The 58,641-nt window shown below is 30.2% G+C and overlaps 3 protein-coding genes across 12 annotated transcripts; 2 read left to right on the top strand and 1 right to left on the bottom strand.

The window, feature by feature from the left end:
• Window positions 1-3,172: 3,172 nt before the first annotated feature.
• On the top strand, window positions 3,173-21,867 carry LOC139489554 (EF-hand calcium-binding domain-containing protein 6-like). 10 transcript variants are annotated; one of them, XM_071276101.1, is made up of 17 exons: window positions 3,203-3,664; window positions 6,866-6,957; window positions 8,148-8,245; window positions 9,449-9,706; window positions 10,299-10,436; window positions 12,045-12,154; window positions 12,545-12,586; window positions 13,127-13,171; window positions 14,858-15,003; window positions 15,331-15,527; window positions 16,224-16,334; window positions 16,871-17,047; window positions 17,604-17,888; window positions 18,338-18,581; window positions 19,010-19,182; window positions 19,557-19,728; window positions 20,377-21,867. In XM_071276101.1, the coding sequence occupies exons 1-17, from the start codon at window positions 3,319-3,321 to the stop codon at window positions 20,617-20,619; spliced, it is 2,877 nt and encodes a 958-aa protein (XP_071132202.1). In that variant the 5' UTR covers window positions 3,203-3,318; the 3' UTR covers window positions 20,620-21,867. The 10 variants fall into 10 exon arrangements, with proteins under 10 accessions (XP_071132211.1, XP_071132209.1, XP_071132207.1 ...); XM_071276100.1 differs by having other exon boundaries at window positions 15,331-15,539; XM_071276106.1 differs by lacking the exon at window positions 12,545-12,586 and having other exon boundaries at window positions 3,190-3,664.
• Window positions 21,868-22,868: 1,001 nt separating this feature from the next.
• Window positions 22,869-50,097, bottom strand: LOC139489579 (UBX domain-containing protein 8-like). Its single transcript, XM_071276156.1, has 7 exons — window positions 49,778-50,097; window positions 43,801-43,932; window positions 40,892-40,965; window positions 39,747-39,866; window positions 39,309-39,440; window positions 38,250-38,366; window positions 22,869-24,701 (listed from the first exon to the last, which is right to left on the bottom strand). The coding sequence occupies exons 1-7, from the start codon at window positions 49,842-49,844 to the stop codon at window positions 24,543-24,545; spliced, it is 801 nt and encodes a 266-aa protein (XP_071132257.1). The 5' UTR covers window positions 49,845-50,097; the 3' UTR covers window positions 22,869-24,542.
• Window positions 50,098-50,138: 41 nt separating this feature from the next.
• LOC139489571 (S-adenosylmethionine synthase-like) lies at window positions 50,139-58,327 on the top strand. The gene is made up of 8 exons (XM_071276139.1): window positions 50,139-50,364; window positions 51,340-51,540; window positions 52,481-52,593; window positions 53,085-53,228; window positions 53,943-54,161; window positions 54,901-55,083; window positions 55,513-55,646; window positions 56,928-58,327. Exons 1-8 carry the CDS (start codon window positions 50,226-50,228, stop codon window positions 57,028-57,030), a joined length of 1,236 nt encoding a protein of 411 aa, XP_071132240.1. The 5' UTR covers window positions 50,139-50,225; the 3' UTR covers window positions 57,031-58,327.
• The last annotated feature ends 314 nt before the right edge of the window (window positions 58,328-58,641 follow it).

Here is a 58,641-nt window from a genome sequence, read left to right as displayed (position 1 = left end):
ATATTGTGACTGTTGTCTATCTTCTAGATATCTTGAAACATTATAGAGGGAGGGAATTTTCTCTTCAATTAAGTACTCAAGTTTGTTTTGCAAGTGAGGTATTTGCATAGCAGCAGTGATAATTTTCAAAATGATTTTCAGAAACCATCATTAAAATGGTTCTAATTAAGTTTAAAGAACTAAAACTATTTATATTGAATTTTTCATCCTTTTTGTTAAAATGAAATCACATAGAAACAAGAATATGTGCCCATAATACACCATGCCTAACTCACACTATCATACTAACATTGTTCAAATTTAAATTTGGCATATATTTTAAATATTTCACTTTATATTGAACATGTGTACTAAGTTTGCAAGTAGATGTGACCACAAAATACCTTAAACTGAAACTGCAACCAACTTGAAACCTAAACTTTAACCTAGTACAGCACTGATGGACACATGCACAGACCAAAAAATGGTGCTCCTCTTCTATTATGGGCAGGGCATCAAAATGGGAAGAGAAAAAGAATTCAGTTTATTGTTTTGCAGACAAAATTGCATACTCCAACTCATCAATGATATATGATTATTAAAAGAGCCGTGGTATAGTGGTTAGTGCATCGGACTACTAACACAAAGGTTCCTGGTTCGTTTCTCTTTGGGATGAAAATTTCAGGAACTCAATTTTCGGCTCTCCCTTGGCACCATCTGCGAGTATGGTCTTGAGGAAACGATGATAGTCCGTCGGAAGGGGACGATTAATGGCTGACCCATGTTAAGAGAGAGTTATATCCCTTGCACGTTAAAGACACCCTTGTACATTTCGAAAAAGAGTAGGCTAATGCCGCTACAAGGCAGCACTCGCACCTGCAAAGTGGAAAGGGATTAATATAAGTTGCAAAACTTGTTTCCCAATCCACTATAAATAAATATGTTTAAACTAATGCTATATGAAATAGATGGGCAGAAAGAGTCAGAAATACACAATTCAAATGTTGTTTGTTGAAATCAGTATTGTGTTCTGTCCTTTTTACTAGTTATAAATACACAAGTTTTGTGTTTGCTTTATCTTAAAATCTGCTAGGTACATATTTAATATCTGTTATAATTCAAGGAGCATATTCATGAAGTCAGACTTGGTTAAATTTTCTGTTGGAAACCTATGTTGATACATGAATAAAAGAAAAACAACCTATTTGTTTCCTTCTTAAAAACCCACGTGACATTTATTGTAAGCTAGTTCGTAAATACCAGTGGTTGTCTTTTGTGTACCAGAATACATAATATGACAAATTTATCTGGTATTCTGTGTGTATTTTATTGGTTTTGCTTAATGACCAGTGGCAAATAGTTCATGTCTATTTAGGACAAAAATATGTTGATTAGGATCTTTAAAATTGGTAAGGTTGTATGAAAGGCTAATGTAATCTTGCAACTAGAATGCATGATATGTTTGGTAGATGGGAAAGAGCTATGGCCATTTTCTCCATATTAGTTTCAAATACAAGATCAAAGACAGACTGTAAATATAATGTTGCTTATGAAATTTAAATATTGAAGAGTCTAAATGACATTACCAATAGATTTTTCCAAAAATTTAAATATATCAAGAAAATCTAAATGTCTTTCAACAATGCACTTAGATTTTGTAAACAGTTTTTGTACTATACTCTAAATGTTAATTCAGAATTTTATTGTTTGGGCAATTATCCTCATATCCAATTATTTCATTCTTTTGAAGTTCAGCAAAACTTCCTGTTTTCCTTTAACTTTAAAACCTGCATGTTTGTTAACTTATACAAATGTAAATTAGTAAAAAATCAAATACTTGTTAGATCTCTGAAATATATAATTCAAACAAGATATATGCATCAGTTTGGACATGATGGTTAACTTCATGTTTCTTGTGATCTTGCATAGAAAGATATGTTTATAGTTATTGTATAAATTATATAAGTGGTGAGAATAAAAGTTTGAATTTGAATCTAGATATTTGAAGTCGAAGATTCTCCTACATATGATACACTTTCCTTTTCTTTTATAGTTGTAGTTTCTTAAAGTCAAAGGTAGTGGTATATGTACTGCATTTATAATAGTAAAAGGCATTCAACAGTTTTTCAAAAGCATGCCTTATATACCCTTTTCTTAAAAAATCCGTTAAATTGATAACTATTGAAAATAAATTTTTATGGAATTTCCAGTACCTAGGGAGAACAATGATCTCATATAAATATGACTTCTGGTGCTACAGTTTATAGAACTTCAGTATTTACACGAAGTTGATACTGTGGATAAAGGTAAAGATTTTGCTGATAGAACCTCAATGTATACACTTTGTGGAAGACTGAATATTAGAATAAAATGGAAATGAAACTAAGTATGATATAGATTCAGGGGAAGTATGTGATAATATAAAATATCTTCAGGTTGTATTTGTCTTGTTTTATCTAAATTTATGCTTTGGCATTGTGTCTGAGGTCTGACAGAATTATGTTAGAACTTTTGCCATGGACGACAGCATGCATCATTTGGCATGTTTTTTTCTTAACACAAATCTTTGTTTTTTACTGTAAACAAAACAGTCACGATATTTGCCATGCAATCCTTGTTGATACACCACGGTACCAGTAGGCTATTTGTCTAAGGTTTTAACTCTCAACTAAAATGAAATAATCAAATTTTGATCTTGTAAGAAAGACATTAAATTTACACAAATATATTCTTTTTAAATTTTCAAGCATCTAATTACATAAAAATTAAGGTACGTTGTGTTATTTTTCCTAATTAGATTAAGTGCTTTATTAATCAGATAATTGGTGTTGAGTTGTGACAAACATGTTTAATCAAGAAATAGTCATGGTCATTTTTGACAAAGTAACACTCCAGTCTTGTTTTGGATCAATTCTTCACATACTCTCACATAAAATTCCTTTATTATATTTCCGATATAAAAGTATTTATTTTCATCAGCATCTAACTTTACATTTAAAATCACCATATAGACTTGTTAATTTTCTCCGAGTTTCTGATTCACGACAGTACAACGTAGCAATGAAATAACTTTAAATTAATTTAACCTTTATAAGTTAAACTAATCGTATAAAAGACATTACATGTATATAAAGTCCTTTTCCGGGTGGTTGGTTTTCAATGAAGGCTTAACAAAAAGCAAGGGAAATAATACGTATAGTTTATCGATACATGCGCAAATTACTGACAGGGTAACCGGGCAAACGTTGCTAAGGACTCAGTAGTTATTGGAAGTCGTGGTTCCTGTCCAGGGGAGAAAGAAATAATTAAAAGTTTACCGGTATAGTAACAACATCAAAAATGTCGCAGGTTGGGATACCCCGTCCCAATGTGATGGGTTTAGGAACAAATAAAAGTGGCATTACTCTACCACAGATTGCACATCCTTTATCTCGTATGTCAGGCCCCGGTAACTTGGATGTTCGTGGGGTGTCTCGTGATAGCCATAGACCAAATTCACAACCTTTAACAGGAAGACCATTAGCTAACGAAAATAATTTCACTGGACGTAAATCTGTAAGTTCTTATGGCCGGGACAGTCGACTTGGTGTTAACCAGCAAGTGGTGGCGATGCCGCATGATTCTATTCCTGAAGGAGTCGAAGTTACACATGGAGATCCAAATACTACAAGAATGCCCCTTTTTGGTAAGTATATGATTGGCGATTTACATTATCTTTTTTAAATTTATTTCTAAAGTCTTTTAACTGTTCATTTTTAGGAATATTCATATAATTTGTTTGGAAACAGCAATGGTATCTAATTAGACATCAAAATAATTGAATTAATCATTGAGAAATTATTTTATTTGCTATCGACAATACACAATTCTTTGTTATTCAAACAAATTTTTAGATTAAGACTTCTCAAGTGTCAAATTCTTCCTGAACTAAGATATATATAAAGATCAAATATTAGATCACCGTTTACAGTAAACTGTAACACACGAATCGTTTAGAAATGTACTGTTTACTTTCGATGTGAGACGACAATTTCTGTTTGTTTGATTGAATTATTCTTTACATTCAATCAATTCAATGGTTATATTAAAAAAATACAAGGGTTTTAACGGGTTATACCCTGTCTACTTTTTTAAAGTACAGATAAAATAATGAAAACAAAAATGACTTGACAACGTTTTATCCCCTTTACCAGAAAAAAAAAACATTTGAGGAAAATCATTCAACTAAAGAATTGCTTTGTTATCGAATTGTGATATAATTTTTAAAGTTTAGATCAGGAATTTTGATTGTAACTGGACACTGTCGTTAATGTTAAATAAATAAGTAAAAGTATAGACGCACAACTTTTTCTTCCAAACAGCATGTGACAGATACAGTATAAACTTTAAAAAAAAAAACCAACATTACTGTATACTAAAAAAAAACCAACATCACAACATGTACATCTACAAAGGTTTTAAATGCACACTTCGTGTTACCAGATATACATTAATTACAGATAATTTCGTTTTCAACATTAGAAAAATGAATTATTGATGTATAAAAACTATTTTCTTGTCAAAACTGGTTCATTTAAATGTAAGCATTGGATATCAATTGTAAATAATCCTATCGATAAGTTCTGTTAATTGTATGTTGAAACATGGACTAGAGATGAACAAATGACAAACTATATAAGTTATCGATGTGATAACAAACATGTCAATTTCAACATTTCTATTCTTACGATCAGTTCTCTTTGCTAGTAACAGGCTTTCTTCGTTGGTATTTTTTACTATCATTCTTTTGTCAACATACAAACCTAGATAACAATGTAAGTGTGTTTTTTCGATTCTTATACAGCGAATTGATGGGTGTATATACTGTAGACAAACGTAGACTTTTTGAGACTAGTTGAAATTCAAACTGGCACCATTGGCACGAGATCAAAACTGTCAACTTAGCAGCTAAGCATGGTCGTTTGTCTTTTTGACTTTGAGTTTTTTTTGGCATTATCAGTGCAATACAAAATAATGGTAGATTTCTCATAATTTTGTGAAAGATTATATGACTACAAAGTAAAATAGGAAAAATATCGAACTCCAAAGACAATTCAAAACCGAAAGACTTTATCAAATAGCAAAATGTTCACACACATCAAACTAATGAAAAACTAGTACCCTGTAATGAAGGTTTGTTATCAGACTGCAATCGGGTAAATGCTGTTAAGTTTCGGGTAAGGCAGGTTGTAGTACTAAACAACAGACTATTTACATAATTTTACTTTTTAAGGCCCTATTGCCTTGGATATACCACGTGGTAAGCATATGATAAATGGTGAAGGAGGTTTCATTCCTGTTGAAAGGATTATATACTGCATATAGATGTTAATAAAGCTTGTTCATTGTAGCCTTTCAAAACCATCCCTCTCGGAATCAATGCATGTTGATAGCATATCTTGATCTGCTTATTACCTCTGTACTATGTTTCTCGTGCTAGAATTAAACTATTGTAGCAAATAGCTCTAGGACTTTAGATAACGCATGTGGTTAAGCATAAGTTTTGAGTTCAGATAATGTCTGCGTTTCTGACAATGACATACAATAGAGAAGAAACTGAACAAGTTATGAGACGAAGACTGTTTCCTTATTTTTTCAGTGTGGTATTTAGTTATGAATGCAAAAAGGTTTGTTGTAAACGAATTGGTTCTTGACCACGAATATATTTTCGGCCATAAACTGAACATGATTAATATCTAACAACTTGGGATACATATATATCTATAAATTATAACGAAACTATAGCAAAATAATTAACAAAGTATATATCATGTTTATCTAATTTTAAGGGGTCGGATTTCTGGGAAGGTAACTATAATTTAAATACCCACTCACTTTCGATTTGATTGGGAACATTAACTCTAAAGATATGTGTAACCAGGAATCAGGGAATAAGGCAATTACGTTTTTCACAACATTTTGTCAAAATAAAAATATATTGACAAAAAAACAAAACGAAATATGTTAGATTCCAACTTTCCTAGAATATAGAAAAGCTATTTTTCGCTTATCACTTTCAAAAATTTCCCAAATCTCCACTTTTCATCCCACCTATACGCCACTGTTGAAAAATCTTCCAAATAACACTTTGTAAGAGATTCAATATTTAACACGTGACAAGGCTTTAAGGATATAGGCTCATGGTTTCTATCAGTACACTCGACGTTTTGTCCTCAGGACCGCTAAACGAGTATATTTACACGTGTTACTGTAACTTTTTAAAATTAGTTCAGATTTCAAAATTGAAATTTTCTTAACTTTTGTATGCTTTTGTTATCTGCCTAAGAGTCGTAGTTGAATCTAAATATTTAAATGTCGCATAAGTGGAAGGTCTGAGTGATGTAAACTCATCCAACTTGCCATTGACTTGTCCTATGGAAAGTACCTGTACCAAGTCGGGAATATAATTTAATTTTCCTTAATTCGTATACGATCATGTTTTGATGCCCTTTTTGTCGGCCTAGTGAATTGGACTTCAATTTTGGAAACGCATCCTTGGAGTTGAATATTCTTTATATTCCTCGTTGGTTTTTTCACCACGATTTTTCAGGCCTTTTAGATTTGTAAACAAAATATAATCTTGTAACTTTTTACCAAAATACTCCTTGTTACTTTTTACCAAAACACCGACTAGTAAAAAATGTATATCCACCTTTTGAACAAACGTATGCTTTCCAAATGCACTACTGTAGCAAAAAAATAAAAGATGGTCTGTTTGATCATAATCAAAAACGTATTGAAAAACATAATGTACTTGACGATTTTAAATCTAAACTCTCTAAGATTAGCCGTTGATAATGTTTAACATCTTTATACATAATGTCATTAAATGGTATTGGTATTTCAGGGAGCAGGGCCGGTATGGGAAGCAGAATGGACAGTCGTATGTCCTCAAGGTTGTCTAATGCCTCAGCTCAAGGTCGACTGGAAATTGACGAGGTGAGTTTAAGGGAAGTGGATGGTTATTGAGCATTTTTGTCCCCATGAGTAACCAAAGTCCAGCATCTTTTTAACTTTATCGTATACCACTTTTTGTGTTCGTTTTTACATTTAATTATATGTTGGTATTACGAATTTCATAATGCATTATTGGAACAAACACATGTAATTACGATGTTGTTGGAACAGTTTGTTAGTGGAAAAACGATTATTGATTGTTGTTTGCTTAACGTCCTGTTGCACATATTCCAAGTACACTCAGGATAAGAACAATACAATAGGAAGGTTATGAAAGATAGGTTGACTAGGATGACGGGCAAGACATTTGAATTGCCACTGAAAATTAAGTGTATGTTACATATGATCAGAAATGTTGCCTTGCAAGACCTCATCAGATAATTGTTGCAAGGGTTCTTTAACATGCTTAGACTAAACGTAACTCACCCTACATTGGTCAAACTGTCAAGAAAAAAAGAAAACTGCTATGAGTGACAGTATAATTTTATTCATACAAAATAATTATGTTGATTCTCCTAAATATTGCTGAGTTTAAGACATGGAATTAATTTAAACAGTTTTCCATTGCTATCATTTTACTTTCCAATGAAGCATTTTAGAATAAAATGTATTCCGAGCATGAATTGACATTTATATTTGACAGTTATCTCAAAACTTGTTTAGGATGTTTTAAGACCAAACAGTTTATTAAAAGTATTTGACCATACAAGATGTAAGTAAGTAGAAGCTGGAATAGATATTTCCATATACACAAATTCATGTTATTTTTTTATTACAGCATTGCTATGAGGTACTTCTCTTATCTGGTAGAATTTTTTTTTAAGAAACTTTGCGTTTGGGGCTTTTTATTTATAGATTTGTATTAGTCTAACATCATGATCATGGTGGGAACTCATATGGTTGTGGTGATCATGTCACTGTATAGAGTAAAAAATTTTAGCGTCACAATTTTTTGTCCTACAGGAATATATGTTATATTAGAAACAAAAGTTTAAAAAATCCATTGCTAATGTACCTGTGGTATTTATTTGATTCTTTAAGACATGATGATACTAAAGTAAAAAGAGCTTAAATACAGCCCTCAGTTGTTTTTTCTAAATGACTAAATAAAATTTGAAGGAATCTACATGAAATAATAACATTTGTTTTACTTATATATTTATTCATTTTAGTTGGAAGCTAGTCTAAAACTAAAAATTAAAGGAAGTTACTTTGAGATCAGGAAAAGGTTCAGGGATAATGATCCAGAACAGAAAGGAAATGTTTCCAGGTAATTATTTAGTTAATTGACACAGAATAATTTTAAACCTGGTATCAAGAAAAATGTTGGACCAAACTAGGAGTTGTCAGACTATTGTAAAGGTCTGTTCACAGACTCCTACAACAACTACAGCCAATATTGTCAACCAGGTTCTAAATGATTCATCCAAATTATAACAAAATGTAACAATTCAATAAAGGTCTTGCATGATCTGTGCTGGCTTACACTCTTTTTGGCTTTACTATAATCTAGTTAAGGTACCTAGTTTTTGAAGTCATGATGTAACTTATAGTCACATCCTTGTCATTTGTATTGATGACATGGTCTGTTATGGTACAGGTGTTTTATAAACTTAAGGATGTATTCTTCTGACATTTCAGTCTCATTGAAATCTGGAATTATTTCCAAAACATGTGATATTAGTGGAAAATACCAATGAATTTGATAATTATCATATTCAAACTTCAATCTGTGAAAGACTTGTGTATTTCCAATAAGTAGTTTTTGAGTAATGAAATTTTCAATTTTTTTTTAGTGAAATTTGAGTAAAATGGGTGAGGGGTACAAAAAAAATGATTTTACCAGAAACATAAACATCCCATATAACTTTTTCTATTCAAATTTCATAGATATGTATTTTTCCAATCATTTATAACGAGGAAGTTGAAAAAATATGCATTTTGTTCTTTAAACAGAGAAAAATCACAAATTTCCAAAATTGACAACATGGTAAATTTGACACGAAAAAGCATCAAAATATGATAAAACTTTCTTATATTAACACCTACCTATAGTTTTTTTTAGTTGAATTTATTCAGATTGGTCCCCTTCAACTTAATTGAGAGTATGAAAAAAAGTTTAGTTGTGGAACTGTGATTTTTTTCACAATAATGGCCCAAAAATGGGTAAAAATTGATGAAAAATGGAAAAATCATCAAAATTGGGTACTTTCAGAGGACCGTAGCAAAAAAAAGAAGTGCACTACCATATGATTTTTTCTTCATCAATTATTTTTTTACAGTCATATAAACCCAAAAATCAGGTTTAGAAAAAAAGTTTAATTCTAGAAATTTTTGGCTCCTCAGAGGTGTACATCCTTAAAATAAAATGAGAGAAAATGGTACAATTATTGAAAGACACTAAATTATTCAAACTTTTTCAGTTCATATTTTTGAGAGAACAAAATCATTAAAGTGCCAATTTTGTTTACAGGGAGGCATTGCATAGAATTCTTGTGACAATTTTAAACGTTTCACTGAGTCAAAATGTATACAATCGGCTGATGGAGAGGATTGGATTAAGAGATAAACAAGTGATTAATTACACTGAGTTCTTTGCCTACTTCCGTGATGGACCAGAGCCTAATGATTATCCAGGTTGGATGGACCCAGTACAGAGGCAATACCAGGATAAGGCAGTCATGTCATCTATACAAGTTCATTCTAATCTGAAAGAGAAGGCAAAACAGAGGTAAATATAAATTCAGGGACTAACATATATTAAGAGTAAAATTGGAGGTTGAAGGTGGCTGTTTTTGGTATATGGACATTGCAATATGAGCATTTAACTACACACTTATGAAGGGGGTCTTCTTAGAAATGAAGTTTTTATTGTTAGGCAGGCTCATATAGTCTTAAAGTTTGCAATCGTTAAGACAAAGTTGAGAAATTATTATAGTTTTCTTGGTAATCTAATTGCGTGCTATATCATCTCTTAGTATTTAAAACATATGTAAGAAATACATCAGAGTTGTTCTAGTTATATGAATCAAAAGAATCTGTATTAAACCAGGAGAATAAATTTTTTACAATAGATTGTCTGCAAATCCAGTTTTTGATGTGTTTTGTGTAATTTAAAAAGAAACCAAGAAGATTGTTCAACATTTTGAAAATTTATTTCCTACTACAAATTGATCAAAGAATCAATATCTACTAGTATATATATATATATATGTTCATGTTTTAGTCATTCAAATTCTTTAATAAAAAGTTAAGAAAAGTTTTTCTTTACTGTATCCTTTAAAACCAAGTTAAAAAAAGTAATATGTCATTGTATTTTTCAGATTCTTGGATATAGCAGATTTAATACCCCAGCTAAACCCAGGCGGATCAGGTCGTATTATGAAACCAGAGTTCAAACAAATGCTTAACAAACTTATGTTTTATATGGAGGATACTGAGTTTGAAAAATTGTGGAAAAAGTTAGTATACTTTTCTTTATTATTTTATATGTCTGTTTATTGTTTTTATTTCTTTAGCATGTAAAAAAACCCAGTTGATACATTTTATACAGTATTTATATGTTAAATACGATTTGGAGCTATGGAAGCTATCAAAATGAGAAATTGATCTGACATCAAAAAGCAAGATGCCCTTCATTCCATGTTATGAAAGAAATATATAACCTCAGAGATTAACAGATAAAAAAATTAAGGAATTCCTCTTTTTTAACTCTTTCAAACTTTTTGTTAAATTTTACATAGTTTTGCAATTATACAGTTTAGAACCTTAAATCCTTATGGTGTCAAAGTGTGATAAATTCACTATTATAAAAAAAAAAAAACTGTTAAGGTTCAAGTAGTATTACATGAAGTTATTCGGATTATAGGTAAATGGACATAGTCCTATGTAAGATTAAAATATCCTGGTGTAGGATTAATTTCATACCTTTATATTGACTATCTAGTAGTTAGGTAAACATACTTCTCATGTCAACACAAAATGGTCATTTAAAAATTTGTCAAATGTAAACACACAAAGCTATTCAATAATATGAAGTATAATCAATTTCTTTTCATAGAAATCACAAAACATTTATTCCATATTAGGCATTTATCTTATAGTAAATAAACAAAGGCCAGGACAAGGTTTGATCCATTGTAAAATAATATGTTGAAGTAGTGGTTGACCTGCATGTCATTTAAAAGTATTACTCCTTATAGAAATTAGCCATGGTAATACATACATTCAAATGCATGCATTTAAAAACTCAGGAACAATCATCTGAATGACCATGCTAAACTGTTTGTATTTTCATTTTATTAATAATTTATCGAAGGTATTCATTGTTAAGTTCATGGATTTTCACTTTAGGGTCTATCACATTTATAAGTTAAAAAAAACCATCTACCACTTATTGTTACAGAGAATGTTTTCTTTGCTACTGTTTCTGGTTTTTCATGTAAGCCCTTAAATCAGGCAGTAATTATACTTTGCAAAGCATTTCAGACAGACAATAAATAGTTAAACCTTACATAAAATTTTGACTGATTGATTTATTTTAGACATATAGCTAGCAACATGAAAACTTTATAAACCTAAAGCATAATACATATAATTTTAAGGAAACATATATTGTAAATGTCACAGACATAGCTTTGGTTATCACAAAATGTCTATACAGTTAATACAATTTGAATATACAGATAACAGGATTAAAGTATAAATTTCAATTTCATTAGTATCCAAGATATCTGTTATAGCACCAGATCAGATCAGCGAGCTGTGCAGATCCGGTTTCCAGAAGCATATTTACTGGCTTGCAAACACAATACAAATCTTTGTATATATGATTATTGATAATAAAACAAAGCTACTGTAAAGAGATGTGAAACACAGAACTGACTTCCTTGCCTCATTCTTCATGCAAGAAATTTCCTTTAAATCTTTATGCATACTTTGTTTTAATTATGTAACATATACAGTTACCTAAATTTGCTTACATCCACTTCATTTGAACTTTGAATAGTTTTCTCATTGACATTAATTCAACATCTCCTTACATTTATAAACATTCTTTCATTTTTCAGGTATGATCCTTCTAACTCTGGAACAATTAGTTCTGAAACTTTCTTGAAAGCTCTGGGAATAACTCTTCAAGAAAATGGAGAAAATGGAAGGCTGTCACCTATTAATGAAAGTAAGTTCTTTGGTCATGCCTAATTTATATTCTAACTTGGTTATGTTGTAACTTTCATAGAGCTGGCAGTATAAAAAAACTACTGGTACATATACAACATGGTACATGTTTAAAACTTATGTGTATTAATTCTGCCAAGCAGTTTAAAATACATTTTTGCATCTAAAAACTATTTCAATTAATGATTGTAACATGAATTAAATTACTCGGTATGATACTCAAATGAAAAAAAAAAATGTTTATTAATTAGTAATATCTTAAATAACCAGCAAAAGCATTTTTTTCCTAATTTCTGTAAAAGAAAACAAAAATCTTATTGTGAAATTTTATATTATAAATATTAAAAAAAGAGAGAAAAGAGAAAGAATGTAGATTTATTATTAAATTTAGGACAATATCTAAACAAGACAACACGAGTAGGTCAGTCCCAAGGTAAGGATATCGATTATCATCTTTGGCTGGATGGAAAATTATACATTATTATAAATATTAGCAAGAGTGATTTGGGTTTGAAACATCCATTGGTCTTTGTAGGTTTTAGCTTTAGTTCTAGCATGTCTAGTTTAAATTCTAGAATGCCTAGCATGATACTGGGTAAGGATTTTGCACACTGAATAAGATATAGATATTTTTTACTTGTAGTTTTTATACTTTAATTATACATTTTGTTTTTTTATTATAATCTTATATTTCACTTCTAGTCCAAACCAATAAATTGAGTGAAAGGTAGATAAGAGTCATTTTTTTTTCATTTTTCTTATCAATCTTTAAAAAGGAGAATGACATTTTTGAGACTATTATATATATAACATTTTACGGTTCACAGAAAACAGGTTTTTCATTTTGTACTCAAAGATTTATCTTGTGATATCTTGTATCTGAAATTGGTTCAGTTCACTTATTAATAAGTAAAATTTTAAAAGAAATACATCTCACTGTGCTTTTTTTTTAAATGATTTTGAATAAATTTAGGATCTCAATATAAAGAAACTAAGCCTGGTTCAGGTATAGCAAGAGGTAAGGATTTGTCATGCTGATGTTGTCCAACATAATAGGCTTGTATTTGAAGTAAAATCTGCTCTTTAACACATTTTGTAATCAGTTTACTGGGTCATATGAAATTTCATGGGTTAAATAGAGTCCCATTTACCAAAACCACTCATTGTTGGTGTCATAATACCCTGTTGACAGATTAATATTCGGTTGAATGATTTCTTTTATTTTAGAAATTAACTAGTGGGATTATCAGGATTTAGATTTCAATTTTTTATACATACATTATATCATATTGCTTGAGATTAGAATATGAGCTGGTTTTGAAAAGACATTTAAATTTAGAATATCAAAGTAACATGACCATGTAAAGAATGTCGAATTTAGAAATTCTTTTGTTCATTTTAAACAGACTTTTTTCAATTAAAATTTTCTCTAACTGCAAAAATAAAGGTTTTATGTGCTTTAAGTGAATTTTTGAGTTAGAACTATGGAAAATATAGGCTTTGTTATATACATGTCCCTAATACTGAAATTGTCATATTTTGAAATGAAGAAATGCTTCAGAATTCAACTGTCTGAGTTTGCAGTTAGTTTGTAAAATGCGTAGTTTTGAAACATGTGAAACAAAGCAACAAAATGACATTAACAAATTTGAAACACAATATGATAAAAACATTGTTCTCCCTAGGTCAACAAGGTCAATCAAATGCACTGCTGAATTCGTAAAAAATCAACAGGTCTAAATTCATTGGATATGTTTGCTAATTCAGGCTGATTTTACTGACTGAAACCTATCATTACATTACATAGATTAATACATTTAATTTTCATTACATTATTAATCAATGATATTTAAAAGACATTTTGTTTTATTGTGTTGCATCATTCTTAAGATAAAATAATGATGCAGTTATGGATTTTATATTAATGCTTATATATACCACAGCTTTTCAGATTTCAACTGACTAAGGTTGTAGTTAGTTTGTTGTAATTGTTAAATTTGTACAGTTTGAAACATTAAAGCACCATATAAATACACAATGTTTTATATAAAAAAAAAATAATATCATAGCAATATTGCTCTTTTAGTGGCACTCTTTATACATTTGTTAGCCTTTTGAACCATTTTGAAGAAATATGGAAATTTCGGCACCAATCTTGGACACCGCTTTGGCTTAAATTAGCAAACATCAATGTAATAAATTGGTAAAATATATATTTTAATCATGGTCAGAAACAGCCAAAAAAAAAATGAATTTGATATATCAAGGGAAATAACTGAGATAATAAAATGTTATAATAGATTTTATGATAAATTACCTACAAATTGTATATTGTTTTCACAAAAATTACCACTTTTAATTGACCCCATTTTTCTTTTCTATGAAATTTGTTTGTAAATATTTTATTAAGACATTTTAATGTTTTATTGCAAAAAATATATATTGTCTATTTTTGTCTCTGCCAAAACAAAAGATGCCTGGTCAGATGATTCAACCTTAATAAGTTTATTATTGGTAACCAACAGCCTATCAATAAAACCATCAATAGTTGTCTATTCTTTATTTATCAGAATTCACTATGATATATAACACCCTTTTGATTTACTCTAGTATGTTATATAAAGACTCTGTTTCAATAACTTTTTCAAAATTGTCACTTGCACCCTCTATTTTATTGAAATGATACCAAATTGTTTTTGAACAGTTACGTCTTCTCGTACACCAAGAAAGAAGGAAATAGAGAGAAAACAGTCCTTAGATGTAGAAAGATGGTTGAAGAACAAGTTTAGAGAAGGATGTGTACAGATGAAGGATGCATTTGAAGCCAGAGATGCCAAAAATAATGGTCTTGTAAGTGTTTAAATATTTTGACAAGAAAAATTACTGACTATTAGCCACGGTTACCGTCCTTGTGAACTGGTTATCACCTATGTTAATAAATATTTTCAGATCTTTTGTTCATTGGCAAACATATGTATTTAAATTTTCCTACATAAGGGAGATAACTCATCATTTAATTTTATACCTCTGGTGATTAAACATTAGCACATAATCAAATTTATTACTATGGTGGTTTAACATTAGCAAATTTCTTAAATGTATTTACCACTGGCGTGACTGGTGTTTATTATAAGCATTGATCATTAACTTATGGTTTCATTCCCTTTTCTTCCTTAGGTAACATTTGATGGCTTCTTAGAAGTATTATGTAAATATGGTTTGAATTTAGAGAAGAAGTTGTTGTCAGCATTCTTATCAAGATGTAGTGTCAAACCACAACGTGATGGGGTACCTTACAGGGAATTTTTACATAGATTCCAGGATAGATCTGAAGCAGGAATGACCCACAACATACTGAACAGTAAAAAACACAGGCTAGTCAGATTGTAACTATTAATATAATTATCTCTAGAGGTGATGCACTGTTTGTACTGGGTTATCCATGTAGACTGTGTGCACTCTAGAGCGGATACCATGACAACATGAATGGTAACCATGCTCAAATCAGTTACCAAGACAACATGTTTGGTAACCATGCACTTCTCTGTAGATTGTGTGGTGTCTAGGTATTGTAGTTTGTATGGTAGCACTACTGTTGGTGTCTATGCACTGAATTGTTGCTAGATAATTTATTGTGAAAACATCAACATTGTTATAGAGATTAGGAATCATAACAGCACTTCAGTGTGGTTTCTGAATTAGTGTTTTGTGTGGTTCACTTTTAGATTTGTTATAAATTTTTATGTTCAAAGAAGGATAACTAGATAATTTTGAAAACAAGATATATTATTATTACATGAAACCTTTATTCTCAACATTTTATATTATTATCAAAATAAAAAGATCTTAAACATTTTGGAAAATAATAGCCATATGAAATATATTGATCATTTAATATGTTTAGAATATGTCAACTACAATTGATGCTAATTGTGAGTAACAGATGGGGTATACGTCAACAAGACAGCAGCCAAGTGACACAAATATAAAAAAAACCATCTATTTACATTTGAACCAAAGTTGTTTTTATTATAACCTATATTTAAATGTATGTATATATCTGTAAATAGGGTTGGAGATAGACCTGCTAGTCCTGGTAATGTGTCTACCATTAGTGGCATTGAAGTACAGCTAATGAACATGTTCCAAAGAGATTTCTTATCATTATTGGGTACACTCAAGTAAGTAAATCACTATTTTATAAGAGTTTTTCACAAATTGTAGAGAGGGGATATCAGTATTTTCAAAAACCAAAATACTAAAAGTAACTAATTATTTGCAAAGCATGCCATTCATTTATGAAATAAGGAGATATTGTATGATTGCCAATGAGACAACTATCCTACCGAGTCCAAACGAAGCAGATTTAAGAAGCTATAGGTCACTTTATGATATCTTTCCTTATTTCTACTGGTCACTGTCTGAAATTTTGATGTGAACAGAAGATATGTATGACAGTGCACTATGAACAGTTGAAAAGTTAATATCCAAATAAAGCTGTTTTAAGAATAAAAAGACATGTGCTACTGTGATACAGCTAAATAAATTGCAGCCACAATATTGTGATAAACCAATATAAAAATAAGAAGATGTGAAATGATTGGAAAAACGTTGTATTTTTAAAAACTTCTTGTCTGTAATGAAATAAAGTAATTCCTTTGAAGAAATAAACAACATAGGTTTAATCCATCTATATTCTGACCTCTTACTTCAACAGGAGCATAGACAGCCACAACACTAATGTGATAAGCCAGGAAGAGTTTAGAGCTGCGATAGAGAGCAGATTTAGCCTGACCCTCCGTGATGACCAGTATGAGTCATTCCTTGATAGGTTACCACTAGATGAGGATGGCAATGTTAAATATGCAGAATTTCTACAGTTCTTTGATACAAAGTAAGTACAGATTTAAGTATGGATATGTTAAGGCTTTTAAAACATTTTAGAACACATAATGTTGTCATTAGGCCATTCTGGGGTACATTTATTATGCCCCTGCTTTAAAAAAAGTGGTGGGGGTATACTGTTTTACCTCTGTCAATCTGTCAATCCTACCATCCATCCGTCTGTCACATGAATATTTTTATTCTCATTTTTCTGAAGAACTACATCGTAGGGATTTCTGAAATTTGGTTTCAGGGTGTATATAAGTCAGCTTTACCGTGTGATATGTTTTGAGATTCATCACTCAATAACTTCCTGGGCGGGTGGGGTATCACCAGTGAGTTGTAGCTTGCAGTTTCACTTGTATTGATAAAAGAAAACATCTGCACACTATATCAATCAGATAATAACAAATGTGATGAATTTAATTTGAGTAAGTGAAGGATGACATAAGATAGATTTTTATGTTAAGTGGTTTGGATGATATTGTTTTACCTATCTCTATCCTTTTCCTTTTGAAATGCAACAGTTTTGAGTACATTTTAATCATTTCTATATATTGTTTTAGGGGAATGGCACCAAGTTTATTTGGTAAGAAACAGGGTACTGGTCCTGTCCCTGCTCCTATTCCTAACATAATGGAAGAGTTGGTACAAACACAGGCTGACAGACTGGTCGTGGAGGAAGAACCATTAGATTACACTTCACGCAAGAGGAGTAATGAAGAATTATTCAACCTTGTCAAAGATCTACTGACTCGTAAGTTCCAGGATGTAGAAAGAGCTTACCAGGAATTAGATGAGATAAATACCAAAAGACTAACTCAAGAGTTGATGTTCCAGCTATTAAACAGGTATGATCATTGACCTTATATCTACCAAAATATTTTAAAAGGTTGAAATGAAACGTATAGAATAGATTGTTTTTTTTCTAACATTTTAGATAAATATTTTTTTATAACAATATGAATTTACCAAAAATTAACCAAAGAATTATCATAATTTATGTTAATTTGGTAATTACACCTTATATATAAGAATGCTGGATTTTGATTCGTTGGCAGTCAGAGTATTTTTTTGCATATTCTAACCCTTTTTCCTTATTTCAATAGAATTTGCATGTTTTTCAAAACTTCCAGTGGATATGCTTAAAATTCCTTTATATGCCATGGTATTTGTCCTTTTGAATATTCCTTTTTTTTACCCTTGATCCTCTTTCTGACAAAATTATTTGGATATGACGTTATATAAAGACAGCTCTCTGATGCAAAAAAATATTTTTTTATCCGTTGTTTCATTGTAGATTTGATATAAAACCAGAGATTTCTCGAGGTGAAATTAGAGAATTATGGAAAACATTTATCACAAACACAGACAAGACCTTAGACTACTTACAGTTTGTAAGACATTTTGGTTTCTCTGCAAGATCTGCCCACTTCCCTAATGCCAAGGTCCAGCCTCCAAGAAAAGGTGATGCCGATTTCATGATCAGATCCAGAAAATTAAACTGTGCTGCTGATATGTTACAAGATAGTCTAAGATCAAAGGTAAAATAATATTAGGATATCATGGTATTTTGTACATCTCCACAGCAGTAGTAGGTCTCTTAAAGGTGTCCTGGTTTGTTTGAAAAAAACTAAATCAAGAAAGAAATTAGCCTCATTCTTAGGAGAAAAATCCAATACAGGCTTTTTTTTATTGGCTGCTTATAAATTTCTATGATTAAGTTTACTATTCTCTTATTGAGATTGAAATGCAGTTCTAGACCACATCATTAACAAAATGCAAGTGGTTTTTTTTTAATGAAGCTTTTATCAGAGATTTGGACAGAGTCAGTATCAGTAAGAATTGTTCACATTGCATACAAAATATAAGAAAAATAAATTTAAACATGCTGATAATTGATCCTCTGATAGCACAATTATGATTAATTCTATATATCAATTTTTTAAAACTTCTTGCTTTATATTTTTAGATTGACTATATGTGGGAGGAGCTACGTAAAGAGTTTGTAGGGATGGACCCCTATGGTACAGGCTATGTAACGAGGGAGGAGTTTAAGGATGTCCTTACTGAGTTATGTGTTCATCTTAGTGAATTTGAAACTAGATCACTAAGTGATAAATTTGAAATTCGACAGGATGGCAGGTAAGACCAACCTTTTCTTTGATTTGGAAAATTTTTCATTTGTTAAAAATGTATGAAATCCTTTTTACAAAAGAGATATATGATTAAAAACTATTGTTCAAGTACTTAAAAAACAAGTCATAATCTTGACAATAGACAAAAATGAATAATGTTCCCTTTCTGATTTTTCTAAAAACCTAACTAATCAAGATTTCTTTAAGAGTAGACTATCTTATAGAATATCAGCATCACAGTTTAGATGATTCTTATTATGAAGTCGCAATCCTCTTTTCTTGAGACTTACTAAAGTCAGACTCTACATGAACTTTTCTATGTTTAACAGCACACTGCAATTCTTCCTTTTAATAAAATATGCATTTTTACTTCACTTTTAGAGTATCATATATAGAATTTTTGAAACCATTTGCCCTGAAGAAACAGATGTGGCGCCATGGCAATAATATGCTGTCTTTGTTACAACATCCACAGCCTGAGATACCTATAGCAGACATTGGGGAACCTCCACAGAAAGGATTACATGGAATTACATCAAAACTTAGACAAAAAGTTAGTCAATATATAAGTGTTCCCTAAGACTGTGTCTACCACATCACTAAAACATGGCATTGATTTGCGACATTGCAATATAAAAAAAAGAAATCTTGGTAATTGCAATAATCATTGTGTTGAAAGTATATGAAACCATAAAAGTAAGAGAAATAAATCTCAGAATATTGTAGTTGCTCAAATTTATAGAAAAATTAAGATATCAGGACTGAGGGTGACTCTTTCTTAGTCTACGGTACTCAGTGACAACGAAAATAATATTTGATATCAGAACAATTTATTGTCAGCCTTAAAAATACAAGAAGGTCATAGCTTTCTATACAGAGTAAAAATGAGAAAGTGGAATTGTTATTTTCTGTATCTTTGCCAAGCACAGGCATTTAGAAAAGAAACTGTAAAGACTTGGCCATCTCAAAAAAGCTATATCTTGAGAACCCTTTAGCCATTAAAAATCAAATTAGTCTGATCACATGACCACAATATCATCTTCAATATGCAAAGTGCAAGGCTGTTAAGAAACAATCAATCAATCAATTAGAAATATATCAAATTTAATATGAATTTAAAAATATATAAAATTTAACATGAATTTAAAAGCTTTGTTGATTATTCAAACAATACATTACATTGAAACTTTATTTATTTCAGCTGGCTGGAGACTGGAAGAATATACGAAGGGCTTTCAAGAAGTTAGATAGAGCTAATGATGGGTACCTCAATGTGAATGAGTTCAGATCCGTCTTGAAACTTGCTAACGTCATTCTAGATGAAGAAGAAGTTTACCATGTATTGACACAGTTTGATAATAACATGTCTGGAAAAATATCTTATGAAAAATTTGTTGACGAAGTACTAAAACCTCCAACTCGACAAAGTGTAAAACAAATTTAATAAGTGTTGCTAAATTTAACATAAACTGATTTTTTTAATCTTTGTAAGTGACTCAACTTGGAACTTGTATATGAGATGTTTGACTTTTGGTTGAATGATGCATACAAGTTGAATGAGAGTGAGAGAATATGGTGTATATTTGAGTTATATATATTTTTTCCAATGGGTATTCTATCTAATTATGACAATTGTGGCTTAAATGTAACTTATGTATGAAGTTTTACTTTATTTCTATATTCAGAAGGTTATTTTTTTTTGTTTTGACTGAAGTTGCCAAAAAAAAAATGAATTTAATTTTTTTTTATTATAGCTGGTTAAAAAACTTCTCAAATTTTATGATTTTATGATTTTCTTAAAATGTTTTTTTTTCAAGGAATGCAAGAAGGGCCTGAATGTGTTTGTTGTACAAATGTGAGATTCCCCAATATCATCCGACCAACAAATATCTGTAAATTTCTTCATATTTATATCCTGCAAATGTTCATTATCACCACCTTAGTAAAAAAATCTTTGAAAAAATGTGGAAGTTAGGTTTATTTTGCTTTTAAGTCCAGATTTTTACTATATTTCAACTAAGGATTTTGGCATATTATCCATATATTAAGCTGCCATCATTTTCAGTTGTATGATTGAGAATTTTTTTATTGTACAAAAATCATGTATTTTCCATATAATCCATTTTAAAATAGATATTACATTTTTTTTCGCTTTGCTCAAATTTGATTTCATTCCGTCCATCAAATGTATATTGTCTATAACAGTATTATCAGATTTTAAAAAGAATGTTTTTATATTGTGTTTATGAACTGTGATATTTTATAGCTGTGATATTTATCGGATTCTTTCCTGTATAACTCTCTGTATTAATTATTATTATAAGTGCCTTTGTTAATTTTGTAGAATAAGTTCTCTCTTTTTATATTATATTCTTTGGTGACTATCTATTACTGCAACTTTCTTAATGTATTTTACGAAAAAAAAAACTTAACATATATGAGATTGTTTTAAAGAATATTATTTACTGATTGAAACTGTCATTTCATATTCATCAAGAGCATATAAAATTTACCATACAATCCTCCGGCACAAGACAATCTGTTATATGTGATTTTTTTTCTACGAGTCCGTACAATCTGTCATTTTCTTGTTACAACATGTGGTTACAGAACTATATATTTTGTCTTTCTGTTTGTCAGCTATTGACTGATTTTTTTATGTTTTGACATTAAATTTGTTGTATGTTTACAAGTACTCTTTTCTTATATATACTATTTACACTGAAATTACTTTTGACCTGGTCCTAACTATGAACTAGTGATTTCAAATACAACATATTAATTGGCTGATTTCTGTGATAAAATTGTCCACCAAAAGATTACTAGTAAAGAATGTTTAAATGAATATCTACATACTGGTACTCTTAGATCTGCACTTAGTGTCTTATTGCCACATCCAGTCTGTGTTTTTGTTACATCTTTTTCTGTTATGTATCAATATGATCATTTCAGCTGTTTTTTTAAGTTGTTCGTATGTTGTGCTATTACAACACTGTCCAAGGTTAGAGAAAGGATTGGTTTAACCCGCCACATTCTGTATGTACCTGTCCGAAGTCAATAGCCAGTAACTCAGTGGTTGTCATTTGTTTGTATATCAATTTTTGTTTGTTTATGTTTTGTACATGAATCGGGAAATTAGTTTTCTGGTTTGAATTGTTTTAAATTTGTTATTTGGTGGCCAACTATGCAGTATGAATTATGCTCATTGTTGAAGGTCGTACAGTGACCTGTTGTTGTTAACTTCTATGTCATTTTGTCTTTGGTGGATGATTTGTCTCATTGTCAATCATACCACATCTTCTTTTTTTTATAAACCTTCAAGTTTGATGTAAATCCAACCTAATATGACATCAGTTTAATTTGGAAAAAATATGATTTTTTATGAAAAATGTTATGAAATTAAACTGAAATCTTTACCACCTCTCCCCACGCACATAGAATAAGCATTAAGAAATTGTATAGTTAAAGCTTTTTTAGCCTACAGGTCTTAAATGTGTTTTTGACACATCAGTTTGGGCCTTAATGAACAAGTTGCCTGCAATTAATAGGCAAACTTCAGTTTCTTCCAGTATATCCAGTACTTGATGAGACTGAAAGAAGAATTGTCTTTGACAGCACATAAGATCACAATTGTGTGCATGTGAACTGGTGTAAGGGAAATAACTCTAGTAATAACTCTGGTACACAAAATATATTCAGATAAAACACTTTTATTTAACCTTTTTAACAAATAGAAATGATATTCAGATAAAACACTTTAAATCTTTTAACAAATAGAAAAGTTGTTATGTGAAAACTAACATATCAATAACTCATAAAACCTAACATACAAATAAAAACAATAAAAAATATCACACACATCTTCTAGATGTGCTCAAGTAAAAAATGTGTAGAAATACAGCTGTGTCTCAACTGTATGTAGCCATAGAATGTATGATTTCAAGTCATCTTTAACAGCAATGACCCATGGCTGATTAGCACAGTACTATATTTTTACAATGGTGGTATCTGAAGAGATTTTTTAATTGAAAGTTTTATGGATATAATTTAAAGGAAACCATGCTATTTGAAAATATTGGCGAAACTGAAACGTAATCATTGACAAATTTAATATTGTTGACATACATGTAAATATTTTGAGTGAAAACTAAATCAAACATTCTTTCTCTCTTACACTAAACAATAGCATTGGCAAGAAAATCAACAAAACGTTTAGGCACTTCCTAATTGAACAAAACTTTGAGACACCTTTATGCATAACTCTTTGATTACTAAAAGAGAGTCACAGTAAAATTAACTTAAGGGTATAAATATATATTTTTTTCTAATATAGGATTTCTCTATTTTTTACTTTAAATAAACTTTATCCTATACCTAATAGAAAAATGAAATAAAAATATGGCGTCACCATTCATTTAAGCTCACAATCTGTAGTCTAAAGAAACATGCTTTTTTGTTTAGGTAATTTTTTTCTGTTGAACTAATAGGAGAAAAAAAGGTAATATCGAAATAAAAAAAGAACTAAATTACAGAAATCGCTTAAATTTTACAATAATTAAGTTTAAATACAGTTTATTTAAATAAAATAATAAAAATTATAGGTTACCAATGAGTTAAAAAAAGATATTTCAATTTTAATGCCAAAAAAATGGCATTTTTTCACCAAAGGCAGATAATTTGGAGCTTTTTCAATGATATAAACATTTTAAAAGTCATCTGGGGCCAAAAAGAAGTCTGTCAATAATGGGTCTTTTATAACAGTAAAAAGAAATGAAAGGAAATTATCTCCCTTTATTGCAATATTGTACTTATATCCTGTTGTTTCTTGTCAGATTTTTTTTTACCAATCCTATTCATTTTTGTATTCCTCTTTTCGAATTCTGGTATCAAACACCTCTTATCCATTTCTTTATTTTTCTGTATAATTTGTATTATTCTTAAATTCATAAAAATGTAAAGTAAAAAATAAACAATGCCTAAAAAAGACCAACAATGCCTAAAAAGTCCAATTGACCTTTTTCAATTTGACCCGCATGAGATATAAAAGCATATTTTCACCAATCATGATAATGTTATCAATTCAGAAATATTTGTTCCAAATATTTCAATATTTTTCTATTAATATAAACCAAAAGATATTTCTATCCTATTTCCTTTTTTAAATAAATCAGAAACATTTGACATTGATGATGCCACCTGTGACTGTGTCAAAATTGAATCTGATTGGTTTTACCATTAGTTATTTGATATTTGACTAGAAAACTTTCAGACCTCAGTAAAATGCTTGTTTTATTTCACCAATCATTATTTAGAACCTGTACCAAAACATTTGTACAGATAACAAAATATTTATACATTCAATCATCATTACAATATTTCTTCAATATTTAATGTTGTGCGCTTGGTAAACTTTAATTCACTTAGAGTTAGTTCCCTTTGATCAGAAAGTGCTTGTCGAGGATAAGTTGTACATAATGTATATCGTCTCTGGTTGAACCCTAGTGTTGTAATGTAGTCCAGAATGACCTGAAAAGAATAAAGAAATATAAAATTTACATCTATTCAGTCCATGGATATGACATTTTTCAACAATAAACATTTATTTTTCAAGTTACCAGCTATACTGAGCACATTAAGTTTAGCAACAAGCAGTCAATTTATATTTAAAAAGTATCCTTACTAAAAAATATGTACAAATACACCAGGTGCAATGTTTCACTTGACAAAAACTTAATTATCAAAATTATTTCTGTAATTTAGGAAAGTTAAATCTAATTTTGCTATCAATTAAAGTACATGTTGCTTAATTTTATTTACTAAGTATAGTTCATGGTAACATGAGTACCATAGGTGGTAGAAAATTTAAACATTTGTATATAATGAAGATAAAAGTATTTGCTGTGTCATAGTGTACTTTCTTTTAGACCAATTTATAACTTTTCGCTACACAAGTCCTCACATATGTGATAAATGTGTGGAAAACTACCTGGCACCTGCTGATTACTATACATGTACTTATGGAGAATTACCTGATACCTACTGATTACTATATAGTACTATACATGTACTTACTTAAAAACTTCCATTTGTTATTACTTATCAAAATTTACTACACATAAATATGATGATGATGGGAGTTTTTCAACAACCTTGACTGGCTATATATCAAGTAACATTTCAAGTTTTCAACCCTCCTTTTCATGTAACACAGGTTTTAATATATGTATAATAAAAAGCAACAATATGTGTGAAGTACAGCTGTGCAATATATATATTATTAAGATTATTTCAATGAATTGTTATGTATCTCATTCAGTGATCAATAAACACTCATTATATATAAAAAAATTAAATGTAGTATGATTGCCAATGAGACAACTCTTCACAAGGAACTAAATGACACAGAATTTTAAAACTATAATTAATAATGTAAAGGACTCCATTAATCCTCATGGAGTGTACATGGATATGCTGTACCATTGCAGTCAATCAAGGGGTGCGTCTACACTGGTGGAATCTCGAAGTACATACATACATATATAGTTGTTTTGATTTGAGATTATAACAGAAACAAAATATTTAGTATGCTTAACCAGATCCAACTAAAATTTGTTTTTTGATTCAAACAATATATGCTGCCCCTTTCCTTTCCAATATATAAGAGACAGAACTATAAAAAATTATTTAACTGCAAAAAACTTCACATGTGATGATGAAATGCTGTTTAGCTTCCATTCAAAGCAAACTGTAGAAGATTTTGTGCAGATACATCTCATAATAGAAAGACAAACTGAAAAAGTTTAAATCAAGATGGTACAAAAAATGCAATGAGGTCCATAAATATGTGTATAGTTTTTAGTAATTCTGTCAAGTTTAGATCCATTTTAAAATAAAATGTAAAATGAAAAAAAAAGCGTATTTCCACACTTGAGAAAACCCTGAAATATACTGATAACAAGAATGTGTCCACAGTACACGGATGCCCCACTCGCACTATCATTTTCTATGTTTAGTGGACCGTGAAATTGGAATAAATTCTCTAATTTGGCATTAAAATTAAAATGATCTAATCAAAGGGAACATGTATACTAAGTTTCAAGTTGATTGGACTTCTACTTTATCAAAAACTACCTTGACCAAAAACTTTAACCTGAAATTTGCACTATCATTTTCTATGTTCAGTGAACCATAAAATTGGGGTCAAAACTATAATTTGGCATTTAAATTAGAAAGATCATATCATAGGGCACATGTATACTAAGTTTCAAGTTGATTAGACTTCAACTTCATCAAAAACTACCTTGACCAAAAACTTTAACCTGAAATTTGCACTATCATTTTCTATGTTTAGTGAACCGTAAAATTGGGGTCAAAACTATAATTTGGCATTTAAATTAGAAAGATCATATCATAGGGCACATGTATACTAAGTTTCAAGTTGATTGGACTTCAACTTCATCAAAAACTACCTTGACCAAAAACTTTAACCTGAAGCGGGACAGACAGACAGACGAACAAACGAACAGACAGACAGACAGACGGACGGACGAACGCACAGACCAGAAAACATAATGCCCCTCTACTATCGTAGGTGGGGCATAAAAATTGAAATAATAGCTTCACAAAATCTACCTTAGCTAATGGTTTAGCCATCAAATGTTAAACAAAAGGGACTAATTTAGTTAATAGTAGGGATGTCAAAAGATCTGAAATTTAATACTCGGATACTCGGTCATGATACTCGAGTACTCGCGAGTACTTGGATGAATCTTAAATGTCAATTTAAAAGTTTAGATTTTAAGTGAAATGCAGTGTTGTTGTTATTACCTTTTATAAACATAAGACAAATGTACTCATAGCTTGCTCCTCTGTTTTTTAGTGTCAATTAAACAATGAATTACCGACCGCCCTTTCCACAAATAACCTAACATTATATCAATTATTTTTGTGTACCTGATCATAAACCCAGAGACACGTCTCTGATGTACCAAAATCCAAGAAAATCAAAAATATTTGCATATTATTTTGCGTCGCTCAGTCTTTTTTTGTCTGTGTTTTGTTTTTTTGCACTACCGTTTTTCTTATTTTTCTTTTTTTAATCATGACGTTGTCAGTTTATTTTCGACTTTTGGGTTTAAATGTCAATATTGTACTTTCGCCTATCTTTAAATTGTAAATTAAACAATTATAGTTAAGTTTCAAATTAGTAATTAAATAAATTTAGATAAACATCTCATATCAATCACGTTAACATAGAAGTATTGATTAATGAACAAAAGTAAGTTTTACGGCTTGTAATGAGTTAATTATTAAACCATGAAAGTGTTGATCAGTATATAAACACTGTTAAAAATGTCTCTAACCAGGTGCGTAGGGTTCACCTCAGGTTACTTTGTTCTTGTTATGAAATATGATCTGTCAACAGTTTCAGACGAAAGACTGTTTGGCTTTATATTTTTTGTTTCAAGTAGTGCACATGAAAACATTCCCTCGGAAGGAAAGGACGTTGCTGGTACTACTATAACAAATAGAAACCTAAGGATAAACATATTTATGTTGTTTTAAAATTGACTTTATTTAGTCATGTTAGTATTACGAAGGGGATATTTCAACGGAGTGGAAATGTGAAGAGAAATATATCAAGATGTATAACAGCAAACGAGTATCCGAGTACTAAAACAGTACTCGAGTACTCTGCCTTCCGAGCGAGTACCTGAGTACTCCAGTACTTGTTGCCATCCCTAGTTAATAGTGTAGCAATCTAATAGACCAAATTACAACTTAATGAAAGAAAATATAATTATGCAAACTTTTCAAGTTACAACTCTTTTTTTTTTTTTTTTTTACATCTGAGTCATTTAAAAGATTCAAAATTTAGATTTAATATCATCAAACAGAGCAATTTAATTATTTTTTTTTAAATACATATACATGTGAAGCAGTCTGAAACCTCTTGGAAAGTTGTGTTTTAGGTGGTTATTCTCCCATGACTTGGAAAGAAGATTTGATATACAGTTTGGCTATTCAATAGAAGGTAGCCCATTGAAGTATGATAATTTATGTGGTATATATTGTATATAATTATAATGATTACTCCCAATTACCACAAACCGTGCAAGACCCTCACAGGTAGTCAAGGCCGTTAAAAAAAAACTTGCCTAGTTACCAGAAATAGATTGGTAAATGGAAGTTTTTAAAATCTCATTTGTAATCTGTTAAATTTTTTTTTATGAATAAATATGAACCATTTTTTGTACTGACACAATCAACAGAATTTTTAACCATACTAGCTCACAAGAAACAATTTGCAGAAAAACAAGTCACCCTACCCTAAACAAATTATTTTGACTCTTGGCCAAACATTCTTTTTTCTACTTTTAGAAGCTGCATGCTTAGTGGAGAAGAAAAAACGCCATACCGGTATTTTAAATCTTTGATTTGACGTTGGGTTTTTGGATTTAGCTACTTAAGGTTAGCATGATACCAAAAGACCACAAAGATAGATCCCAACCGGTAATTTATCAATTCATTAAAACTGGAAACAATGTCAGGGTTATGTCAACATACCAGTGGACCTATTACTCTGGATACATAAAAAGTTGAAAAATGTCAGTATCTCAGTAAATCTTAAATGATATATTGAAATATATAAAACTTAAAATAAAGCTTCTAATGTGTTTAAAATTTCCTGAAAATATATCATAGGAATTTTTTTCATTATGAATGAAATCCCATCTCCAGTAAAAGTGAAAGTCATTCATATCTTCAAATCAGTTAAAATTTGATAAAGGTTAGTTATCATGTGATGTAATGAACAGACACGGCCTGACAATGGTCTGTAATAAACACATCATAGATGTATATGCAAGATGTTTATTTGACCTTAAGAAGTGTGACTTTTGACCTCACTCCAACCAAAATGAATTATCACTCTTTAATCTACTGCATTTAAGACCCTGGAAGTGATAAACACCTGTTATTCTTTTCATATAATAAGTATAAATATGTTAAGTAATTACCTAGCTGTGACTTTTAGCTAGGTCAGGTCAATAAATAAGACCTGAATACCTATCTTTTATCAACACATTTTGGTGATTTCAAATGTCTAATTATAATTTAAAAGGAAAATTTATGCAAATCTACCCACATCTACCAATTCAATTTTCATATTTTTATACATAAATCAACTTAGTTTTTTTAAATATTTAAATATTCTACACATTTTTTATTTAATTTTTTTTTAATTTAACAGACCTTTTCAAAATGTCCTAAAAATGATTAAGTAATGTCATCTGAATGTTGTTCATTGTATTCTAACACTACAGTAAAATATCTACAAGAATTGCACCAGAATATGCCATACAGATGTTATTTTAACTTGCTTTTTATTTAGGAGGAAGGGTATCATCTCAAAAGCCTCTAGATCACTTCTTTAGAAGAAAATTGTCCTTGACCTTGTTTGGCTAATACATTTGTAAAAGTATTCCATTTACATTTCATGAAAGTCATATTGTCATACATGTGAACCATAAAATTATCCATACATCTACACATGGCAATATAACTTTTAGCATATCATTATTCTTTTTATCTATTTCGCTTTAAAATGCAGAGGAAATAGTCACGAAGCAGCCACAGAAAATTCTAATGCAATTTTTATGTAACATTTTTTTCATTGGCCAAAAATTTTCGTCAAATCCACAGTTGATCAGGTGTTACTATGGAGGGACCCAACATTTTGAATTGATGGATCAACAAATGTTCGATTACTACAATATTATCGAAAATAAAACAACACCTACCTAAAATTCGTCATTTTAATGTGATTTTATCAGAATTTCAATTGTAGAGGTAGTAATGTAATAAACTCCAGTTTGTAAGTTTTCATTTGTATGACATTATGTTTAGCCATGGCATCTTTGCGCCAAAATCATTCATGAAGTTTTGCAGAATTTTATTGTATGTCAAATTTATTCATTTGTTCAAGCTCTAAAGTATTATTTTTTTATGTGGTGCATTAGAATCAGAATAACAGTACTGTAGTTGAAGAGTTGCCACTGTCAATTTTGATTTGACAGTCGCAAATTTTCATTTTACTGTCTTCGCTACATGTTGCCAGTAAAACTGCATTTGCGACTGTCAAATCGACAATTGACGGTAGCAACTCTTCATATTCAACTACAGCACTATTATTCCTTAAATGCATGTGATGCAAAATATCTCAGACAAATTATTATAATCACCCATTTGTCATCAACACCAATTTCTCAAAAAAATCCCCAAAAGCAAAAAAATGTGACATGAGATAAGAACTCACAAGTAGGCAAAGCAGTGTGAGATAGGGCTGAGCAGAGTCCCGTGAAATATGAATATTCTTGGGTGAACAAATCTTCATATCTCCCTCAGGCACAGGAAATAAATGTTTTATTCCACTGCCTATGCTTTGTTTACTATCAATACATTATATATTATTTTGCATACATTTTGTTTTCTTATCATTTTGTTTTTATAAGTAAAACTAAACACGACATACCCATTGCATTACGGATCAACATTTAATTATAAGTCTTTTTGTTTTATCTTCTGAAATAAATTTGAACATGATAATGATTATTGCTATCGCTATTTTAAGAAGAATATAAGAAGTTCAAAACGTTATGTACATTAACCACACGAAACGTCACAAAATGTAATTTCGACATTTCAGAAGGGAATATGATTCTCAGAATGGAATATGAAGATTTGTTCAACGTCACGTGTGATAGCAAACTATCAAAATCAACATGCAGTGGAATAATATTATTTTTTTTTCAGATATAAAGTTTTTTAAACTAAATCACTTCTCATAATTAAGCCATTCTAGAGTACAATATTGCTAAGATGAATATATTTTACTGGTTAAATTCATTTATTGTTATGGGTACTTAATTCTTTACTGGTAAAAGAGCATGCTAATGCCGCTACAAGGCAGCACTCGCACCCGCAAAGTGGAAAGGGATTAATATAAGTTGCAAAACTTGTTTCCCAATCAACTATAAATAAATATGTTTAAACTATACTGGGAGTTTAGTAAAATTTGTATCCTCATGGATATGGTACTTGATTTTGCGGTCCATGCCTTTGTGAAATTTGCATTTAGTTGAAAACTATTCTTGGGTTTCATCATACTAACTAGGCTGCTACTAGTATTACAATATCATTACATGTTGAAGTTATTCATTTGAACTTTTTTTGTTTGTATCTAGTATTTGACAGTTTATGATAAATAAAAGTCAAATATGGATTACTAGTTTATAAATATAGTTATGGTTAACCTAAGGTAAACACCTGCATATTGGCCTGAGTTTTTAATACACCAATACGGTAATACAGTTAAATTTTATTTAGCCTGTATTTTGACCTAAGGAACTTTGGAACTTTGTTTACATTTTCAACTTCTACAGTTAAATCTTATTTAGCCTGTATTTTGACCTAAGGAACTTTGGAACTTTGCTTAGATTTTCAACTTCTGTATCTTATAATAGTATTCTCCCTTTCTGTAAATAGCATTAAATTCTAATCTAGGTTATCTTGAACTCTTTAAATAGATGCATACCTTGGTTTTAAAGTAAGGTAAAATTTACAGGTATGTAGGACATTGACTAATAAAAGTGATCTAAATAAAAACTTTTTATTTCAATGTATGATAAATATAACCAAGTTGCTTGTATACATGTACATGTAATATTATCATAATTAAACTTATACATAGGATAAACCTCAAGAAGACAGCAATCAAGTCATAAACAGAAACTAAACATAAACATTCAGCAGTCATCTTATGATTTGATAATGAAGTTGATGGAAGGTCCATGCAGTGGCAAATTGAATGATATACAGGTACAAAATCTTTTCTTATGCCCCACCTAGGGCTATTATGTTTTTTGGTCTGTGGGTTTGATCATTTTTTCTTATGTTTGCCCGTTCACCTGTCTGTCTGTCCCGCTTTAGGTTAAAGTTTTTGGTCAAGGTAGTTTTTGATGAATTTGATGTCCAATCAACTTGAAACTAAGTACACATGTTACCTGTGATATGATCTTTCTAATTTTAATGCCAAATTAGAGTTTTGACCCCAACTTCACGATCCACTAAATATTGAAAATGATAGTGTGAGTGGGGCATCCATGTAATATGGACACATTCTTGTATTTTATGCCCCTGCCATAGTGGAGGGGGCATTAAGTTTTACCCTTATCTGTCTGTACATCAGTACGTCCCCGCTAGATAAAAACATGCTACTGTGATTTGAATATGAACTCTGCATGTTTTTATTCTATATAGACATGTTGAGCTCAATTTTAAACATGCTAGTTCACAAACAGACATTTTCCCCTACTCAAACACATTATTAAGACTCTGAGGCCAACCCAGTCTTTGCACTTTCTCCTTTTGAACATATCACATTGATATATACTAAATTTTGGCAAAGTATGAACAAATTTTATCATTTTTAATTTATACTCCCATACCACCTTAAATTTTCCAGAGAACAATTTTGCCCCAAACACAAATAACTAGCATAGGGGTCAAGGTCAAAATTAGTGTGACTTTATGATGGTATTTGACACATCGGATGATCCCATTCTCCTGATTCTTCTGCATAAAAAAAATATCAATCCAAGTGCTACTGTGCAAAAGTTATGCACAGAACATTGATAATGTTTTACTATTGTAGAGGTCGAAGGTAAAAATTAAAGTCTTTTGCCATGTATTTTTTTTCTCAATGATGAACCAAATGTTGAAGAAAAAAAATTATCATCAAAATGAAAACAACTATTAATTATCAAAAATAAGTGCTAAAATCATATTCAATGTCAAATTTGAAGTTATAAAACCATAAGTAACAGTACAGATCTAACAATGAAAAATGAACAATGAAAAATGAACAAGGTCAGATGAACCCTGCCAGATGGACAAGTACACCTTGCATTTATTCAATATCAAATGAAGTTGATCTATAGTATCTGAAAAATGGACTTGACTATGAAAACTTACCCTTGAATTTTCATTCCTAAAAAGAGGTGAAGGTCATGTCAAGCCTGTCTTATGGACAATTGGTTGTTTATTATATGAGCTGAGTTGGATAGGAATGGACCTTATGCAAATGAATATAAATATATCTGTTAAAAATAAAATTGAAAATGGAAATGGGGAATGTGTCAACAACCCGACCATAGAGCAAACAACAGCTAAAGGCCACCAATAGGTCTTGTTGAAAAAATCTTGAAGCAAAGTCTTTACTGTTTGAAAGTGATTTGATTTAGAACCCTACAAAACTTAACAAATTTCCACTTTTATTTTGACGAAAATGTTGAATTAAATGTTTAAACTGACTTCTCCCCTTTTCCCAATTTTCGGAAGTCAAATTAAGTATTTAGATGTTCTTAATTCAATCAACGAAAATAGGGATTGTGTCAAAGAAACAACAACCTTACCATAGAGCAGACAACAGCTGAAGGCCACCAATGGGTCCTTAATTCAATCAAAGTTGTATATATGCATATATATTCATGAACTTGGACAAGGTTGTTTTCTCTCTGACACAGCTCATATATTGAAATAAAAACTTTTTTTATTTAGATCACTTTTAATTAGATTGTAAATTGATGAAAAATTTAGGAAATGCTATATCCCTTCCTCTAGTCAAAACATTTTAATTTATGGCATAATTAAGATTTAGTATCTAAAACTTTTCAATTGAAGAATTCCTTGTTATCACAAACTAAAGACAACTTGTAGAAATCTAGACTAAATCAAAAGTACATGCTCAATCTTTCTTTGAATAAGAAACTTCAGATTTCCTTTAAGGTAATCATTGAACAAATGGACTTTGGTCCATTATGTGACATTTGGAAAGGATTAAACTGAGAAAGTCCAGACTAATTTTGATTGGCTGGTCAAAGTTGATTATTCAGTTACAATTTTCTTCATGTAGATAATGCATGATGGCTGAGTATAAAGTCATCTGTATTTTGTAACTTGCTTTTATCTTAATCATAATAAAGGTCGAAAATTCATGATCGTAGTATCTTATATTTAGAGCATTTATAAACCATATCCCTATCTATAACCCATATCCCTATTTATAACCCATATCCCTATCTATAACCCATGCATTTTTTTTCAAATGAGTTTATCTTGTATAAATAAAAGATCTGATTTTTTTTTTTTTTATCTTTGTTTGGAAATGGTACATTTTACAACCTCAATTTTAATCTAATGATCAAATGTTTATTTGAAAGTCAAATACTTATATATTCCATCATGTTACGTAACATACATTTGCATGCTTCATAGTTTTATAATAATAATAATAAATACTTTATTTAAAAAGGGTAAACACAGTTAGTTAAGATAAACTAATCTTCCCTTATCTTACTGTTTTTAAATCCTAAATTTTGCACACAATTTGATTTATTGTTTAATTGTTGTTGTTTTAATGCCACTTTCAGCACTATTGTTTATATTTTGGATGCCAGCTTAAATTGGTTGTAGGAAACTGAGAACAGAGAACACCACAGACCTTTGGCATGAAAAGTGGCAATCCAAGCTATTTAAGATTGAAGTCAAACTCAACTTAAATGTGTGGAGTGTAAACTCACAACCTCATTGTTAACCCTCAAGTGATACAGTAGATAAACTATTTAGACGACTCAGCCATAAACAACAAATTTAACATTACTGCAGACCCAAGACCACAATTAATGACCCCTCTTTCCGTTGTCTACAAATATAGTGGCTTTTAATTAAAGTGTATTTTTTCTTAATTTTTTTACTTTCCATTCCTTATTCATTATACCTGTAGTTATTACAACCAAAACTTAAGAAGAAGAAATCTGTGTCTAAGCTAGAGGTTAAGGATAATAAGGAGGCTACCAAGTATATCCTCACTCATCAAGATATAGATTCAGCAGGAGAATTAGAAACCAAACTTATCAAGGGAAACATGTTACCAACAGCTGGTGGTGGAACTGCCGTGGTATTTAATGATGTAAAGACTCTAAAACAGATATCCCCAGGTAGTAGGAAGAGACGTAGTTCTTGTCCACAGCCTACAGACTATGATGGAGACTGGACAGATGTGGAAGATAGATGTGGAATAGCCATTGGAGGTCTAGGAAGAGAAGTAGAGGAACAGAAAAAGTATCTAGAGTGTAGATATGTGTTGTATAGACAGAATGTGATCTTAACATATCCAAATACAAAGTCTGCAAAAAGAAAGATTATGTAGAGGACTGCCTTGATGATTCTTGATAAAATCATGTCTTTAGTAATTTTACAAAATTTAAAAGGGGCATTCATTGTTTAAATATTTCCTCTTATACATTTTGCTGAACTGATAATGATGTAGCATTTGTTGTGATGTGCAGTACAATTTTGTAAATTTCCCATGATTCAATAATGTTTTAACATAACTAATTCATGAAATCATTCTATAGATTCAAACTATTTGCCTTTTGTTTCCTCCTGTGTCATTCCATTCCTTGTTAACCTTATATCATATAAGAAATTGAAAAGTTTATAGAATCAGGAAGTTTTGAAAATTTGTCAATTGAACATCTTATATCCCATGAAATGGAACAGATCTGTACAAGATAAACACAATGAGAAAATGATATACATGTACATATGTGACCAGCCACGACATATCCAGGCTTATGGAGGTAGAACGTCATTGTGAGAAAAACGCTGTTAACTATATGTGACTAGCCACTTCCGGGCTTAGGAGGGTACATTGTCTAAAATTTGCTTTTTGTATATTTACCTAGAATATTCCGAAACAAAACTCTCTGTCATGGTATTATGACATATTTGTTGTAATAGCAATGAAACGAGTCATTTCGAATACCGGTATGAAAATGAGACTGTTCTATGACGACTTTTATTTATTGAAGGCACTAATATATAAAACACAAAATTAAGGTATTTATTGGCTCTTAGTGATGTTCAATAGCGTATTTGAATAAAATTTCAAAGACTTAAATTTACTACAATACAAACAATTCTTAGCTCTATTTTACAACATGTAATTTAAACTTGTTGAAATGAAGTTAATTTAAAATTTGCCAAAGTAAGCTTTAAAAATTCCTTTTTTTTAATTTAGATTTATTATGCATGTCTCTATACACAGTATGCGACGCGTAACAGTTTATAAGTTGGTGTTCTCTTATATGCATTTGATACGGTGCATTTATTATGGATATATTTCAGACTTCATTTATAAAAGGAAATCTATAGAGCAGAAATTTTTTTTTTTTTGTCTCAATTTAAAATGGTGATTCAAATCTCTTCAAATGATAAAGTAAAACTTCTTCAAAACTTATATATGATGTAAAGTTCGGCGTCCACAAAAAAGAAGCCAAGGAAAGTGTTTATCTCTTCTTCACAAATACGTATTTTATTGAATCTCGATATTTATCATGTTTATAATTTTTCTATCAATGACTTCTACCTAAATAGGCCTGCAAATGTCATGGCGGGTCACATATTCAGCAACACTACCGAAAAAAAAGCTACAACATGATTGGTGATCAGCATCATTTTGAATTTTTTCCATCATTAGAAAAATCAAATTATTCAGGGTTTCTTATGATTTAATGGGTGCTAGTTCTGTATATGTTTTATTTGTTTTAATAGTAAACAAATGTGTTTTTATAGTTTTTGTAAGTGTCCATTTTGTAAATAGAATATAATGATTATAGCTATTGTGATATAAGTTATATTTATAACACTTCTCCACATTTGTTTTTTGTGATTATTTACTTTTATTTTAAAGAATATGCAGATTTTGATGTGTTACTAAAGAGAAAACAAAATTAGCATAACGATGATTTCTTTTTGTGAAAAAAAGCAAATAAAAATTAAATGTTATGAATGATTTCTGAATTTGAATTTTTACAGCTTGATTTTGAACTGAAGATGTTTATATATTCTACTAGTTTGCTTCTATCATAATTTATCTTTGCAATGCTTAGTCATGTTTGCTTCTAAAGTTAATCATTTCATGTATATAACACCCATTTTGTTTTCTCTCAGATTTTATGTTTAATTTCACATTTTGTTTCTCAAGTCCATAAACATGATTTTGTATCATTTACTTTTGACTCTTCCTATGAAAATGAAACTAACAAGAAAACTTCCTAATTAAGAACACAAAATCCCTACTCATATTCTTTATCTTGTCTTATACTATTGTCTTTATTTAAATATGTTTATCATCAGATCTGAACCTCTTTAACGTATATTGTCACATGTATGTAAATATTGGCTGTCAGTATTTTTTCACCTTTATTTTATGTATAAATATATGTAATAAAATGTAAATATAAAAAAAAAAATGTAGTATATTGATAGTCCTAAATACAATAGCTTTACTACAACTACCAATAAACTTAAACATAATCCAAGAAAATGAAAGTCATATAAACCAAACAAGAAATACATGTACACCTGAAAACCATTCAGTACACTAAATATAGTTGACCTATTGCTTATAATTTTCTAAGAAACAGACTTAACCAAGAAAACTAAACATTGACCAATGAACCATGAATATGAGGTCAAGGTCAGATGAACCATGCCAGGTAGACATGTACAGCTTACAATTCTTCCATTTAACAAATATAGTTGACCTATTGCTTATAGTTTAAGAAAAAAAGACAAAAACTCATAAACTTAACTTTGACCACTGAACCATGAAAATAAGGTCAAGGTCAGATGAAACCTGACAGTTAGACATGTAGCAAAAGCAGAGGCAATTTATTTCAACCACAAACACAAAATCATGAAATCAAACTTTATATTTCCATGAAGTATTTTTTGTGGCTTTCAGCTTTTCCAGCCCTTTGGTTTGGTTGTTGTCTTTTTGACGCATTCCCCATTTCCACTCTCAACCCCCCCCCCCCCCCCCCAAAAAAAATGACTTTTCTTCATGAAATACATCTCATGCAGCCTGACAAATCATACAAAATTATGACTGTTTGAAAAGCATGGATATTATATCTTTTGAAAGAAAATGTAAATACAAAATCTTACCTGAAGTGTATTTGAATATAAAAATCTACGAGTATGATTTTGTCCTAACGGAGATCTTAAAACGATCTGTAAACTGTCTGGATCATTCTCCTCGGGCTCTTCAGGAAGAATTATTTTCTGTAACAACACAATAAATTTTTAACATTCTGGTAATTTTTTAAAACACTTAAGATAGCACAACACACTTTATCTTAAAAAATTCAAACTTATATTTGGTCCGAGTACACAGTTATTTCGTAGTGCATTTCTTTTAGACAATAAATGAAAATTTAAAAAATCCCACCCGCGCTTTCTCAATAATATTTTTACAGTGTGCTGTACTACTTTTGGGACAAATTATATCAAAATTATAGAAAACTTCATCAGCTCTAACTCAAAATATGGACAATTTTATGTTAAGGGGGTCTTGAAATCTTTTGACAGCTTCCGAAGTGCTAATTTTTTACCTTTTTCAGCTGGACCTAATCACTACTTTGCATTAATATTTATGACCCATTTTTTTTAGTGTCATTTCACCCCCCAACTTGCTATATGAGGCATAAAACATGGAGAAATAAATTTGGAAGGGGTATAACAAAAATTGGCAAGTAACACACTGTCCACACTAAGGACTATATTCGTAGACAACGAAAATCAAAGGACGATAACTGTGTACTCGGACCATTTGATCTTGGCATCTAGTAGTTGTTATGGAAATAAAACACACACATACAGTATGAAAATGTAAGGAGTAAACTGGTGACAGCATTATATGACATGATTACGATTTTTTCATGAGGTTCTGCATAGAGGTCTTTCATTCCTGTAGTGTATTATTTAAATTTGACAGTAACTTTCTCTATTCTTTATATCTTAGCACCTTATTATTCTCTATTCTTTACTTATTTGTGCCCATTTTTCTTTAGATTTGGCTGATTAGTCTCTATTCTGTACACTCAATTAAGTTGTTACATGTTGTCTCGAAATCAATATTTTGAATCTCATTTTCTACAGAATTCCCTTTTTAAAATTTTTAAAATTAAAACCCTTATCACCCTTATCTGTGTCAGATATTTCTACCTTTCTTTGTTTCCTTTTAGCTTCTCTTTCTTGCTCTTGTCTAACTTGCTCCAGGTATTCTTCATTTATATTCTCTTCAAGTCTACGGAATCTTACTTCATCTGTTTGTTCATCAGAATCTTGTACATCTCCCTGTTAGATATAATAATATGTGCAGCATAAATATTTTAGCAAAATGTCTCTTTTGTTTTGTATCTTTTTAAATAATGAGTGTAAAACAGTACATTGTATGTGTTTAGAAGACTTTCCAATTTGGTTTTCCCTGCATAATAATTATATGGTTTTGCGACAATAAAATGATGACATTATGAATAGTAGTGGATGTGTTTGTGCATTACTGTGAGCTTTTAATGTTACAATTATCAAATTATTATAAAGGTGTAAATGATAAATCAAGACATGATGTTTATTGAGGACTGGACCATAGCCCATACTTACTCCCAAAGCTTCACCTTTTCCTTTCCAAGCTGGTCCCAGAAATCTATAATGTTCTTCTTCCTTTTGTCTTTTCTTAGCCTCCTTTCTGGGTATCAATATCTTTTCTTTATATGCCTCTGTCTGAAAGAAAAGATTATTGTCTGATCAAAATAAAATGTGTACACTTTACATCTGGTAATCAGCCACTGTAGGCTATAATACTGGTGTTGTTAAATATATGCATTTGGTATTTTGTAGAGAAAATATCAATTTCATAATTCAAAGTGATGACAACATTGAAAAAAATGCATTTAATAAATTTATACAAGTTTATTTTTTATATTGCTCACTACAAGAATGTGTCTTCCTACAGTGTTAAATAATATTTTGTATGAAATTTACTCCAATTTACACAGGTAGACCTCTATATAGTAAAACAGCAAACTTATATGTTTAATATTCTAATATGGTTCATCTGAACTCAACAGAATTGTAAGTGTTAATTCTCTAGCCTTGGGATGATACAGATTTTGTCATGCATGTTCATGGTTGAAGGTTATATGGTGACCTCTAGATACCTTTTTCGTGCTAACTTGTGTTGCCGTGTTTTTGACATAAACCCTACATCTCTTTTAATTTAAAAGTAATACAGTATCACTCAATAGTATCATAGTGGTTTAAGATAAGCAATATAAACAAGTTTACAATAAATAATACATGACAGATTGTAAGGTATTTAAATAGCTCATGCTAAATCTCTTTTACCATTAACAGAATAAAATTAAATAGAAGAATTGAGTTAAAATTTCTTATGGTTTATTTTTCTCTCATGTCACTAGTTTCAATTTTATAGTGAAACTATATAATGCAGACCAACTACCTCGACAACCTAAAGATGGTATGTGACACTACAGAGAGATAACTCTCTAAAAATCAGCTAAATGTTTAAATAGTGTTCTTTTGTTAAGAAATAATAAGCTTCTCAAAGATTAAAATTAGTGTTTGTCAAACTGCTATATATGCAATAGAATTGTTTTTCGATAAAGTGTGTGGTACAATTTTTCTGAATTTTTTAGATTTTTGTCAACATTTCACGATCAATCGCACTAGAGGCGAACACGCCACCATGAAATCAGAGAGGCAGTTATGGTATAATTATGACAAACCTTAATTTGATAGTCTTTTTGTATCTTTTCTCTGCAGACCTCTTGTTCTTTTTTATGTTCATTATCATTCGGTTCTGAAATTTGAAAAAAAAGAATAAAATATTTATTGTTCAAATTATCCAAAACTTTTAATTTGAATATAAGAAGATACTACTAAATATCAAATATCTAATTGATATGGGCATTACAAAACAATTAAGGAAAACTAATATTTTTAAGTAATTTCTTATGTACCAAACCAGGGCCCTTGGTAATAAAACTTAATTCAGAACTTGGGAGTACAAAATTTTGATTGATTGATTTCAAAATGTGAGAACTAAGTTGTACTCATTTCTTTCCCCAACATTGTACAATAGAATATAATCCATGACTCAAATCTCATTTTTGTTAATCTTGGATTGCTGAGGTTTTTGTCAAAAATAAAAATACAAAAAAATGGTAATCATCATCATGCAAGGGCAACAACTATTATAAGAAAATTATTGACAATTTCTTTGTTGACTAACTTGTAGATTACACATCAGTTTTTTTTTTATTAAAGGTTAAATGAACCATGTCAGACAAGCAATCATACAATACACCAAATAAAGATATCCTTTTACTTATAATCAGTGAGTTATAACATGACAAACAGTCTTTGCACCATGAAAATGAGGTCAAGGACGATGGACATATGAAAGACAATACTTCAAAACAAAAGGCATATGTATACAACGTATGACTTATCCACATCTATTTCCCTCTGAACTTTAGAACTTTTATCAAGCAGTTTGTCCAGGTAGAACAAAAATTGGTTAAAATCATCATTGTTACAGGAGGAGACTGCAGGGATAAATAATATCGATGAACAAGAAATATACCAATGATTATTCAACTGCATAACAAATAGCATTGACTTGCTATTATAAGTTCCTCTTAAAGTGATCTAATCACAAACTTACACAAAGTAAACTGCAAGACTTATAAAGTATACAGATCCTTTCAGATATTCAGATTATTTGTCTTTGCCATCAAGGTTACAAAAATAGAGTTAATCTGATGTTACTATCATTAAAATACATCATAAATTTGTAGGTAAAAAAAGAAAAATTTCCATATGTTTGGACTAAGGAGTAGAAATGACAAAGGCAAAACGTCTACTTTTCTTATCTTGTTTGGTCAGTTTTCAATTCTGAAGAAATGTATGTGAATGAACACTTTTTTTTGTTATCTTATCAAATCACCCAATTCAAAAAATATGCAAGGGCCTTTATTATGGACCTTAAGAAAAGGGTTTATCTCATTGTTGAAGGCAATATGGTTGCCTATAATTGCTTACATCCACTTCATTCAAACTTAGGTGGATAGTTGTCTCAATAGCAATCATACCACATTTCTTTATTTTTAATATATATAATAATTAAGGTAACAGTTTTAACAACATCAGTTTTATTGATTACTGTGAAACACATGTATCATAAGTACCTAAATAATAGTCAGTTATAGCAAAAGAAATGAAATTGTTTGTTTATAACATATCTTTACAGGAAGGTGGTTAACCACATAACAATAAACAGTGTATGTAGTAAGACTATCTGTATTAACACAGGTCAAAATTAAAGTACATGTACTAACATAGTCTTATCCTGGTTTATCAATAAAGATCATTTAATTCAAAGTAATGTCATATTTAGACAGTTGTTTCAGTACACATATATATATCATTTGGCAAAGGTCTATTTTATGTGTGGCAAAATAAAAACAAGAAATTGCAGCGATTCCAGGGATTTTTTTCTTCTTTTCTTTAAACTTATTTAAAAAGAAAAGAGTTCCAATGACCTCTGCAACACACTTACAATCTAATATTTCCAAAGGGAATAAATCATTTAAAAAGTATATACTTTTGCTGTAAATCGCAGGCTCAACAAAAATGAGGGAAAAAAATCAATAAAAATATTCCTCTTGATACTATCTTTTGATTATAAGAAGCTTCTGTCCAAGTTTGGTAAAAATCCAGGATAGTTTATAAATCAAATAAATGTTTTTAAAAATTTGAACTGCAGGCTGTATGTACATTTACTGGAAGAAAAATTAAGTCCATTTATAAGTAAAATACAGATATACAAGAACAAAATTTTAACAAAATTTACTTCTGGATACTATCTAATGATCATAAACAAGCTTCTGTCCAAGTTTGGAACAAACCCAGTATAGTTTAAGAAAGTCTCTAAAATTTCAAAAATTTTAACCACAGAGTGAAAATTTGTGGACACCATCAGCGACGATGACGCTGATGTCGATGAAATGTAGGATTGCTATGTCTCGCTTTTTCGACTAAATTGAAGGCTCAACAAAAAAGTTGAGCGTCCACGATTATAGAATTTGTCTGGGATATTGCTTAAAGTCACTTATAGTATAACAACTCAGCAAGAATTGAACCTGTGAGAGTAATAACATGGCCATTTTCCATAAATTTAATATTTGCAAGGGACATAACTCTTTTTTTTAAACTGGGATTGTCCACCATTTTAGAACTTGTCCAGCAAATTACTGATATTACACTATAGTATAAGTTTTATAAAAATTAATGAAGAATTGTACCTGTGAGATTGCTACTGAGGCATTTTCCATAAATTTAATATTTCTAAGCTGCATAACTCTTTTAAAGATAGTTTTGGTCTCTTAGACCTGTATCTTGTACACAATTCTTACCATGTTTGGTATTCTTGGACCTTTATCTGAGCATATAATTCTACACTATATAATGGTCTTGGATCTGTAGCTTGGGAACATACTCAACAATTGCTTTCCTACAAACTGAATCACAATTGTTGTACCATATTTGATACTCTGTGAAAAGTATTGTATCTAGTACATGTATCTTACAGTGTATGGTAGTCTTGGACCCGTATCTTGTATATATATCTTACCATGTTTGGTAGGCTGTGACTTGTAGTGTGAGAACATAATCCACATTCTTTTTCCTACAAACTGTATCACAAAAGTCAGACAGGCCAACAAAAGCAGTGCTTTGACCAAAATTTGTACCAACATCCATGGTTCTGAAAACAAAGGAAAAGGGTTTATCTAACAGAAAAATTTACAAACTATTGTACAAGTAAACCTAAGATCAAGTTTAGTTTTGATGAAGTTTGTGAATATCAATGTTAGTCCATTCGGGAAAAGTAGATTTTGTTTTTATTTCTATTGTAGTTGTATTCTAATTCAGTCCTAATGATTCCATCAGGAAAACAATTTAGGCAATCCTTTTTTTTATTTCTAAATATCTTTCAATATACAAATACATTGCATTTTATATTTTAGTAACATGACCAATCCATGTTCAATTTTTGGAAATTATAATTCTTGCAGCATTATCAAATTGTCTCCCCTTTATCCTGAATAATATATTTGTGAGGTATTAAATTTTTGGGGGAGAAAAGTAACAAAAATTTTAAATCATCACAAATATATGAGCTTGGATCTTCTCTTCTAGATAAAGATATATCATAATCAAGAAGATGAGAAGATAATGAAAATCAAATTACTGTGATGTTGTCTAGGAAAGACTTTAAAAAAATAAAGTTAGCTTGTAAATAATAAAATTGAGAATGGAAATTTGGAATGTGTCAAAGAGACAACAATTTGCCTAATGAGCAGAAAACAGCCGAAGGCCACCATATATAATAATAAGTTGGTTTACAATAAATTTTGTAATATAATACCTGCACAATTGTTTTTAAATCAAATGTATTCCCTTTAACAATTTAATCCAGGACATACATGTATCCTGTCCAAGCAATATACTTTTTTAGTTCTTACAGTGAATTTTAGGATGGCTTTTTTTTTTTGGGGGGGGGGGGGTCTTTCGTTTTGCACCTATATATAATTTTTTCAGGAATTATGAAAAATCTTAATTGGAATCATGAAAACTGTGTATAGTCTTCCATTGGAAGTAACTAATTGTTTCACTAACAAAAATCCTGATCATTCAACATACTAACAAAGAGTTGAAAAAAATTGTTACTATATCAAAAATAATGTAGAGTATGTATAATTTAAAAAAAAAATGTAGAAAAGCATTTTTAGTAGGTCCTCAATTTTGACGGTGCATTACTAAATTCATCAGTATTTCCAAGGACGTATAACTAACAAGGATTCGTGTCTCGCGGTATCTCGTTAAAATATCGCGAATCGTGAGACTTGTATTTACCTTGTATTTACTCACTACTACAAATATGCGCGCTTCAAGTAAATATTTCCTGTTAGTTACGATAATGTAAACAAATAGAATTCCATCAAGACCGAAATTCTCTCCTTTGTTTTTAACTTAAACAACTTTGTTAATTATCTTCGATGTTCAAAAACCAAAGAAAGAAATATAAAAAAAAATATTTCTCTCAAATATTGTCTTAAAGGGCCGTTAAAATCGTATAAATTACAAAGTTTTTACATTTTTATCAAGGACGTATAACTAACTAATATACGTTCTTGGTATTTCATAGTCTAAGTGTCAAGAAATACTTGCAGCATAAACCATTCACAATTTGTCTTGTAAATGGTAAATTTTATCTTTTGAATGCATAAATAATTGTTATAAAACATTTATTCTGAACCATTGAAGTACAAATGTATTATCTAGTTAGAGTCAAATACTTCCATGCTGAAACCAAAATTTCTCAGGTGCGACTTAGGTAAATATATTGAGAAGTCCCATGACTCATACTTTTTCCGCTATTTGGTCAGGTTGTTGTCACTTTGACACATTCACCATTTCCATTCTCAATTTTATGTCATAATGATATATCTTATATATTTTTTTAAATATCTTATAAATTATTAAAAGAAACTGAACAATTGCAAGTTAAGAAAATTGGTTAGTGCATGAATACCTTTTATGCAAATATGCTACAACATGTTTTATTCAAATTTTCTATTTAACAGAAATCATGGATTATTTCCCCTAATTATAACTATATTCTTTAGACATAATAGACTGTGCTAAGAAACACAAAACACTCCTAATCAAGTCCTGTTATAATACATATATCTAACTAATGACTTAAAACTATGCCATTAGTAATTGTAAAATCATATCCTCCTTGTACAATGATTTGACAGTTATAAAAAGGATGTAGACAGGTCAGATAATCACCCTTGAAGCCCCATAAGGACGTTGATTTAAATTTGTGTAAAGAGGTATACATTTTGATAGAAAACAAGGATATAAGGGAACTAATTTGATCTATAATGAGCTTAACCAAGTATTATACTACATTGTACCCAAGATTAATACAATCACATACAATCTTGATTTTTTTTTAATTACATATTATGTATAATTATTGAATCCTAGATTATCTTGTATGTGGATTAATTCCAAAATTCTGGTTTTCACACATTCCTGAATTGTGGATTTTAAACATGCATCCATATTCTTTATTTCTGCACTGAGAGAATTGGTGAAAAAAATATGTATTTGCAATTAATAAAATTTTTAAATGATTGCTTGTCCCTAAAATCGTAAAGGTTTAAAAAAAAACCTTGACCTACCCTTAGACTATATATGTCTAATGCATAGTTTTATAATAAATTTATCCCATAAATAAATCAAACCAAATCTAATCATCATCTCCCTGCACATTAAAAATCAACTTTTGCTATCATAGATATTGGCACATTATAGTGAAATTTCAACTAAATTGGATTAAACAAATATTCATTTTTTTATGATCCAATTGCAATCAATAGCAAGGAATATATTAAATGAGGCATTCTTGTTTTTTTCCTTTGACAAAACATTTGAAAATGGTTTTTAAACCTGTAAATGAACAGTATGTTCCCTTTTGGAATTTAAATATAACATTTATTCAGAACAAAGATAATATAGATTTTTTGTATATTTATTTCACAATCCAATAAGTTCTTATTGTATACTATTTTATCATATGTAGCTAACTTGGAGAAAATCAACCTTTTATTTTTAAATAATAAATCAATAAACCTTAGTGTTCAAAAGAGGTTTTAAAATTATTTTATTATTTATTTAAATATTTATGTTTCTAAAATTCCTGTTGAAACCAAGCACAACTTGTGGAACACACAAAGTTATTCATAATTAAATTCAATATGGCTGGGCACTTGTTCATCTTGAAATCTAGACTTTTTTTTTATCTATTTTCATTTATTTATTTTTATTTGTATGTTTTTGGAAGTTTGGACTCTAACTGTAAAATTGCTGCATCAACTAATGTAACCCATTCTACTGACAACATTAATTAAGTCAAAATCAATTTTGATTCTGTAATTGTTGCACAGTATTGAAAAAAATCATATTTTGTGTATTTCAAATATACACTCCATTTTGTCAACAATCAATATTAAAAGTTCACATTTGTTTAGTCTAATAATATAAATTTAAAAACTATTCTTTAATGCCTTTTTGACAATTTAAAATATAACAAAAAGACAGATTCTTATATTACATTTGAGCGAAATTTGTTTCCACAATTACAGACTTATAGGCACAAAAACAAATCAGTTACTTTCTTCAAGTTTTATTTTTTTTGAGGTTCCAATTTTCGGTGAAATCTCAGACTTGGTCTCAGTATGATGGTCTTCAAATATATAATGTATAATAAAATGAATGTAATTAATTTTTTTAATATTTTTCCATTTGTAATGTCAATACATGTACTATTATTAAATAATTATCCTATACAGCGGACAGGTGTACACACACATACATATGTATATTTAACTTTAAATATGATATACCTTTACTACAGGAATTATTTATCACCAGTTATTTTCATCACAAGGCCAACCAAAGGTTAAATATCAAATATTCAATATGAATATCTATAGTGAAATTGGGGAAATGTTGTGTCTTGTGTACATGTACTATTATTTGTCTGTTTGTCTTTTCATTTTTTAGCCATGGCGTGTTCAGTTTATTTTCAACCTATGAGTTGACTGTCCCTCTGGTATCTTTCGTCCCTCTTTTTCTGTTAAACAAGGGCTGCATAAACTTTTCACTAAAGTATTATAGAGCAATTAGGGAATCCTATAGCTAGGGCAGCATGATATATACATTATCATAAAATGTAAATATTTGAAACAAGGTCTACATTTTTTAATCAACCATAATAAAAGGGCTCACAGCAGGCTATTTAAGGGTGCTGCTTCTCAATCCACCAACCTTGGATTCATAGGACACTTGTTACTCTCACAGCCAACCTTATATTACAAGATTGTACGAGAGAAGTTTGTAAGAAGTATCACAAAATTTTAAGATACATAAATCAACAACATTTTTCCACAAGTGCAACCATTAAAACATTTTCTGTGGTGTCAGACCCATGGGTGCAGCATAGCTTTATTCCTTTGAAAAATAATCAGGTTGTTCTTTGATTTGTGTAAAAATTCAGTTAATTCTTTATGGGGCCCAAAACTAGACAAAGTATGGATTAAATCTGGTAAAAAGTCAAGATTAACCAGAAATGTAACTTCATTAGGGGGAAGGGCATATTCTTGATATCACAATAACAACTTTTCATATATAAGCTGAGGAATAAAAAAAAATGGGGTTCTCACCAAGTCCAAAATTAATAATTCAAAATTTATAAAAATGTGAGTCTCAACCAATTTGATTAGTCATAGGTGCTTTTTTCAAACCCTGATCAAAGGGGCTACATATATATATATGTTTCCCATCAACAAATATAACAAATGGACAGCAAGTCCTTCTGCATTTATTGCAATTTCATATTATAGTGCAACTGAAACACTTATTTAACCATACTAGTGTTAACATAAACAATATCAAATTCAATGAATTTTGATTCTGACATTAGGAATAGGCTATTCAACATTCTCAAATTCCCTGCTTTAACTCATTTTTTATGTAAAGCAAAGTTTGGCGCTTTTTTAAAATGTTGAAAATAATTCAACCAAATCTTTTTTATTTAAAATTTCAATCAGAAAACAAATAGTTAGATTTATTCACTCTTTTTTTAAGACTGCAAAATTCAGAGCTTGACATTGTTGACCTCTAGAATAACACATTTTTCTTTGGTTATAGGCCATTCATACATGTATATACCTGGGATAACAATAGAAGGGCTAAAAAGATTCATATTTTTTATGACCATTATAAAGTCTTTTAACAATCCGTTATCTATATTGTGAATTTGATAGAAATAAATAAGTCCTTACTCATTTGAGATATGAGAACATGACTAGCATTAGCAAAGAAAGAGACCTATGAAAGAACAGATATATTGACAATATTTAACATAAATTTCGAGCAAGAAAAGGAAAACTTCAGGATTCAAACATCCCTGATCCTGAGCTGAAACAAGTACACATAAGTCCTGTGAGATATTAAGCTAGGAGAACACACATTTGACATGTTAGAAAGAAACACAAGCATCTTTAAAAAGTTGTGTCAAGTTTGACCTTAGGTTAATTAAGGATGAGACTGCTGTCTTTTCGATATACACATTTTTGTTCATGCAGCCATCATCACCTTATAATCAAACCTAAGAACACGATCACTTAAAGAGAGAATACATATATGTCTCATTTTATAACTGATAATGATATATGTAAAAGTAATATTTCTTTTTTGTACAGAAATCTTGTAAAAATGTCTAGATTTAAATCTGAACTCAAAGACTTTCTGTTAAGGAATTCTTAATATGCATAAATGTACCAGTTTAATGTACATAATTTGTTCTATATTATGCCATAAGTTAATAAGTACAAAATCTAGGACTTTTGAATATTCCGGATTCCATCCGTAAACGACTTTTTACATTACACTGGGGGCACCTGTCCATAACAACTGCGTTTTTATTCAATGGACACGACTCTAAATAAAATTCATAGTAATTGACTAACAACCTGCTTGGAAGTATACAAATAGAAAGGCACTAGACATCAACACAAGAACAGTGGCCATAAACTCCATCACGGATCTCGATCAATGGTTTGTTTACAAAATAAGACTTGGGGTCTTCCAAATGAAGGGGTGAAATATAACGATATAGACGTCTACAGTGCTTGTGGTCCCTGAAAATCTAATGATTTCTATCTAAAATAATTTTTAAGGATTACAGGAATTAGATAGAATAGTTTTAGATCGACTCAGACTTCACTGATGGTCAATTCCATAACCTGCGTAAACAATTACCCCCTACAAATGAAACATTCCTAAAACAACCATTTTAAGGCTACGTTGACCAATCAAACCAGTTGAATTTATCAAGTGACTAAGCCTGGGTATAAAAAGATCCGATTCTCTATAAACTGTCTCTTTTCCAACAAACCTAAAACAACACAGGACATCAAAATGTCTTCGCAACCGACAGTGAATGGACTGAATGGCAGTCACTATAAAGAAATCAATCAACATTATGCAGAGGAATGCAGCCAGGATGACATCGGAACATTTTTATTTACATCAGAATCTGTAGGCGAAGGCCATCCAGGTAGACATTTTGACCAGTCCAAACACGTGCATGCAATATCACCGATTACATCAGTTTTAAGCACTAATTAATTGCTAGTTAGGATAATTTTTACTGTGCATTTACCTACTGTTGCATTCCATCGATTTGGATATTTCATGTTTCATTTGGAATCAAAGCTGGATGCACAGTAGCACCAGAGAATCAAATTGTACTAGCTTTGACAGTATAGTATATATAGATATTAATTGAGGTCACACTAAGAACATAAACATTTACATATATATTGATTTATAAATCTAGTTTCATTTCATTTATTAAAACATTATTACGTGTATTTAGATGTAAAATGTGTCATAATAATAATAGAATACATGAAGGGAAGAGATTGGATCACGAACTGCAATTTATTTTGCTGTAATTCAGTGTATAATAATAGTTGACAAGTTACCATGGCAACTAAAAATGGTGTATTGCAGTTGTACTACATTTGTAGCTTTGACTCATTTCATTTCCATGGATAATTTTGGTTCATTAAGTTTGAATAGTGTACATGTATATGTTTAAGCATTGCCACCTACATTCATAACTTTTTCTAACTTGCAACCAGGGTGTTAGATAGTGAATAAAAAAATCAGTTGTTAATAGTACACTGTACACTAGCATGCACTTTGGTTAATAATTTGATATATTTATTTTTGCATTCACTCAACACAAAGTTGATCCACATGTAAGGTTTATCATTTGTCTCTCCGGCACATTTTGAGAAAAAATTGTTGAAGTGCAAGAATAAACTTACAAATTCAGGAAATAAACAAAGAAGATACAGGTGTTCAAGTATTAAAAATATGATGAATAGAAAAAAGTTATACTTGCAATGAAATTTGGGTTGAATATATATATTTCTTGAACACTCATAGAAAACTAAAAATTAGTCCAATTTTACACTCAATTGTACATTTCAAACAGTTTTTTCACGGAATACTTTACTTGCAGATAAAATATGTGACCAAGTAAGTGATGCTGTCCTCGATGCACATCTCAAACAAGATCCAAATGCAATGGTAGCATGTGAAACACTTTCAAAGACTGGTATGATATTGGTGGCAGGTGAAATCACATCAAAAGCAAACGTTGACTATCAGAAAGTTATTCGTGAAACAATCAAACAAATAGGATATGATGATTCAGCTAAAGGTATGTTTATGATCAGTAGTTTAATAACATGAACATGCAGGAGTGAGTTGTAACTGTAAACTATGTTTTAGGGGCACACATTATTCTCTGCAGGCCAATTTTTATGCCCCATTTATGGGCATTATGTTTTCTGGTCTGTGCGTCTGTCTGTCCGTTCGTCCCGTTTCAGGTTAAAGTTTTTGAATGAGGTAGTTTTTAATGAAGCTGAAGTCCGATCAACTTGAAACTTAGTAAACATGTTCCCTATGATATGATCTTTCTAATTTTAATGCCAAATTAGAGATTTTATCCCATTTTCACGGTCATCTGAACATAGAAAATGATAGTGCGAATGGGGCATCCGTGTACTTTGGACACATTCTTGTTGGGGTAACTTCTTGTTAAAGAAGGAATTTACATGTATGCTCCTTTGTAGTACTCTTCAATCAAACTCTGGGGACATTCAATTGCATAAAAGATGAATATAACATCAAACATTCACATGAAAACAAAATTCCATAGGATAGGATGTTTTGTTAATTATTTTCACTGGTTTTAGCATTCAGAAGTGTCATGTTTTAATAATAGTTTCTGAAGAACTAGTAATAGTTTCTGGAGAATAATCATGATGGGATAAAAATCAGTATTGGGAATCCAGGTGAATTAGAAGTAATTAGTAAGGAAAACATCAGTAGGACTTACATTTGAAAAGGTTAAGAAGGATACAAATGATCTGCTTATATTTCTACAAAAGAGAAAATAGGCATTTTAAACCTTGAACGTTGGATTCTATTGAAGTTGTTCTTCTAATTTTCATTATTTTAAAATAATTACACACATGCTTACAGAAACCAGGTCTTCAATGATTAATTTTTGGTTTTGTTTATTTGTATACTGACCAATATGAATGGAACTTATGTATGTATAAATGAAAATTAAACATTTTTTTTTTATTTTGCAGGATTTGACTATAAAACTTGCAATGTTTTAATTGCTTTAGAACAACAAAGTCCTGATATTGCTCAGGGCGTGCACGTAGACAGAAATGAGGATGATATCGGCGCAGGAGATCAAGTAAGCAAGTTTAATGAAAGCCAATGATAAATATATGTTTGAATAAATATGCCTCTTTGTGGGTTTTATTATTGGGTGAAGTGGAAACACAATGATCAACGTAAAATATGGAATTCCAAGGTTAATTTGATAAGAGGAATTCAATAAAACTGACAAAACCACATGCTGGACTATAACAACTAGCAAAACAGTACACACATAACAACTGGCAAAACTGTACACAAATTTTCTGTCCTCGGAAATAGTGTCAGAAACAAGGAGACGTATGTATACATGTTAAGTTTATCAATGATGTTTGTGATAAACAGTTCCTGTCTACATCCTCAGATGGTTTTACTGATAATATTCATCATCAAAATGTGTTAAAAAACTTTTTATTAGAAACAGCCATCCTCATATGCATATACATGTACTAGGACATTTATAAGTAAACAAAAATAGACCTGTTTACCTTTTTTCAAGTTTTACTTTTAATGATTATATTTTTGCAGGGATTGATGTTTGGTTATGCTACAAACGAAACAGAAGAATGCATGCCTTTAACAGTTGTCTTGTCACATCAGCTCAATGCTAAAATTGCACAGCTACGCAGAAGTGGAGAATTGGCATGGGCAAGACCAGATTCTAAAACACAGGTAAAACAATTGTTAATGTAAGAATTTGTTTTTCTGTTGTCACTTTCTTGTTTATCACATTTTGAATTAAAAATCAATGAAATACAGAGCAAGGTTGACAAAGTTCTTTAGATTGCTTGAGAAAAGCTTTAAAATGGAGAATGGATACATTAATGACAGGTTGAATTGTTTTTGACAGTCTTCCAGTAGATTACCCGGTAGTAACTGCAAGAAACTTATTAGAATTTAAAGAATTATTGTCGCTATTGATTTATTGTATAAATAATTAAGTATAGAATACCAATATGAATAACCAATAAAACTCATTTGGGAAATCATAAGTATGCTTGTTTAATATTTAAAAAAAAAATCAATTTCCTTGGTATACTTGTCAATTGTCTCTGTGCCTTCTTTTTTGTAATTCTTTTTTGTAATGACATTGTACCACTGGAATCACACGCGGAAATCCATTTACAATTGTAAAAAGGCAAGTCTGTGAGCTGGTGTTCTACACTTCTAATAATGCAGTTTACAGCACTTTATCAAAGAATGATTTTATTCTTTATCAAACATTCAAATTATAATGTGTATTGACCAAATGCATTGCCCTTTATTTTCCAAAATCTAACCTTTATAAGCTTGGATGCCTTGATTTGGAATGTCTATCTTGCCCGATTTTATATATGGTTTAGACAATGTTGTTGCAAAAAATTAAAAATTATTTATTTTTTTAAGGTTACCATTGAGTATCAGTATGTGAAAGGTGCATGTATTCCACTGAGAGTTCACACTGTTGTCATTTCCTTACAACATGACGAAACAGTAACATTGGAAAGACTTAGGACAGAATTAATGGAAAAAGTTGTCAAAACAGTTATACCAGAAAAATATATTGACAGTAAAACTGTATATCATATTCAGCCATCAGGAAAATTTATTATTGGAGGTCCACAGGTAAGTTGGAAAAAGCTTAAACAAGATATTTTAAAAAACATTAATATTCCAAATATAGCTCGGATATATATGTAGGACACTAAAGTGCGATGATATACGCTAAAGTGGGATGCCTCCATAAGCTTAAGTCTGATGGTCCGCGAAAGTATAGACGTAAGAAACGTAGCTGGATTATGATGTTAATTAACAGTCGTTTATACAAACAAAAAATTAAACTCTCCGGACAATTAAGCCTACCGGTAAATCATAAAGCCTATCACATCATATGTTATACCTTAGCATACTAGATTATACTAGCTTTTGCAAAAAGACTTGTTTTTGACATCTATGTACTTTAATGTTTTAGCCCTTAAACATTACCCTATTGTTCCATTAACTTGCTATACCATTGTAATTTAGCAAACAAACAACCATCGCACTTTAGAGTCCTACTTAAATACACAATAAACAATCTATATAAAAAAGAAAAAGGGATTGCACACATTTTTCATGGAATTTATGGGAATTTTAAATTTGGAGAGCTGTTAAAATGTAAATTATTTCAGTAAGCAGATAATTGCAAATCATGAACATAATTTGTGATTACACTTAAAAGTAATAATGAATAATACATAATACATTAGCCCAAGTATAGCAGTGAATGACAATTGAAGCTCACTGCCTCAACAAGGAGCCTTAATACCAGAAATGATGGTTACCAATACTCTAAAAGTTGATGTTAAAAGTTTTTATATTTTAGGGTGATGCTGGTTTAACTGGAAGAAAAATTATTGTTGACACATATGGTGGATGGGGTGCTCATGGTGGTGGTGCATTTTCTGGTAAAGATTTCTCTAAAGTAGACAGATCTGCCGCCTACGCTGCACGATGGGTAGCCAAATCTCTTGTCAAAGCTGGTCTGTGTAAACGTGTTCTTGTTCAGGTAATTATATTGTAAAATGTAACAAACCATAGACATATTTCATGATAAAATATAAAGGTTTTAAATCTTGTGGTGATGAATGTGATATCCTGCAATGAAATGTTTGATATCTTATGGCAATGCATCCATAATTTGTGATTAATGTCTTTTCTTGTGACTTGTATTGTATGGATGTGAAACCAATTCTTTTATTCATGCTTGAACAAGCAGAAAATTTTTCTTATATTGCACTCAAGAGATGGAATGCATCGCTAGTCTCTTGCAATGTTTTTAAACTCGACATTCAGTTCTATTTATAAATTCTGCCATTACAATCATATATTGCAAGATTCAAGAAATTTGTTTAAAAATGAACACTGTAACTTGAATACATGTATATAACACAGTTTTTGTATTGATAGATATTAATATTTTTTTTTATGTTTACAGGTATCTTATGCCATTGGTGTTGCTGAACCATTATCCATTACAGTGTTCAGTTATGGTACATCAAATATGTCAGAAAAACAACTCTTAGAAATTGTCAAGAAAAATTTTGATCTTCGACCTGGTGCTATTGTAAAGTAAGTTGAATCCTAATGAATTGTTTATGAAAATCATACATGCTTAACCAGTGTGACAGTCATTACGGTATTAAAAGAAAGTGATAAAAAAAAAATTTAATGTAAAGAAGATTAGGTAGATGTATTTAAAGTTGATCCATCAATTATCTAATGTGACTTCGTGTGACCTTCACTAAAGAGAAAATTGGTGTTTTAAACACCAAAATTCAAGAGAATAAAATATTTACAATATAAATGATATCACCATTATAATGTTTTGGTCAATCAAAAACAAAGCAAGTGATAGTGTCCTACAAAAAGTTGCATGTATGTTTCACTTTACCTCTTCTTATTTCATTGTTGTATCAGATCTTAAAAATTAAACATTAAGTCTTCTCCCCAGATATTTCATTTAGCATCCTGGTATACAGAAGAAATTGAAATACCATCTTGTTTCTAAAATTATAGCATCACATTTAAGGTGGATCGGGACCAATCGACTGCGCATAATTTCACGCATGGTTTACAATGCACACGAAACGTATGTGTCGTAAATTCGACATTATTTTTTTTAATATTTTGATTGATTAGAAATGAAAAATCATTGTAGTTATGTCACTAAAAGAATATTTTCGTTATTATGTATATCTTTGAAAGGCTCAAAATGGCATTTCACCCATTTTCACCATTTTCCCGCCATAATTTGAGTTTTAAGGCAAAATATTTTTTTTTTCCTTATTGGTGACCTATGTTTTTTATTTGGTCATTCTTTGAAGCTAAATGTCAGCTTTTGATATTACAGCTTTGGACCAAGTCTCCTAGAACATTTTTTTGATATTCCGATAAATATATGTCAACACCTCTATTTTCCCTATCATTTCATTGAAAAATGGTCCCTTTTACATACCTGCTTACAAGTAAAATTTTGAGCTTAAATGGTCTGTGACCCCTTACTTTTTTTCGACCAATTTGATTCACTTTCTGTAAAAAATAAAATAACAAAAAATACGGCACTTCTGATAGAAACTTCAAATAGGACAGAGCCACCTTAATATTATAGCATCACAGTACAATGATGCTAAAAGGCCCTGGGGAGAACTCTGTTAAATAATTTAAATTGTAAAACTGAATGATACATGTAAATTGGTGAGGCATAACAGTAACTGATCTGAAATATTTAAATAAAAAAATATGAAAATTTCTTTCAATGATAATGGTTTAGAATTTTATATTAACTTAATTTGCTGTTAAGTAAATGCATGGTATTGATTTCTGTGTGCTTATTATACATATTTTTTTCAGGGAACTTAATTTGAGACAGCCAATCTATCAGAAAACTGCCTGCTATGGACATTTTGGTCGACCTGAATTTTCATGGGAAGTTCCCAAGAAGTTGAAATTATAACAAAATATAGAACATTATTTATTTTTTTATTGTTTTTGTTGTGAAATAAGAACGGATTTCCAGAAAAGGGTTTAGTAACTCGTCCGATTACCTAATTTAATAAAATGAAATCCAATCCTCGCAATATTTACTTGTGAACATGTCATTGACCAAATGTTGGCAGAGAAAGATGAAAGTATTCAATGCATAGAAAGTGTTACAAATAGAAAACATATGTACAAGATTTGAAACTTGATATTTTAAATATGACAAATTTCAGTTTTATGATTATTGTTTGTAATATTTTTATTTATTAAGCGATTTACAAAGAAAATGCAGTTTTAAGTTACTGAGTTGTTCCCCTTTTCTGGAAATTTGTCACTGTCAGAGACGTTACCACAGTAACTAGAGGGATAGTCTGACTGATATATTTTTCTGTTATTAACATCACTCAGATTTTGGTTGCCCTTTAGTTAGTGCAAATGTGACTTTCTATGGACTTTTTGTATACATATTTGTCTTGTGTTTATGAAAATTCAACGGAAAAGAGCACTTTTTCTAAACACTCGGGTCCAACTCTCTGACAGTACAATCGCGAATCATTCTACAATTTTAAAAAAGCATCAAAATGTGTTTGTATTTAATGTTTTATGTCCCAGTTTTTTTATTATATAGATGATTTTGTTTATATTTGATATTTTCATTGTTTATGTCAATGTAGTTTTATAATAACTTGTACTGCCTTATAAGGGCATATCTGCATTGTTGTATCTCAAATTTTTAGCCACATCAACATTCTGTATTGCACAATTAAGATAATCATGACTTATTGCTTAACATTTAATTTTAATTAGATGGCACTGTTATTGCTGATAACCTATCCTGTGTTTGCAGACAGGTGCTTGGTAACAGTGTATTTAATCTTATTGTATTTCCATAAAGGGGTGTACATCAATTGTACACACCATAAGTTTGATCTCTTGTTTTACACATGAGAGTTGAAGGGTACATGTGATAAACTGTCAAGTGCTCTCTTTTTAACATCATTCCTCTATAACATTTTATCACTTGTTACCCTTCATACTCAACATGTTGACATTATTGTTTGTATTTTTACTATAGTTGTAAATAATTGTAGTAATCATGTCTGTGGCAATGTATACTGATAGGTGCAATTTTATTGTATCATACTAAGCTCATTATTTTATAAGACTTTGTCCTATGGGATACACAAAATGTTGTTATTGCAGTACAATGTGGGGTATAAATGAATTGAATAAATGGGGGAAAAATAAAATAGTAAAAAGATAAAAATATACATGATTTTTAGTGTTATTAATTATTTCTTCTGATATGCACAAGAACCTTAAAATCAGGAATCTGAAGATTACCAAAATCAATTCAAAAATTAATGTAAAATCACAAAAATACTTAACTCTGATGAAAATAAACGGAAAGTCTGTAATTTAAATCAAAATCTCAAACACATCAAACGAATGGATAACAACTGTCATATTCCTAATCTGGTACAGGCATTTTCTTGTGTAAAAAAGGGATGGATTAAACCTGGTTTTATAGCTAGTAAACCTCTAACTTGTAAATAAGTTACATAAAGGAAAAAAATGGCAAAAA

The sequence above is a fragment of the Mytilus edulis genome, chromosome 9, assembly GCF_963676685.1.
Source record: "Mytilus edulis chromosome 9, xbMytEdul2.2, whole genome shotgun sequence".
Taxonomy (NCBI): domain Eukaryota; kingdom Metazoa; phylum Mollusca; class Bivalvia; order Mytilida; family Mytilidae; genus Mytilus; species Mytilus edulis.
This window is presented reverse-complemented; position numbering and strand designations above follow the sequence as displayed.

Bases quoted from the DNA above. Each gene is read 5' to 3' on its own strand.
- LOC139489554 (XM_071276100.1), top strand. From the start codon at position 3,319: ATGTCGCAGGTTGGGATACCCCGTCCCAATGTGATGGGTTTAGGAACA. The intron at 15,004-15,330 runs GTAAGTGTTTAA...TTTCTTCCTTAG, and splicing joins ATGCCAAAAATAATGGTCTT to GTAACATTTGATGGCTTCTT. The intron at 19,729-20,376 runs GTTAGTCAATAT...TATTTATTTCAG, and splicing joins CATCAAAACTTAGACAAAAA to CTGGCTGGAGACTGGAAGAA.
- LOC139489579 (XM_071276156.1), bottom strand. From the start codon at position 49,844: ATGGAGTTTATGGCCACTGTTCTTGTGTTGATGTCTAGTGCCTTTCTA. The intron at 40,966-43,800 runs GTAAGATATATA...TTCAAATTTCAG, and splicing joins GTCACAGCCTACCAAACATG to AACCGAATGATAATGAACAT. The intron at 24,702-38,249 runs GTAAGATTTTGT...TATTCTTTTCAG, and splicing joins TATATTCAAATACACTTCAG to GTCATTCTGGACTACATTAC.
- LOC139489571 (XM_071276139.1), top strand. From the start codon at position 50,226: ATGTCTTCGCAACCGACAGTGAATGGACTGAATGGCAGTCACTATAAA. The intron at 51,541-52,480 runs GTATGTTTATGA...TTTATTTTGCAG, and splicing joins ATATGATGATTCAGCTAAAG to GATTTGACTATAAAACTTGC. The intron at 55,647-56,927 runs GTAAGTTGAATC...TATTTTTTTCAG, and splicing joins CGACCTGGTGCTATTGTAAA to GGAACTTAATTTGAGACAGC.